Raw genomic sequence first — 71,287 nt, forward strand, 5'->3', positions numbered from 1 at the left:
TTCAGCTGGTGAAAATCAGCTTTGTCGTTCTAAGGAGATGTTGCCTTATGGTCCCTGTAGATTCACGTGTGTGGAAGGGTCTTGCTCACTTTGGAAGAGCTGCAGAAAAAGTGGCTGTGAACTTCCAAAAAGACGGGGATTGTATCCTGAAACAAAAAATGGATTACACTGAAACCTTGAACACAGTCTCAGAGCCAGGTGTGGACCCCAGTTATACCAGTGTGAATCCAGAAACATTCCATAAGAATCCATGGAGTTAATCCTGATTTACACTCAGAGCTCAGATACCATGATGACAGGTGTGGAATAAGAACCTGGGGGGAATAGAGGGAGATTAGAGAGAGAGATGTGAGCAAGTCTGGCCTGCTGGTGCCAACAGAGTGTGCAGATTACTCTCTCTCTGGCAGATTCGTGCAGTATTGATGGAGAACCAGAGACTCAGCTGATGTAAATCGGCTTAGCTGCATTGAAAGCAGTGGAACTACGCTGATTTACACCATCCGAGGATCTCGCCTGGAGTGTCTAGAAGAAGCCACACCCTTCTTAGTGGAAATTCCTCATTTTAGAGGAGGGAGAAGGCAGAGGGGATCCTCAGGGCTTAGTACACAGGAAGAAGGTTGGTTGTTTCCTTTCCACCAGCACCACAAACCCAGCCTGGGACCTGGGAGTCGAGCTGGGATCATTAGTGGGGTGAGGTCTGTATATATATGGCAGGTGGGCAACTCAACTACAGTGCTCGAGGCAGCTTAGTGTCAGTGTGGAGGGTGCAGGGTCTGCACTTCCTGTCGGGGAGTTCCGTAGCCATCTGGGTTGAATGCTGCAGGAATAGCCACCACTGGCTGGGCTGGGAATACATGAAGCTCTTCTTGAACCAGCTGGCTCTGGTGTAATTCACGACCTACAATACCAATGTTCGGGACAGGGTCGGCTCCAGGCACCAGCCCACCAAGCACGTGCTTGGGGCGGCACCTTGGGGCGAGGCGGCGCTCGGGTTTTTATTTATTTATTTTTGGGGGGTTTGTAGGGGCAGCGCTGGAGGGTTTTTTGTTTCCACGGCACGGGGGGGTGGTGCTTCGGGCGCGTGGTGCTGGGGGGTGGGGATTTCGGCAGCGCAGCGCTCGCGGGTGGGGGTATAGCAGCACGGCGCTCGCGGGGCAGGAGGTACGGCGGGGTGGTGCTCTTCTTTTTTGCCTGGGGCGGCAAAAAAGTTAGAGCCGGCCCTGGTTCGGGGCCCGGTCTCTCCCCTGGCCCCGCCTGCCACCCCTGCGTCCGAGTGTTTCCGGCCCCCACTTGCTGCCCCCACCCATCTCCCTGGGGCCCCGGAGCAGTGTCCCTGTCTCTTCCCTGCACCTCCATGCTGCCTCCCTGCATCAACTGCCGCCACAGGGTCCTAGTGCCCCCCACCCATTACTGCCAGGGCAGACTGACCCTGAAGCCTGCCTGTCCCCCTCAGATCCTTTAATTTTCCAGAAGGACCCTCCACCAGTACAGCCCCCCCACCTCACCTGCAGTCACTGCTCCTGCCCCATGCTGGACAAGGGACAGCCCCACCCCCCACCCCCAGTGAGGCTACAGTGGGGGTAGCAGTAGGGGAGGAGACGCACATGTGATGGCATCCCCTGCCCGCGGCACCCACTGCAGGAGAGGCGAGGGGGCTTCCTGTACCTGAGAGGGGCCCTAGAAGCACGTGCAGTGACAGTGGTGCGAGGTGAGTGTGGTGCAGGGGGGAAGTGGGAGGGGCCCTCCCCCAGAGCTTGCTGCTGCCTTCAGGGAGAGGCCTGGGGGGAATCCTCCTCTCTGGCCCTTGTCCTAAGGCAGCATGTCTGCACCCCAAACTCCGTGTCCCCAGCCTTGTCCCACCCCAGAGCCTGCACCCCCAGCCAGAGCCCTCACCCCCTGCACCCCAACCCTCTGCCTCAGCCCTGAGCCCTTCCCACACCCCAAACCCCTCATCACCAGCCCCACCCCAGAGCCCTCACATTTTGACATTATTTAAAAAAATATACAATAACTCCTCGCTTAATGTTTTAGTTATGTTCCTGAAAAATGCTACTTTAAGAGAAACGATGTTAAGTGAATCCAATTTCCCCATAAGAATCAATATAAATGGGGGGGTTAGGTTCCAGGGATTTTTTTTTTTTTTTGCCAGACAAAAGACTATATTTTATATATAGAGGATGTATAAGGATGATTTAGTTGCGGATTGGTCCTGCTTTGAGCAGGGGGTTCGACTAGATGACCTCCTGAGGTCCCTTCCAACCCTGATATTCTATGAGTCTATGATTCTGTGATATATACACAGTATAAGTTTTAAACAAACAATTTAATACAGTACACAGCATTGATGATTGTGACGCTTGGTAGAGGTGGTGGAGTAAGAGGGTGGAAGGGGGTGGGCTATTTCCCAGGGAATGCCTTACTGCTAAATGATGAACTAGCAATTGGCTGAGCCCTCAAGGGTTAACACATTGTTAATGCAGCCTCACACTCTATAAAGCAGCACGAATGGAGGTGGGGAGACAGCATGGCAGAGAGGGACAGAGACACACACCCTGTGTGTGAGAGAGAGACTTTGAGACAGCAGCTGCTGCCAGCAAGCTCCCTCCATTCTGAGCCCTGTCATGTCCCGTCCCCCCCGCTCTGTGGAGATGGTGGGGCAGGAACGCGGGAGGGGAACACCCTGACAACAGCACCCCTCTTCCCTCTCCCTCCCTACACAGCAAGCAGAAGGTTCATGGGAGCAGCTCCAAGGCAGAGGGCAGGAGCAGCACATGGCAGTGCGGGGGAGGGACACCTGAACTGCCCGGCAATTGATAGTCTGCTGGGCGGCAGCCACACAGGGAACTTAGGGGAGCTGATAGGGGGGCTGTCGGCCCACCCTGGTTCCAAGCCCCTACCACTAGCACTCCAATGGGCTGCTCTTTCTGCAAGCAGTGCACAAAGCAGGTGGCTGCCAAACAGTGTTATAAGGGAGCATTGCACAACTTTAAACGAGCATGTTCTCTAATTCAGAGGTTCTCAAACTGTGGTCCATGGACCACCACTGGTCTGCAAGCTCCATTCAGGTGGTCTGCGGATAGTTCCCTCTAAGTTGCACTCTTGGGTGGCCGCACATGAGAGAATGAAGGGCCGCCCACCTAATTAGTGGAGTCGCGCAGGCATGGCTCCACTAATTATGTGCCTGGACCCTGGAGAAGATGCACATGTAAGGGGAGGTGGTGGTGGTGGGGGGAATAGAGGGTAAGTGGGAGAGGGCAGTGGTGTGAGAAGAGGGGGTGGGGGTAATTTGGGACGTGCGGGGCTATGGCGGCCAGAGAAAGAGGCTCCACGGCTGCGGCTGCTGGGGAGAGACCCCCTTCCTTCCCAGCTTCAGCTCTGTGGCTGCTGTGGCAGGGGAGAGAACGCCCCCTCCTTTCCAGCCCGAGCTCAGGGGCCGCTGCAGTGGGGGAGAGAAGGCACATCCATCGCATTAGAAAGGTTAAGACTACTGATATTAAAATATGAGTTGTGTGCTTTTATGTGTAGAACAAAAAAAGTTAATTATTATTCAGGGTTTTTTTAATATAGCACTTTTATCCAAAGCGCTTTACAATAGTTAGCTAACGGTACAAACAACATTTGGAAAGATCATTAAGTGGTCTGCCAAGACCCTCAGCAATTTTCGAGTGGTCCGCGGGGAAAAAAAGTTTGAGAGCCACTACTCTAATTGATCAGCAATGTAACAACAAAACAATGTTAACCAGGATGACTTTAAGTGAGGAGTTACTGTATATTGGCTTACAAGGCAGTTGGGCGGCGGGGGTGGGTGGGGGGGGAGACTTGGACTGTTCTGGGCACCACCAAAAATTATAGAATCCTGCCGCTCCTGAGTGGAGGAACAGAGCAGGGGAGAATCAGGCCATACCTGACTGCTGGTGCGGGTCACCGCGGTGAGGAAGAGCAGGTCCTCCAGGAAGAGGCAGAGGCAAAGCTGCAGGTGGAGGGAGGTGCTGACATTGCGGATGGAGCAACACAGGAGGAAGGTGAGGATGGCGAGGAGGAGGCATAGCAGGGAGAGGGTCAATCCCACATAGGTGACGATGGTCAGTGGGTAACTCTCCTGTAACACAGCAAAGGGAGAACCACCAGTGACCCCAGACCCCTCGGCCCTGAGATCCTGAGGTTCCTTCCTACTTAGACTTTACACCAGAAAAGCCACCAATGGCTCAGGGTCCAGCCCTTTGAGCTGAGTCTGAGAGTGAGACACCTCCACTGCGGTGGGACCCATAAGAAGAGCGAAGCTGGGGAGATGGTCACAGCTGCAGGTGGTGTGAGTGCTCTTTGTGTGCAGAGCGGTGCAGCCAGCTGGAGACCAGGGGCCTTTGCCAGCGATGAATTTCCAGTGGATGCAGAAAGCCTCTTCCTTGGCTGTCTCTGCCTGGAAACACAATAACACCATCATCATCCTCATGAGATCACTGAGACAATGTTGTTTCTGTTATTGTGGGTCTATATCCCATGCAGTTAGAAACCCAAGGCCACGTAGTGCCCCATGGCTCTCCCCACGTGGCACCCAGTGCCTATGGGTCATTTTATGATGACGGTGGAGAGAGAACTCAGATCCCAGAGCTCTAAAAGCAAAGGCCCTGCTACCTGAGAGCCCTTGTTAGCTAGCAGCACTACAGGGCATGTGGCCCATGGCCGAGCCTTTCTCATTCCATCCAGCAGAGGGAAGTGGTACAACTGCCTCCCCCAGCTCATTTCTGTATCAAAGAAAGCACTGTTTCATGCTGATTCCCTGAACCCCATGAGCTATAGGAAGCTGCTTTCTCATTAGTCTGGATTGGGTGAGCCAGGCAGAGCTGTTACCCCAGAGCACTTTCCGCAATGAATCATAATCCAGTGTGACATAGTGCGAACCCTCATAACCTTCCCCACTAAAACAGCCCCAGTGCATCAGAAATAAGGAGGTATCTCCCATTTTCAGACCCAGTGGGAACCCAGAAAGGTAGCACAAGCCAAACGCTCAGCAGGTGCGCCCCCAACAGGGAGCAAAGTGAGGGAATCTCCACAGACCTCTATCATAAACATACAAATAAGGGTAGCATAAAATTTCTCCTGGGCAGCTGTACCATGTGCCATGTTCATTTTGAACCAGAAGTACAGACCTCAGGATTTTGGAAGGACACATTTTTTCTTTTGGATGCTTGAAAACCAGGGAGGTTTTGTTTTTTGTAAAGGACACTTTTTTTTTTAAGCTGAGAGCAGCTGGAGGTAAGGGCAGAGTAGTTAAGTTACAGCAAGGGAATTCACAAGCTGGTTTTTTTTTTTTTTTCCCTAGCTCTCAGGCTAGGTTAGGCTATGAGCAGGAAGGTTAGCAAAGATGACAGAAAGTGAGGTCCAGAAGAAACTGGAATTAGCCAGATTGGAAGCTGAAGAAAAACAGAAGGACCATGGAAGACAAATGGACTTAGAGCACTTGGAGTTGGAAGTGGAGGAAAGAAAAGAGGCAAAACGCTTGGAGACAGAGGCAAAACACTTGGAAATGGAAATGGAGGCGAAGTGCTTGGAGGCAGAGGCGAAACGCTTGGAGATGGAGTTAGAGCCGAAGTGCTTAGAGCTGGAAAGGGCTAAGCTGAGTCTACCAGATAACCGTAACAGTCCTTCTCCAGGTACCACTCCCCATTCCAAGAAATTCCCTACATACAAGGTAGGCGATGATACAGAGGCCTTCTTAGAAAATTTTGAAAGGGCCTGCCTTGGCTACAGTATCTCTACACACCAGTACATGGTGGAGCTGAGGCCGCAGCTCAGTGGACCCTTAGCAGAGGTGGCAGCTGAAATGCCTAAAGAACACATGAACAACTACGAACTTATTTTTAAAAAGGCCAGAATTAGAATGGGGCTAACACCCGAGCATGCCTGTCGATGGTTCAGAACCCTAAAGTGGAAACCAAATGTGGCATTTTCTTGGCATGCCTACCACACTGTAAAAAATTGGGATGCCTGGAAATCAGGAGCAAGTGTTAAATCTCTGGAAGATCTGTCTCTCCTAATGCAAATGGAGCAGTTCAAGGACTGGTCAGGAACGTGGAATTTTGCAATCTATGCTGATTATCCCATTCCCATGTGGCTGGGAGAAGACTTGACCAATCATGTGAAGCTAGCCAAGAGGGTGGGAATGGTCAACCGCAGCCAGGCTAAGCAAACCTTCACACCTAGCTCCGTTCCTGCGCCTTCTACAAGGGCCCCGTCTGTGTTACCAGAGACCCAGACTGAGGTGGTGGAACTGGATGCCCTGCCAACGACTGCAACAGCAATAGTGAATCCAGTCCCAAAGACCCAACCAGAACCAGTCCCAGAACTGGAACAGGCAGAGCAACCAGCACCAGAACCATTGCCAGCACTGAAACCAGTGCTTGTAACCCTGTCTGCAACTCCAACACCAGCGGGCACCAGCGAGCCTGCACAGGCAGCCGAGCTAAACCTGCACAAGAGGCTTCAGATGGCGCCTGAAATCGAACATAGTGCACCAGTGGAGAGCGGTTCACAGTCAATGAAAACAAGCCCATCACCTACATTGCTTCCAGAGGGACTAAGCCCAAGTCCACAATCTAGTGGGAAACTGATGTCTCCAGCATCAAGGGAACAGTTCCAAACCAAGCAGGAAGCAGATAAAAGCCTCCAGGCTAAGTACCAGGTAAAGCTCTTAAACTTAGCCCACGATCATCCTAGTGGCCATGCTGGGATGAACAGGACCAAAGACTGTATGGGAAGGTCATTCCACTGGGAGGGAATGGGCAAGGATGTTTCTACCTATGTCCGGTCTTGTGAGGTGTGCCAAAGACGGGAAAACCCCAAGACCTAGTCAAAGCCCCTCTTCAGCCACTCCCCATCATTGAGCTTCCATTTCAGCGACTAGCTGTGGATATTCTGGGCCCTTTCCCTAAAAAGACACCCAGAGGAAAGCAGTACATACTGACTTTCATGGATTTTTCCACCTGATGGCAACACCAGGGCTAAAAGTGTGTGCCATTAACAGACATTTTTGCCAGGGTAGGTTGGCTCTCCGACATCCTTGCGGATTAGGAACTAATTTCCTGGCAGGGACCATGGAAAGTCTTTGGGAAGCTCATGGAGTGAACCACTTGGTTGCCAGCCCTTACCACCATCAAACAAATGGCCTGGTGGCAGGGCTGGCTCCAGCTTTTTTGCCGCCTGATTCAAGGGAGGGTGAGGTTAACCCCACCTCCTTGCATCTACGTCGGTTCTACTACCTCCCCGGTAGTCAGGGCCGTATGGCCCAATGGCCAGAGTCCCTCTAAATCCTTTTCCCCTCGTAGGATAGCGTGGCCTTGGGGCCAGAGTCCATGTAGTGCACTCCTAAAGCAGCGTGGCCCAACGGCCAGAGTCTCTCCAAACTCTCTTCCCCTCGTAGGATAGTGCAGCCCAGTAGCCGGAGTTCCTCTATCTCCTTGAGGTAAAAGAGGGGTTGGTGAACTATCTTGTCACCCCAAAACAAGGGGGGGGGGTTAGAGACCCCTGGTAGGGGAGCCCCGACCCACCCACCTTCACCGGGCTCCAACGCAGGGCCCTGTCAGTGACGGCGTGATCCACCACAGGTCAGCGGGGAATCCTACCGCAACACGTTGCCTCAGAGTGGTGGGAGATACCACTCCCTTCCCTTCCCTGGGTCACTTCCTATCAGTTCTCTAATCATAGCAGTCCCTGTGGCATCAGGGTCTCCAGGTTCTTCAGCACCCAGCGCTCCCTGGGGTTCCAACAGCTGCCGGCCTCCGGTCCCGGTCCCCGGCTCCTCAGCTGTCCCTGGTAAGGGTCACAACTGCTCCAGGGCCGGAGCCTCTGCTGGGCATCCTCCTTTCTCAGCCGCCAGCCCTGACTCAGCAGCTTTGCAGGCTTTTATACTTGACTCCTGGTTGGAGCAACCAGCCACTGCATCAAACATCCACAATACTAGTGCTGCTGGGGAAGAACTGCTCTGGCGAGGGGACAGCGTTCCAGTTCCAGTGCGTGGTCTGTGTTGTATGTGGACGTGTAGCTCAGCCTATGCTGGGAGCCTCACTAGCCCTTGCATTCTGGGCTTGGCCTCCTGCATCAGCTCAGTGTTTTGTCTCAGACAGCCTCTGCAATGAGCCTGAGTTGAACTTCCCCAGGTTGGACATAGAACACTTCTGAAGAGCTTCCTCGTTCTCGTTAATCTAGTTCTGGGCATGACGCTACGCCCGAGTGTGTGGAAGTTCATCATATAGGGCCACATCCTGAGTTGGTGTAAATGGGTGTGTTGACTCCAATGGAGCTTTGCCCATTTAACCAACTGGGGATCTGACTCCATTGACTCTAATGGAGCGATGCTGGTTTACACCAGCTGGGGATCTGGCACATTGACCGACTGCTTCTTGAAGGTGACAGTTGCAGATTTGAGCTATAACCATAGCTGAGATACGGACAACACCTCACTGATAAGTAGCCACACTGTCATCTGGATGAAGGTCTGGGTTTTTATTAAGATATGTTACTTTCCAGAAAGTGTATTCCTGGGTTTAGGAGAGTATATAAGTGACCTCAGCTTTATATTTGTACTACCTTAGGATGAATAGTTACCAGGTTAATTGAAGACACCAAGACACTGAAATCTCAGTCCATTCTGATAGTAAGCAACTGCTCAGTATGGGCACTACGTATGTTCTGTTGGGGCCAGGACTGAAATGGTGCTGGGCCCTCTGCACTGTGGTAAATTTCACCCATGAGGAATAAGTTACTTGGGGAAGCAAATGATTATGAGGTGCTGAGGCTGGGAGGTGTGGTGGGACAGCAGAAAGTGTGAGCAAGGCATGGTGGGAAGATAGCTCTTTCCTGTCTGCAAAACTTTTGGCTGATATGATGTCATGTAACAAGATGTACATCAGGTTGGCTTCCTGTGTTGTTTTTCTGAGATAAGGGATCTGCAAAGCTCAGAATCCTCAGTGCTTATCCTTTCCTGACAGCCTCTGAGTCCCCATGGGAAGCCAAGGTGACAGGAATCTGTCCAGTGAGTGTAATGAAGTCAGTGGGATGAATTCAGGGGTGGATTAGGAGAGTCCAGGATGGTTTAAGTCGATGTAACTTGCAATTACCTCTGGTCCCTCCAATACGAATGTTCAACCAAATGAGATGCTGTCCTGACAGTGAAACCCCCTTAGATTCCCCGGGCTAGATTCTCTGGTGTGTCTGTGCCAAGAGGAATTGTTCATAGAGTCTCAGATTTTAAGGCCAAAAAGGATCATTAGATCATCAAGTCTCATCTCCTGTGTAACACAGACCATAGAATTTCATCCAGTTACCCTCTATTGACCCCAGTAAGGGATGCTTGACTAAAGCATCTTCCAGAGAGGCAGCCAGTCTGGATTTGAAGACTCTGGAGCTGGTGAATTCCTCTCTTGATCTTCATGTTGATAAGCTAAACAGGTTGAGCTCTTTGAGTCTCTCACTGTCAGGCATTTTTTCAGCTCTTGAATAATTTTTGTAGCTCTTTTCTGCACCCTTTCCAATTGGTCAACATCCTTTTCCAAATGTGGACCCTAGAACTGGAGGCAGTATTCCAGTTTGGGTCTCATCAATGCCATATGCAAAGGTGAAATCACCTCCCTGCTCCTACTCACTCCTGGGATCACTGCTCAGTCCCTCACCTGTTGGTTGGGAGTGAGCTCCTGTGGTACTTACTCCTTGTGATGTGGCCAGCCTTGGAGCAGGAATTGTTTTACTGCCTGTTTGCTCCGTTTCTAGGTGCTGCTTTTTTTTTTATGTTAAACACATAGACAGACCACGGCCACCAGTTTTTATGTACTCCATGTTGGGTAATAACAGGAGAGGACTCCATGCTTGTAAAACTAAACTCCTTTTTTTATCAAGACAACTATTTTAGATGTGTGAGCACCATAGCTAGAATTCAAGCCATGTGCACACAGACTGACTTCCAGGTGCCTCCTCCAAACTCCTCCCCTCAGCAATCTATGTTCCTCCCTCCAAGTTCTATGTGTTTGCTAGAGAGTGTGCGAGGTTCTGAGTGTCCCCTGGGAAACGCGGAGTTCCCTTCACTCAGAAGGAATTGAGGTTGCTCACCAGTGCCTCCTGGAGGTGATTGGCCCCTCTCAGGCTAGAGCTAGCCCTGGGCAAGTATAACAAAAAACAGATGTAAGCAGAGTCAGGATGAGCTCTACCTTGACATCTGGTGGTGAATTATGGCGAATGTGGAAAAGAACTTCAGGGGCTGATATTGTTTGCATAGGCACACCCACTCGCCTGGCATGAGCCCATAGCAACCGAAAGTGGTTACTTTGGCTGGTGTGGGATCTCCAGTTTCTCTGTTATTGGGGCAGGAAGAATAAAGTGTTGTTACCCTGATTATGTGAATCAAGGCCAGTGGAACTGTTGTATGACAGAGGGACTCACCATTAACTAAGTAGCACTTGCTAGACAAGGGGCATGGGTTCCAAAACCCAGTGAATTGAGAGAGGCTGGGGATAGGTATTTGTGCCTGAGGGTATGGAACCCTCTTGCTTGCTCTCTCTGTTGGAGGGTCTGAAACACCAGTTGCACCATTGTCTCTCTCCACTGTTAAATAGCAGAGCTAATTTTAATTTCATTAAGAATCTAGTTACAGGCTGCTGAGCTGAATTCACTTTGGGCCAATGATGCACCAGCACTGGGGCTCCCCTACTACAAGCTGAGGTCGCTGAGTGCTGTGTTAACTAGTGGGGGGCTTTGAAGATTTATTGCTAAGTGGCTGGCAGAGCTGAGCAGTTTGCAGGACTGGTGCAACCCATAGGATGGTGAGTGGAGCGGAGCAGAGCAGTTTGCGGGATGGCTGGAGTGGCTCATGGGACGGCTGGAGGAGCGGAATGGCTGGAGGAGTGGAGCGGCTCGTGGTGAAGGCTGCAGCAGAACCCCATGGAGAGGCAGGGCAGTTGGCCTTGGACCACGTAAGGTGCCCCTTAATACCCCGTGTGCCCCTTTCTCCCCCCCATTTCCACCCAGGCTCGGGGGGCGGGGGGTAAGACTCTGCAGATAAACTTTTGAACTCTGGGGCTGCACTGACCAGGGACAGAGACTTTTGGGTTGTTGGACTTTTGGGTGATTTTTGGGTTGCTGGACTCAAGAGACTTTTGGAGTGTTGGACTTTTGGGACTTTGCGGGTGTGTTTTTTGCTCATGGTTTGTGTTATGAATCCTGTTTGTGGTGTTTTCCCAATTTAATGCTGATGTCGTTTACCTCATGTTATTAAACATTTTCTGCTACATTCAGACTCCGTGCTTGCGAGACGGGAAGTATTGCCTCTTAAAGGCGCCTGGGGGGTGGTATGTAATTGTCCCAGGTCACTGGGTGGGGGCTCGAGCCGGTTTTGCATTGCGTTATTGAAACGGAACCCCTAGATACAGAACCCGGCCCTTGTTGCTGCCAACTCAGATGGGCAGAACGGTTACACAGATGTGACTCTTCTTGCATCACTTCACAACTCTTTTGATTCAGGAGCTTTCGGGAGAGTGAGACCATGATCTCAGCAAAGTCAATGGAAATCAGAAGTGTCCACAGTGAGAGGAGAAAGGGGCCCAATGTGATGCTGTGTCCATTTGGCACCTGATGATAGCAGACACCATCCTTGGTGATGGGGCAAAGCAAGGGCCCCTCAGGTCCCCATCCCTGTTCTCCAGCCCCACAGAGACTCCTGACCTGAGGGGTTGGTTCATGATAGACTGGAGGGATCTCTGCTCTGACCAGGGTCATTCATCAACATGGCTGCCCTTGGTTAACTTTTTTGTTTGTTTGATTTGCTGAAAAATTCTGTGGGAATAACCCCATTTTTGGACCAGTTCTGCTCTGCTCCCGCCCAAGGTCTCACTGACAGTTTTATCCCTTTTCTCATTGCAGATATTGACAAGTGTCAACAAAATGACTCCCTCTGTGAACCGCATGGGAGATGCATCAACACTCCCGGGAATGACACTTATAAATGTCACTTGGGATTTGGGAGGAATCACAAGGATATTTTCTAACTATGCATAGGTAGGATGGATGGGACCATTTAACAATGATCCCACCACTCATGTCCTCAAGGTGAGGAGAGATACCAGAGTCCACTTGGCAGTTTCTAGGCAGCCTGATAGCAAAGTCCTGGGATGGAGAGCTCATTTTGGGGTATGGGCTGATGTCCCCCTCTCGTGTCTGTCCACCAGCAGTATAACAACCTACTGCTGCTGCTAGCTAATGAAACTACTCCTTTAACTTACATGGTCAAGGCCTGCGCTGTGGTGCTGAAAGTCTGGGATCAAAACACTGCTGATGGCAACTCCATGGTCAGTGATTCAAAACAGCTTCTCAATGGGGCGTCTCTCATTTCCCTTCCCAGATTTTAATGAATGCAGCAGATCCCCAGCCATCTGCGGGCTGGGAGCCCGATGCATCAACACCATTACGGGGTCACTGGTGTGAGTGCCCAACTGGTCGCATCCCCTCCACCCGGGTCGGGACCTGGGTACAGAACAAAACCACATGTGAAGGTCAGTTCTCCCCCAGCGGGCAGAGGTGTCTGTATCCAGCAGGGGTAGATGGAAACACATCAAGAGGTCTATGAAGCTGACTTGCAGGCGTGGTAGGAGGATGGGGTAAGAATTAGTAAGAATCTCCCGCCCTCCCAGACAGGGTGCTCTCTAGTGCTGATGCGCAGGCTCAAGGCCAGCAGCTCCCCTGTGTTTGTAGGGGTATGCCTTAAATTCCTTCAGTCACCTTGTGAAACACTCTGAGCAGCTGAAGGGAGGCAGAAACCCAGGGTCACATGAGAGACCAAGGGAACAGGAGCAGGGGAAGGGAGATAGGGGAGTGTCAATGGAGGGAGAGAAAGGCAGGGGGGGAGGGGGAGGAAGGGAGAGGAGTTTTGCAGCAGGCACTTACTAGACTATAGTAGCTATTGGCAGCACAGGACTGGCATGCAGACAGAGGGCAGCCTTCACGGTTGGGAAGATAAGGGGATTTTCCCCCCTAATGTGATCTGCTGCTCTAATGTCTGCGCCTCTCTTTCCATTGCTCCAAGTGCCCATCTTTAACTGCAACCCTGAGTTTGCAGGAGTCATAGAGAGGTGCAGGAACTTCTCTCTGCAGGTACCTTTGAACTGATGATTCATTTGTTGGGTGTTTTGCTCGGTGTTTCTACCAATACTATGGAAATGTCTGGACTAAAAGCTTTGGTGTTTGTATTACGGCAGTGCCTAGAAGCACTAGCTAAGATCAGCTCCCCATTGTGCTAGGCCCTCCCAAAGACTGAGTCACAGACACTTCTTCTCCTCGAGCGTTTGCAAACCAAATAGAGGAAGGAGGATTACCCTTGCTTTGCTTAAGCGGAAACTGAGGTGCAGAGAGATTATGGGATCTACCCAGGGGAACCCAGAATCAACAGCAGAGCCAGGAGCTGAACCCAGATTTCCTGAGTCCCAGTCCTGTGCCTTACCCACAAAGCCATTGTCCTTCAGCATGGGCCAGACCTGACATCAGAAACTTAAGAGTTTAAAAAGGAACCTCACAAAACTGTTGTAATTATTTTTAAAAAAACAGGAAGCACCAGAAACCCAGGAAATTCAGAACTATGCCTAAACTAAAAGAAAACTACTTGTCTGAAAGGTCAGAAATGCACAGTTCAGGCACCAACAACCTTAACTCTGCCCTTCTAGTGATGCTAAATCACCAATCTTGCCTTTTTGTTTGTACCTTTCATAGCTGGGGCACAATCCTGAAAAGCTTTGTGCATATGCTTAGGGTTGGCAGGATCAGGCCTCTGTATGTGTCTATGCCAAATGGCAGTGAGGAGACATCTGCCTCAGTGCTGGGTTGCCCTCTGGTGCTTGCAGAAGTCACCCATTGCGCTGGGTCTCTCTGCAGGGAGAGATGAGCAGCAGCTGCTGTGAGGTTTACTCTTTCATGAATTCAACTGTAGAGATTTTGACATCCATGTGCGGAGACAGGAGTGAGGCGTTATCATTGCAGATGAGAGGGTCTGCCCTGGGTGTGCCCCAGAGCCCATTGGATGCACCCCACAGCCCAGTGCCCCCTTAGCTCATGTCGGGGTCTCACAGCAGGAGGATGTGTAGATAGATACTTGTCAGAAAATATCGATGCCGTCCACTGGGGATGTGTGCGTGCACACTCCAGTGGGGAGTGCACATTTGCGTGAAGCACCCCGAGCTGGGAAAGGCCAATCTGACCCCCAATGTCCCTAAGCGATGTCACTGTCCCCACATGAGATGTGGCGCCAGAGCCCCTAGACTCCTCACTCACAAGGTGTGTCTTTCCCCATCACTAGGAAGCAACTCCCCCTTTCGACTCCCTCCTGAACAGCAGCTCCCTCTGGGCCGGTGCCAGCGAGGGAGAGGTGGCATCAGCTGTGACGCTCCTGCTGACCACGCTGGCCACTGCGCTCCGGTCTCCAGGGATGAAGACTCAGAACGGGAGGACAGGATCTATAGCTGAGGGGGCCGTGTGGCTCTCAGCTGCTGTGGGATAGAAGATTATACAGTGCATTCAGTACAGACACAGAACAGCACCGCCCCCTGCCCCAGGAATTATAATCCAGCCCAGCCAGTGCCCTGAGGAGTATCAGCAAATACCAGAGGTTTTAAATGCAGTATTGCACCCTGCCCCTAGGGGCAGCCATGCTGAGCCAGGCACTTCTCCCCCCATTCTGCCTCCTGCCCAAACTCCACACTCCACCAGCTGGGTGAGTGCAAAGGGGATGCAGAACCCCCAGGGAGACACAGCCAGAATGTGGGGAGGGTATACAGGGAGATGGGCCAAGGGGAGGCAGAGAGGGGGAGCTCCAAACCATCCCCTTCCCCAACAGGGAAGAACCCCAAAGACCTTCACACCCCAGGCAGAGTGGGAGAGGGGCAAGGATCTGGGCCAGAATGGGCGGATTCCCGGGGAAGTGGTTTCACAGTGGGAAGCTCTGTCACTTCCCCCCTCCCAGGTACTGAGACTTGGCTCGTCACAGGGAACTGCAGTGCGGACAGCGAGGCCGTCAGGCTGAGAGCTCAGGAGGAGACAATGGACATTCACTGTGATACAGTCACCATGGCAACTGCACAAGGTACCATCCAGGGGATGGAGATGCCCAGGGACCAAACTGCAGCACAGAGCGATTCCCAGGCACCAAACCCCAGTCCTGGTTCTATCTTTGCTCTGTCCCCAGGATCCCCAGGCCAGGACCCTCGTCTCTGGCTCCAGCACTAGTATGGACCTTGCTGACTGAGCCAGTGGTTCTCAGGCTATCGGCCATGGGACTGTGCAGACACCTTCATTTCTGGTTGTCTCACAGAGGTGGGGGCTCAGAGGGGAGATGGCTCAGCAGAGGGGCTCTGTGGTATGAAGTGGGCCCAGAGAATGGAAAGGGGAGGGAATTCTTAGCCCAGCTAAACCCCAGGCTGGAGAAGAGCATCTCCCTGGGTGGGAACCAAAATAACATTTTCCCTCAACTCCCACATTCGGGCTGATATGACTTAACTGAGTTTGTCTCCATGCAGGGCCGGCTCCAGGCACCAGCCGGGCAAGCTGGTGCTTGGGGCGGCAGACTGTACAAGGCGGCATTCCGCCCAATCCTAGGGCGGCACGGCCACTTTTTTGTTGTTGTTGTTGTTTTGTTCCGCTCCAGTCACCCTGTAGGGGGTGGCGCAGAGGAGGGGAGCGCCCTGCAGCAAGCCCGGCAGGGCAGCCTGCGTCCTTCCCTCCCAGCCGACCAGAGCAACGCAGAGCCCTCCCGGCAGGCGGCGCGGCGGTTGGGGCCGCGTGGCAGCGCCCCGCTGAAGCCCTGACCGCCCCCCTTCTCTCTCTCCCCCGCTCCCTCCCCCACCCCCGCACATCTGCAGCGCAGGGAGTCCCCCTGCACCTTGGCTCCAGCCACGCCGCAGGTTTGTTTGGGTTTTTTTTGCTTTGCCTTTCTGGCCGCCCCGTTTTTTTGTTTTATTTTATTGTATTGCTTGGGGCAGCCCAAAAGCCAGAGCCGGGCCTGTCTCCATGGCAAGTTACTGCACTGCAAGCCAGGTTGTGAATCTCCAGCGCACCAGCTTGCGGCTCAGTAAAATCCCCTGGGAGCATTGCTGCAGTTCAGGGTGCTACAGCAGTGCCCTCAAGAGATGTTATTGCACGGCGAGCTGGTGCACCATAGATTCTCCACCTCGCTTGCAGCACAGTAACTTGCAGTGTAGACAAGTCCTGATACTGCTCCTGAATCCTCCAGCACCAGGGAAAGCTCCTCCCAGGCCAACTCCTCTGCTTGTCTTCACTGAGAAAAGATATGTGCTGCGTGGGGAGAGCCATGGGGCACTGTGTGGCCTTGGGTTTGTTACTGCATGGAATATAGACACACAATAACAGAAACAAGATCTTCGCGAGGATAATGATGGTGCTATTGTGTTTCCAGCAAAGGACAACCAAGGAAGAGGCTCTCTGCATCCACTGGAAACTCTTCGCTGGGAAAGACACCTGGTCTCCAGCCGGGTGCACCGCTCTGCACACAAACAGCACTCACACCACCTTCTCCCTAGCTTCGCTCTCCTTATGGGTCCCACCGCAGTGGAGGTGTCTCACTCTCAGACTCAACTCAAAGGGCTGGACCCTGAGCCATTGGTGGCTTTGCCGGGGTAATGTCTGAGTAGGAACCTCAGGATCTCAGGGCCAAGGGGGCTGGGCTGGACTCACTGGTGATTCTCCCTTTGCTGTGTTACAGGAGAGTTACCCACTGACCATCGTCACCTACGTGGGACTGACCCTCTCCCTGCTGTGCCTCCTCCTCGCCATCCTCACCTTCCTCCTGTGCCGCTCCATCCGCAACATCAGCACCTCCATCCACCTGCAGCTCTGCCTCTGCCTCTACCTGGCCAACCTGCTCTTCCTCACCACGGTGACCTGCACCCGCAGTTGGGTACAGCCTGATTCTCCCCTGCTCTGTTCCTCCACTCTCAGCAGGGCTGGGGTGTGTAGCTTTGAACCCCTTTGTTCTTCCTGGATTCTGAGCTGTGCAGGACACGGGGAGGTTCCTGAGGGGGGATGTTCCATCCCCTGTTAGGCCCCTTTACACTGGGCACAGTGGCCTCAGTCTCCCCATCCCCAGGAGTGTAGCCAGTTCTATCCCTATGTCACAGGAGAGGAATTGAGGCATAGGGAGACTAAGTGACTTGCCCACTATCACCCAGGGAATCTGTGGCAGGGCTGGGAACAGAACCAGGATCCCCTGAGCCCTGCTCCTGTGCTCTAACCACTAATCTCTGCTCCTTTCCTGCATCAGCAATGTGCAGCCGCAGGACCCTCCATAGACCGAGGAACCTGCCATCTCTGGTTCACGGAGCGCTATATCTGGATGTGCTAACAAGAATCCCGGTGTGACCCCCAGCAGGTCTCCCTCTTACACATTTCCCTTCCCTGCCACCCTGTCCCTGCACTGAGATAACGTGCATCTTCTTCCTCCCTGACTGTAGCTGCCAGTTCAGCCTGGAGAGAGGCTTTCATTGGAGTTTCCTGGGTCCACTCTGTGCCATAATCCTGGTGGGTACCTCACAGAACTACAGGGCCCCATTCTCCTCTCACCTCTGTAACCCCACTGATTTCAGAGGAGCCAGGAGGAGAACATGGCCCATAAAACACAGTGAAAGACTGTTAGGTCCCACATGGCTCATCTGCTTTGGCTAGTCCTGGGATTAGTCCCTGTGCTGTATCCCCAGGCCAGAGCCTTTACTTGGGCACAGCTCCCACAGAAACCAGTGGGAGCTCACCTTGAGGACAGCAAGAGTTTGGTCTAGTCCAGTTACTGACCCAAGGAATGAGGAAGGGAAGGGCTGCACCATGCAATGTTTGATGGGGGAAAGGCCCTATATTGGGTGGAGTGAAGATGACAAAGTCCATGCAGTTTCTTCCCCAGGTCCTGGGGATGGGGAGATTAGTTACAGCCTGAAAGTGGCAGGGAAGAGCCTAAAGATAGGCGCTGGAAACTCTGACTCAGATCCTGCTCTCAGTTACACTGGTGTAAACTGACCCCACTGGAGGCGGGAGTCACTTCATTTTTAACTCTGAGCAGAATCTGGCCTCTGTGATCTCATTGATCCATCTCAGCCCTGGCTGTGCCAACAGCTCCATGCATGGGGAGGGACTGAGAGCTGCCAGAGGACATTACAGGAGAGGGGATGAGTGGTCCCTGGTTCTGCAGTGTTTGGATCGGTCCCCTGGGATCATTCTCTGCCTCAGATGGAGTCATCGGCCCCAGATGAAACGTTTTACAGGAAATATTTCCCGCTGCTTCCACAGATAAATGTGACGTTCTTTGCCCTGACCCTGTGGATCTTGAGAAACAGACTCTCCTCCCTCAGCACAGATGTGTCCACTCTCAAAGACCACAACTGAGAAGGCAACAAAGCAATCCTGGAGGGTCAGATGCCTTGGTTTGGAAGGTCCTTGGCCTGCGGAGGGAGTGAGAAATTGCAGGAGGGGAACAGCATATCTAGGATCCATGGGAACGAATTCCCAGTGTGTTTGTATTGACAGTAACCCTGTCCCACACAGGAAAGCAGGGGTCGGTAGCTCCATCCCACTCTGCCCAGATCCTCCTACCCAATTGCTCTCCATAGGGCTATTGTAACGGGATCTCTCAATCTGCCTTTATCCAGGTTACTGACCTTTAAAGCAATCGCCCAGCTCTTCATTCAGGGCTGCACATGGAGCCTTGGTCTCCTCCAAGTCGGCCCAGCAGTCACGGTCATGGTATATTTATTCACCATCGTCAATAGCCTGCAGGGAGCCTTCATCTTCCTGGTGCACTGTCTCCTCAATTGCCAGGTAACACCCATGCTTGTCATCACCCACCCAGCACCTTCACCGGCCTCGCAGTGGCCATGTCTGATCTTCTCAGCGTTAGTTACACAGTGACTGTGTCCCTCACTCTCCAGGTGAGAGAAGAGTACAGGAGATGGATCAAGGGATTCCGAACGTCCAGCACGAAATCTCAGACATCTGATCTATCCATGTCTGCTGTCCCCACCACCAGCACCAAGACGGCTAGAGGTCCTCTGCTCTGGTCCAGTACCAGCCTGTGAAAGAGTCATCTCTAGCTGGGTCTCATTACTGCTATAATGGTGCTTTGTCCCCTGAGTGAGCCAGGATTTGTTATAAGCCAGCTGGGAATGTCATTAAGAGTGTTAGTCAATCCCATCCGGATTGAGGGGTATCCTACATGTCTTACGCACCAGCACCCAATGCTCCTTTCCTAGCAGCTCCACATTCCCTCCCCTTGTCTCCACTGAGAACTCCGGTGGTCACTGATTGTCGACTGTGTGGGTGTTGTTGGCACTTGCAATGTAATGATCTGGACATATTGGATCAGGATTGTTTCCTGGGACTGAAACCTTGTCAGTCCAGATGGACCAGGCCCAGTGAGCAGTCAGCACTTTGAGGAATATCCTTTAGGTCCTTTACCCTTATTGAGTAAGGATCCGGGAGCTTCGGTTTTTGCCACCAATTTGTACATGACGCTCACAGGTGCTTCAGACCCCATCATCATGTTGCTGCTTTTCTTTCCAGAAATGAAGAACATGGAGGAAAAGGGCAGATTCTTGTGTCTGACACACCTCCCTGCTCCAGTCCAGCAGCAGACACTGAAGCCTTTGCATGGAAGACAAAATTCCTGCTTTATTGAAAACAGCTGATAGCTGCTACTTGTTGGTTTATCTGTGTATGAGGTGGGAGCTGGGGAAGAGAGAGGACTCTGTCTCTGCTGAGCATGATAAGCCCTCTTAGAACCCCACCAGAAGCTGGACCAGTCCACATTTCTGACAGGAGGTGCATGTGAGGGAACAGACAATTCCCTGGAGTGTTAGTAGCAGGTACAGATGGAGCACGTTCACCATCATCATCAGCTAATATGTCAGAGGTGTTAGTCATGTAAAAGGAGAGATGTTTTGTTGGAGGCAGGAGGACAGTTTTATCCACAGGTCAGTTAAAGCAGGATGCACAGCTCCTGAGCTTGGAGGAAATCCATGAACCCATTAAGTTTGAATCTGATGAGGACGTCTGGTGAGGAGGCAGAACCTGGATCCACCACGAGGATGAGGCATGGCGCCAGGAGCACGTTTGCAATTGGGGAACCTTTTGCCCTTCACACGGATTGGCTCGGAGTCTTGGTTAGTCTTAACACACCCTCTCCACACCCAGAATCCATGGGGTGTCTGTGTGTATTTCAATATCATGTACTGCATACCCCTTCCACATATGGGGCAGATCTGCCATCCCACTCCACAGTCATAGCCACGTGACCATCCTGCAGCTCAAGCAGAGAGCTGAGACCTACATTAATCAACAGTTCATTGTGCAGCTACATCTCAACCCAGCCCCTATTACCGCCAAGGGCCAATGTGCAGTGAAAGAGGTGCAACTTAAATCTATTAAATCTATTTTTAGAAAAACGTACTGAGTTAGGCCCTGAGCACACCTCCTTTTTGGAAGTTCACAGACACTTTTTCTGCAGCTCTTCCAAAGTGAGCAAGACCGCTGCGCTGCCTGATACCCTGAATCTACAGGGACCATTAGGCAACATCTCCTTAGAACGACAAAGCTGATTATCACCAGCTGAATATCTGAATGGTGCTGAATAGGAGAGATATGGCGAAAGTCCAACGTCTTAATCAAAAAACATCCTAAGGCAGCAGAACTGAATTTAGTTCCTGATTCTGCTACAGGCTCCCTATGTGACTTTAGCCAAGTCACCTGATCCCCTGTTTCCCCTCTGTCTAACAGGGGTAATAATCCTTCTGTTCTCCCATCTTGTGTACCTTGTCTACTTAGCTTGTAAGCTCTTTGGGACAGGGATTGTCTCTGACTATGTGTATGTACAGCACCAAGCATCATGGGACTGTACGTGCCCATATAATATAAATAAATACTGGTGAACAGAAGTGGTCTGACAGTCATTGCTCTCAGTTTGGAGAAGTTTCTTATGGAAAGATGACATCAGCGAATTTCATAGAGTTGTGGGGAAACCACGGTTTGAAAGCAAATTTCCTTAAAAAAAAAAGTGGAAGAACATTTAGTGGTGCAGTGACAGTGTGGTTCAGCCATGCCCTCAGCAGCACCTCCACCCCACCAGTCACAACCCCCATGCCAGGGGCTGGGAGTGGGGCTAACGTAGAGATTTTATGCCAGCTCTCAGCAGCCAGGAAGGACTCCTGCACAGGAGGGCTAATCACAGGGCCATTTCTGCCCATTTTAAAGCCCCTTTATACTGCCAGATTGGCACAAAGAGGCTTTAGAATTGGGCCCAAGGTTTCCAGGACAGGCCGACCATGATAGCAAACCCTCAAACCAAAGAAGCAACAAAGGTCCATAAGCAGGTTATTTTATTATTTACACATTACAGTGAACCTGCAGAGCTAACTCACACACATAACACGCAAGGGCTCTGCAAATCACTCCCCTCCTCCCGCATGGTGTGCTTTCCCTAAGAAATAACTGCTCTCTGAACCTGGCATCTGGCCCTTTAAATCTGGGAGAAACGCCCAGCTACAAGCCTAGGGTGGCCTTTGAATTCAGGAGTTGTGGATTTTGTCCTATCCTGCTTCCCCTTCCAGGTTGTGTATGTAGTTGTGATGAAGAATGGCGGCTGAAGCACCTGCCCCACTGGCACAGCAAAGCCGGCTGTATGATCAACATCGGTGGTTGGAGAGGTAATTGTTTCATAGAGATGAAGTGGAGGGCTCTCCCCAACTCACCTGCCAGCAAAACAAATATACATTAAGTGCCAATCCCATGGGAAAACTCCAGTCAACGTCAATGGGATCAGGACTGGGGCCTCATTCAGGAATAGTGCAGAGTCTGCAAAATTCAGCCTGCCTCCACTGAAGTGACATCACGTGCAGGAAAATAACTAAACAAGAGTAGACAAAGCCCGCTCCCTTCCCCCACCCATGCACAGGTAAGCCATAAAGCAGCAGTCAATATAGGCTGCTCTAAATAAACCAGAAATGTCCACTTCCAGACAAAGGTTGTGGCGTCTCGTGTTGGGACTGGAGCAGGGAGGCTTTTCCATATATAAGGCTCCACTTTTCCCTCCAGAGAAAGCTTCTGGATTCTTTCCCAGTAGAGGTAATGGAGCCAGAGGAAATTCCATTCAGTGCTAACTCTTCGTTGGGTATGGCCCATCTGCACTGACAATATTTCCACCCAGGTTTTGGTTTGCAAGCCTCCCCACTTGGATAATTACCTGAATTTGTGTCAAAGCCAACACCTTCCCTGCCTGTTCCACAGTGAGTGATGCATGGAGCTTGCAAAGAAGCAAAGGGAAGGGAACGTGGAGGTGCACAAGAAAGGAGGAGTTCTGTGCTGGGTTCTAGGAGACCTGGGATTCCCCCTTGATTTGGATGAAATTGAATCTCACTAAGACTCCCAATGGCGTTCTCAGATGGATTAAAACAAGCATGTGTCACTCAGGGGACAAGGCATCTCAGGAGCTACAACAGGCCCAGATGGATGCGAATATTTGGATGCTGGTATTGGAACAGAATAGAGGATCTCTTACCATCTTGGTGCTGGTAGTGACAGCGGACACGGACAGAGTAAAATTTTGAGTTGTGGGGCTGGTTTTTCTTGTGCCTTTAATCCATCTCCTGTACTCCTCTCTCACCTGGAGAATAAGGGACATGGTCACTACATCATGTAACTAACACCCTCAGACCAGGCCACTGCTAGGCCCGTGAAGTCACTGGGTGGCGGATGATGTACCATGGGCATTACCTGGCGATTGAGGAGACAGTGCACCAGGAAGATGAAGGCTCCCTGCAGGCTGTTGACAATGGTGAATAAATACGCCATGACCATTTTTGCTGAGCCAACTTGGAAGAGACCAAGACTCCACGTGCAGCTCAGAATGAATAGCTGGGCGATAGCTTTAAAAGTCAGTAGTCTGGATAAAGGCAGATGGAGAGATCCCGTTATAACGACCCTATGGTGAGTGACTGAGTCAGGGGGCTCTGGGTGGTGTGGGGCAAAACAGCTGACACCCGCTTTACTGTGTCTTAGGGTTATTGTCAAGACAAACACAATGGCAACTTACACCTATGAATCTGAATAACAATATTGTGCCCAACCATCTTCCCCCCACACACACCTTCCCCTCCTATAGGTGGCTCTTCCAAAGCAAATGGTTCAACCTCTCATTACAGTTTTGTTTTTAATCCCTTCACATGTTTTGTTTTTAATCCCTTCACATCAGGCCCTGGCAATGTGACAATCAAGTGGGAACAGGATATTGAGGTCTCAGGAACCCATCTATGTTGTTCCATAAATAGAGAGAGGGGTTGCTACAGAGCAACAAGTAAGCCACACTTTCCTTCCTCCTCAATGGATGGCACTTTACCTCGACAGTATCCACAGCCCCAGGGAAAAGAGATGAGTTTCCTCCCTAAGTAGCACATGGCCCAGCTCTGAATAGCAGCACAGACTTGCATTTCTCCTTCACAGCTCTAGGCATGTGCAGTAAGTAACACCATGGCTCTCTGAAGCCTCAACATTCTGATCTGGTTCCAAAATCCTTTCCCCTCTCATGTCTCCATCCAGCACTCCCAGCTGGCAGCCCTGATCGTGTTCCTCCCAAACAAACAGATTTCATAATGACTTCCGCGGGCTTTGGAACAGACTGCAACTGTCATCTCAATATCCATCCAGGGACCAACATGATGCACATGGCAGAAAAGTATCTCCCATGAGGATCCTCTATTGCCATAGACCTCTCCTCTCTCCTAACCTGACCCTTCAATTGCCACCCTGGCTGTGCTGTGTCCGATACAGCATACCGTTATTCATACAAATTGTCCTTATTTTGGCAGATGGTCCCATGGACAACTTTAGGATTCACGAGTAAGGGACTGCTGATGTGAGTTAGGGTTTATCAGCTCCTTGGGGAGTGAGACTGTTACTCTCTCATCAAGCAGAAGGTCACCAAGATAACCTGGAAAGCCTACAGTGGTATGTGCTCAGCTGTATGGTAGCAGGAATATGTGCTGAATCCCACAGGAATTCCCATACAGGAGGCTCACTGGACCCTTCTAGTAGATTTAGTGCTGTCCTACCTGGTGTCTTTGAGAGTGGACACATCTTCATTAAGGGAGGAGAGTTTGTCTCTCAGGATCCAGAGGGTTACAAGAAAAAATGTTAAATTTATCTGTGGAAACAGCATGAAATATTCCTTGTAAAACATGCCAGCCAAGGCCAGTCTCTCTGGCTGAAGCATGGAACAGTCCCTATGGGATCAGACTGCTGCACACCAGTGACTGCTCGTCAAGGTGGGTCATACACCATTCCCTGCCAGATCTTGATCCCAGGCCATGCAGGGAACTGTTGGCATAGGCAGGGCTGCAATGCATCACATGTGATCCTACAGCCAGAGAGCCACATTCTGCTCTTATCTGAATCTGGAGTGACTCCACTGATTCGAATGGGGTCTGCAGTTATTCCAGATTTAGAGCCGTGTGATTTGGCCAAAGCTTCTAGATCCTGTCTATGCATCCGAAGAAGTGGGTTGTAGCCCACAAAAGCTTATGCTCTAAGAAATTTGTTAGTCTCTAAGGTGCCACAAGTACTCCTGTTCTTTTTGAGGATACAGACTAACACGGCTGCTACTCTGAAACCTGTCTATAGAGTATTCCCTTCAATTCTGAGGCTGAAATTAATTCTTAACCTGCTGCCTGAGATGGGGAGGAATCTGCAAGGACATTTGTTACCTTTATCTCTTGCAACACATGTACCCTTCCTGCAACACATGTACCCTTCCATCCTCAAACTCCCCACGCTGCAGCCACCTTCCCTTCCCCCATCACTTGGGTTATTTACCAGCCAGGCCGGACAAGGCAAGGGACAAAACTATCCTCATTCCGGCAGAGGTTCCACTTGCTTCCAAGGCAGCATTGTATGAGTAATGACATATTATAATTAATCATATGATGGTAGCACCTAGAGGCTCCAACTAAGATTGCACTGGGTTCTGTACTCACACCTAGAAAGGGGCAGCCCCCGTCCTGGAGCATATGTTAGCAAAATAACTAGGCAAGACCACAGGCGCTGACTTCCCCCGGGTCCCGGGGTGCTCAACCCCCAGCCCCACCCCCACCCGACACTTTGTCCCAAGCCCCCACCCCACCTCTTTCCACCTCCACTTGGCCCCAAGCCCCACCCCCACCCCACCCCTTCTCCAAGCCCCCGACTCTTCTCACCCCTGACCCAACTCTTCCCACCCAGTTCCGCCCCCTCTCCCTCAGCGCCTCCTGCACACCACAGAACAGCTGATTGCGGCAGGTGGGATGGAGGGGAAGGAGTTGATCAGTGGGGCCGCTGGCAGGTGGGAGGCACGGGGTGGGTAGTGGGGGAGCTGGCTGCCAGTGAGCATCCACTATTTTTCTTCAGTGCCTATGGGCAAGACAGACAAAGGGTGGGAGGAGAAACAGAGGTACAGCGAGGGGAAGCTACTTCCCAAGTTAACACAGCAGGCCAGTGGCAGAGTCAGGTCTCCTGACTCACAACCCAGGGCCCGACCCATTCACCCTGACTGCCTCCATAGAATGTAGGCTATTGTGTTAGGGGGAAATCCTGCACTGGCCAAAGAGGGGTGGATGAAATGGGATCTTATAGGATTCTTTCATCTTAAATTCTCTGGGAGATATTCTTCTCTTGGCTCCACTGGAGTCCACAGGGTTGCAGAGGTGAGAGGAGAATGGGGCCCTGTGGTTCTGGGAGGTACCCACCAGGATTATGGCACAGACTGGTCCCAGGAAGCTCCAATGAAATCCTCTCTCCAGGCTGAGCCAGCAGCTACAGGGAGGGAGGAAGAAGGTGACTTTAATGGTATTACTGCCCTTTTTCAGCCCCGGGGGCAGAGAGTGAGTGTCACAGGGCAGCTGGCTCTCAAAAGCGAGATGGATCTCAGCCTGCCTGTGACATGGCCAACTCTCTTGCAGGCAGCAGGCAAACAGCCCTTCCCATCTACTTCAGCATCTGCTGCTTTCAGCCACCACTTCCTCTTCTACCTCCTCAAATGACCCTTTCTGGTGGATGGGTGCAGAATTGCTGGAGGGCCAGACATGCAGCGGATGGACATTGGCCTCGCTGCACTGAAGGAAGTGGAGCTACCCTGATTTACACCAGCTGAGGATCTAGCCTGGGGTGTCTAGAACACGCCACACCCTGTTTTGATGGAGTCACTCACTTTAGAGAGGGGATCCACAGGGATTTGCACACAGTAAGAAGATGCATTTGTTTCCTACCCACCAGCCCCACAAACCCAGCCTGGGACCTGGGAGTCAAGTTGGGATCTTTCTGGCATGTTCTTCCGCATCATCAGTGGGGTGAGGGGTATAGATGTCTGACAGGTGGGCAACTCAACTGCAGCGCTTGGGGCAGTTTAGTGTCCCTGGGGATGGGAAGGGTTCCAGGGGGACATTCAGCTCCCAGGCAGGGTGAGCGGGAAATCTAGGTTCAAGTCAGACCTGGGGTGAGCTGGACAACCGCATGGAAGCCATATCCCAGCTCCCCTTTGGGATGGGCGCTGCACGTACTGTTTGGAAGTTCCGTAGCCTTCAGGATTCACCGCTGCTGAAATAGCCACCACCAAGGCTGGGAATCCATAGCTGAATGGGTATATGAATCTCTTCTTGAACCGGCTCGCACTGGTGTAATTCACGACCTTCAGGTTCCTGACGGTGAGGAAGAGGTGCAGCCCCTCCAGGAACATCCAGGTGAAGCAGGCCAGGAAGAGGTAGTGTAGGAAGCCAGCAATTACAGCACACACCACCTGAGGACAGGATGAGAGAGAGCTCTGGGACACTGCTTCTGGGAAGGGAAATATTGAATTTGGAGGTGGGAGGACTTTGGGGGGGGATCACATAGGGCACATCTCTCCAGTTATGGAGCTCTCCCAGAGACAATACGTTCTTCAGTCTATGGGGGGCTTGTCTAAGGGCAAGCTGGCTGGCCCTTTCAATCATTCAGAGTCCAGCCTGGTCCTGATCTCCACTCAGAAAAGATGGTTTCTGGGGGTTGTAGTTCCCAAATAAATCATGGAAATTGTTGAATACTGTGAATCCTAGGAAAGGGAGCAGGGATATAAACAAGTTCCCAGTCCTCATAATAGGGAGAGACCTGGAGGGTGTAGGTTCTCTTCTCTATATCTGCTTCAGGGTATAGGTTTCTTGCATGTGCCCATCAGTCTGGGGGCAGAGAGGACAGGCAGGGCACTGTGATTCTGGAAATCGGGGTTCCTTTGTCTGAATGATGAAGGAAGGAGCCCACAAGGAAAAGGGAAGGACTGGTTTCACCCATAGAGATTTCTTTTGGAGGGGAGTAAATAATTATTTCTGTGGGACTAAAGAGCATGGAATAAATGTTACCATCCAGCTGAGGGTATAAAAAGGTGCTGGGGTGAGGGCAGCTTTAGAAATGCTGACAGAAGATCTGTACACAGCTCAATTTTAAACCAAGAATAAAAGTGGATAACAGACCCGACTGCTGGTGCGGGTCACTGCGGTGAGGAAGAGCAGGTCGGCCAGGAAGAGGCAGAGGCAGAGCTGCAGGTGAAGGGAGGTGCTGACGTTGCGGATAGAGCGGCACAGGAGGAAGGTGAGAATGGCGAGGAGGAGACACAGCAGAGAGAGGGTCAGTCCCATGTAGGTGATGATGCTCAGTGGGTCACTCTCCTGTAACACAGCAAAGGGAGAATCACTAGTGAATCCTGTGATGCCATATGGGAAATAAAGGGAAGTAAGGAGAACCTGTGGAATTACAGACCAGTCAGTTTAGCTTCCGTATCCAGAAAGATAATGGAGCAAATAATTAACCAATCAATTTGCAAACATCTACAAGATAATAAGGTGATAAATAACAGTCAGCATGGATTTGTCAAGAACCAATCGTGTCAAACCAACCTGATAGCTTTCTTTGACAGGGTAACAAGCCTTATGGATGGGCGGGGGGAAGCGGTAGATGTGGTATATCTTGACTATAGTAAGGCTTTTAATACTGTCTCTCATGACCAGTCAGCCTCACTTCAGTCCCCGGAAAAATCATGGAGCAGTCCTCAAGGAATCCATTTTGAAACACTTGGAGGAGAGGAAGGTGATCAGGAACAGTCAACATGGATTCACCAAGGGCAAGTCATGCCTGACCAACCTGATTGCCTTCTATGATGAGATAACTGGTTCTGTGGATATGGGGAAAGTGGTGAATGTGATATATCTTGACTTTAGCAAAGCTTTTGATACAGTCTCCCACAGTATTCTTGCCAGCAAGTTAAAGAAGTATGGATTGGATGAATAGCCTATAAGATGGATAGAAAGCTGGCTAGATTCTTGGGCTCAACGGGTAGTGATCAAAGGCTCGATGTCTAGTTGGCAGCCAGTATCAAACAGAGTTTTTTCAACATCTTTTTGTTTAACATCTTTAGTAATGATCTGGATGATGGAATGAATTGCACCCTCAGCAACTTTGCAGATGACTCTAAACTGAGGGAAGAGGCAAATACCCTGGAGGGTAGGGATAGGGTCCAGAGTGACCTAGACAAATTGGAGGATTGGGCCAAAAGAAATCTGATGAGGTTCAACAAGGACAAGTGCAGAGTCCTGCACTAAGAAAGGAAGAATCCCATGCACTGCTACAGGCTGGGGACTGACGGGCTAAGCAGCAGTTCTGCAGAAAAGAACCTGGGGATTACAGTGGAGGAGAAGCTGGATATGAGTCAGCAGTTTGCCCTTGTTGCCAAGAAGGCTAACAACATATTGGGCTGCATTAGTAGGAGCATTGCCAGCAGATCAAGGGAAGTGATTATTCCCCTCTATTCGGCACTGGTGAGACCACATCTGGAGTATTGTGTCTAATTTTGGTCCCCCCACTACAGAAGAGATGTGGACAAATTGGAGAGAGTCCAGCAGAGGCAACGAAAATGATTAGCAGGCTGGGGCACATGACTTACGAGGAGAGGCTGAGGGAACTGGGATTATTTAGTCCGCAGAAGAGAAGAATGAGGGGGGATTTGATAACAACCTTCAACTACCTGAAAGGGGGTTCCAAAGAGGATGGAGGTAGGCTGTTCTCAGTGGTGGCAGATGACAGAACAAGAAGCAATGGTCTCAAGTTGCAGTGGGGGAGGTCTAAGTTGGATATTAGGAAACACTATTTCACTAGAAGAGTGGTGAAGCACTGGAATGGGTTACCTAGGAAGGTGGTGGAATCTCCATCCATAGAGATTTTTAAGGCCTGGCTTGACAAAGCCCTGGCTGGGACAATTTAGTTGGTGTTGGTCTCGCTTTGAGCAGGGGATTGGACTAGATGTCTCCTGAGGTCTCTTCCAACCCTAATATTCTATGATTCTATGATTCTATGACTGTCTCATAAATAATACGGTGGGTGCATAACTGGTTGGAAAATCATTCCCAGAGAGTAGTTATCAGTGGTTCAAAGTCATGCTGGAAGGGCATAACGAGTGGGGTCCCACAGGGGTTGGTTCTGGGTCCATTTCTGTTTAATATCTTCATGAATGATTTAGATAATGGCATAGAGAGTACACTTATAAAGTTTTCAGATGATACCAAGCTGGAAGGGGTGGAAAGTGCTTTGGAGGATAGGATAGGATTAAAATTCAAAATGATCTGGACAAACTGGAGAAATTGTTTGAAGTAAATAGGATGAAATTCAATAAAGACAAATGCAAAGTACTCCACTTAGGAAGAAACAATCAGTTGCACACATACACAATGGGAAATGACTACCTAGGAAGGAGTACTGTGGAAAGGGAGCTGGGGGTCATAGTGGATCCAGGGCCATCCTTAGGATTTATGGGGCCCTACGCAGTATTATTAAACTGGTGTCCCATGCCTAATGGTAGCCCGGGCTCACAGCCCGTGAGGGGCGGGGGGTAGGAGGGAGGGTGGAGGGACGAGGTAGCAAAGGGTACCGAGACGCCCGGCCCACCTCATGGTGGCAGAGTCACAATTCCTCGCAGAGACCCCCATGCCCTCTCCCTCATGCAGAATGTGTGGTGCTGGCCCGTGCCTAACGAGATTGCAGCGTGCACTGGGTGTGCGGGAGCTGACCCGCTCTTACCTGCTGTCATGGGCGGTGCGTGAAGCTGCCACTTGGGGAGCCTAGCTCCCCAGCTCACCTCATCTGCCTGTGGCCCTGCCCATACTCCACCCCTGCTCTGCCCAGGCTCCGCCCCTACTCTCCCCAGGCCCCGCCCCTCCCTACTGTCTCCTTCCTCTCTTCCCTCCCCCTCCCTGCTCACCCCCTTCCAGCCAAATCCCTGAACCCTAATGAAGCAAATTACATTAGAAAGTAATTGCAGAAGAGTGGGGGTTTTTTCAAAAGAAAATGGAGCATGTTTTCCACTGAATGCCAGAAGGTGAAGACTGGACATGCAGATGGTACCTAATTAAAAGCACTAAATTTAGGAATAAAAAATGTCAGTCACAGGTATTTTGATATGCCCTAAAGTTTGTCAGAGATTTATTTCCAAAAACTTTGGAGTAAGGGCAAGTCAGCTGTCCTGCTGAATACAACATTAAATATTATGGAATACGTGATGCAGCTCTTCTCTGTTTTACATTTTCTTAACCAGTATTTCTAAGCTGATTTTATATTTTAAATATACTCTTAAGCCTTCATAAAGCAACCATTCCAGATTACTACATATTTAACTCACTGAAACAAAGACATTCGTTTAAATTAATCAGTCACAGAGGTTTAGTGTGTTCATAACAATGTTCATTGCTTTTAGAAAAAGGGAACACTAATTTACTTTGTGTGATCTCCATAACAACAGACATGTTTATGAAATTTCACCAATTTTAAAAAATAAGTTTTCAAAGATTTTAGGCATAACAAAGGATTTTATATCTTACTAAGGTACTGATTTTGCTGGAGGGTTCTCTTAAAACTAGTTCATCAAATAGTCAGAAGTAAAGAAAGGGAAACTCGTCTGTCTGGAAGGAAAGGGATGTTGTCCCTTTAAGGGCTAGCCTCTCTTCAATGGGGGGGGTGGGAGGAGGGAGGGTGAAGGGAGAAAGGGATGGACAGAAAGGACCGGAAGACTTGGGAAGCAAGTTTTTTGTACTATAGTAATTAAAATTAAAATGTGTATTTTAGATAAGAGTGGTCTTTTGAAGGATTTATTTAAAAAACTATACGTCTGAAGATCCAAGCATTTAAGGCTAAAGATGAATACTCAGATTGTGGATCTAAAAATCTATGCAAGGATTTTTTAGAGATGTGATTTTATAATCTTCAGCAACTTTCTAATGAAATATTTTTAAAGCAAATTTTAAACGAAGGTTCTGTAGACTAACATGTTCTGAGTAAATATTACAGTAATGCACAACGGTTTTTGTCAGTAAACTCAGAAACTGAGAGTATATACCTGGGGGTTGGCAAATGCCTGTTAAATGGTTTCTTTACCACTTGAATGGCTCTTTGAATGGCTGGAGGCTTTTTTTACTTTTAAGTTCCGCTCCGGAGTAAGAGTCACCAAGATGCAGCAGCCAGCTGTGGGAGCCTGCAGGAAAGGTCAGCACAGGCATAGGAAGAAGTGGAAGGGTGGACACTAAGACCCTGGGGTGCCCCAAATTTTTGGTGCCCTACACAGCCACGTTTGCTGCTGCGTATGCCTAAGGACAGCCCTGAGTGGATCACAAGCTAAATATGAGTCAACAGTATAACGCAGTTGCAAAAAAGCAAACATCATTCTGGTACGTATTAGCATGAGTATTGTAAGCAAGACATGAGAAGTAATTTTTCTGCTCTACTCCACACTGATTAGGCCTAAACTGGAAAATTGTGTCCAGTTATGGGCACCACATTTCAGGAAAGATGTGGACAAATTGGAGAAAGTCCAGAGAAGAGCAACAAAATGATTAAAGACCTAGAAAACATGAGCTATGAGGGAAGATTGAAAAAATTGGTTTGTTTAGTCTGGAGAAGAGAAGACTGAGTGGGGACATGATAACAGTTCTCAAATACATAAAATGTTCTTACAAGAAGGAGGAAGAAAAATTGTTCTTCTTAACCTCTGAGGATAGGACAAGAAGCAATGGGCTAAAATTGCAGCAAGGGCGGTTTAGGTTGGACATTAGGAAAAACTTCCTAACTGTCAGGGTGGTTAAACACTGGAATAAATTGCCTAGGGAGGTTGTGGAATCACCATCATTGGGGATTTTTAAGAGCAGGTTGGACAAACACCTGTCAGGGATGGTCTAGATAATACTTAGTCCTGCCTTGAGTGCAGAGGACTGGACTTGATGACTTCGAGGTCCCTTCCAGTTCTATGATTCTATGGAATATGGGTGACCATTTATAATATTATGGATACCAATATTACAAAACTGCAGTGAATCTTCAAGATATGCCAGGTTCTTAAAAAGAAGGCTTTTAATTAAAGAAAGAAAGGTGAAAGGAAAATCTCTGGGAGAGCGCATACAAGCATCTCTCACAGACAACAGATTCAAAACACAGAGGATGTTCCCCTGGGCAAAACCTTAGTTACACAAAAGAAATCCCAATTTGATTATCCCTCTAATGCACAAGACAAGTCACAAAAGAAAATAAACATAAACCTATTTATTTCTTCTCTAATACTCACACAATAAGAGGCTGATTTTGGGATCTTTTTTCTCTCCGGCACAAAACTTGATGAACACTGAAACAAAGGAAAACTTCCCTCCTTCCTCTTGAAAAATCTTGTCCCCCCATTGGTTCCTCAGGTCAGGTGTCAGCTAGGCTAGGTGAGCTTCTTAACCCTTTACAGGTAAAAGAGGCCTTAACCCTTAACTGTCTATTTATGACATAAGGTATCGGTTGAAAAATTATGATTTGCTAAGTATGATAATCTTGTTCTTATGTATGTATCATCTTTGCATTGTGACTTATAAATATGTGTGATATATCTGTGCTGTGTTCCTGGGTGACACCCCCATACAGATTATCATCAGCACTATCCAGTCTGTTTGTGGCCCATCAAGGGTAATCAGCTATACCAGCGTTTATCAAACTGGGGTCCATGAGGGCATCCCAGAGGGTCTGAAGGCCCCACCGACCAAGTCCCCCACCTCCCTCCCAGTGTCTTCTGCACGCTGGGGAACAGCTGCTCAGCAATATGCAGGAGGCGCTGGGAGGGGGAGAAGCAGGGATGGGGTGCACTCGGCGGACGGGGTGGAAAGGCGCAGGGAAGAGGAGAAGCAGGGGTGGAGCGGGGGCGGGAAGAGGTGGGGTGCAGCCTTGGGGGAATGAATGGAATGGGGGTGGGGTCTGGGCTGAGTGGGTGCTTGGGGCTCTGTGAAAAATTTAAAATCAAAACGGGGATCCTTGGGTTGCTAAAGTTTGAGAACCGCTGAGCTCTATAGTGAACCCATTCAGAGAAGCCAGGGGCTATGCCCATGAGTCAGCAGGACATGTAGGGACATGCCTATAGACAGGGGACTCTAAGTACCTTTCCATGCCCATATGCTGTGAGCTTGTGTATGGGACAGAGGAAGTACAATCCACATGGAAAAGGATAGAAAAAGGCAGCTGCATCACCTCCATTTTGTCTTCAGTCCTGCTTCTCACCTCTGGAGTAACTTCTCTACAAATGGAAGCTTTGAACAAAGGTCTGATAGACCCCTCTAAGATTTGGGTGTGTTCCAGAGGGACTTTATAAGCCAGCAATGCTGCTAAGAACCTGATATATGGACCTTGAAGTCATATGTATCGGATTGCTTTGATCATTTAACAACTCTCTTCTCTTTCTTTTCTTTTCATTTATAATAAAACCTTTAGTTTTAGATACTAAAGGATTGGCTGGTAGCGTGGTATTTTGGGTAAGATCCAAACTAATATTGCCCTGGCAATGTGGCTGCCCCTTTGGGGATCAGAGGAACATTTTGTTAAGTGAATAGGGTTTTAAGTAACTTCTCACTTTACTAGACCTATCTGCTGATTGGGAGCCAGAGACTGGAATGCAATAAAGGGTGGGGGGGATGATTTCTTTTTTTCAGCTTCTTGATAGCCAGTGTGGGGGATCCAGAGCACAGATTGTGACTGGTTGGTGATTCTAACTACAGTGTTCACCACCATTTCTGGGGGAATCTTTTTGCAGCCTGCCCTGGCCTTGGCATTGTCAGTGTGGGCTACTCTAGGCACCTCAGATCACAACCCCAGCCCAGCCCCTTTGACCCTGACCCATCCTGTATGGCCACAGATTATACACTGAGGTTCCTAGGCAGTGTTCATTCAGGCAAAATTCCCTCTGATTTTGCCCAAGTCAGGAGCTCAGAGTCCAGCCCTTTGAGCTGAGTTTGACAGTGAGATACCTCCACTCCGGTGTGACCCATAAGGAGTGCGAAGCTGGAGAGATGGTTACAGCTACAAATGGTGTGAGTGCTGTTCGTGTGCACAGCGGTGCAGCCATCTGGAGACCAGGTGCCTTTCCCAGTGATGAATTTCCAGTGAATGCAGTGAGCCTCTTCCTCCTCTTTCTTTGCCTGGAAACAAAAACACCCCATCATCATCATCCTCACTGGATCATGGGGAGAACACTGTTTCTTTTGTCACACATCTCTAATAGACAGTAATAAACCTGAAGTCACCAACGGCTTCATGGCTCTCATTGTGCAGCACGTAACAGCCATTTGGGACTTCCCATTGGCAGTGGAAATACAAGTGAGATTCTCCAGCTTCAATAGCACAAGGCCCTGACCACAGAGCTAAAGTGGTAATTCCCTTAACTCTGAGCACTGTAGGGTCTATGACACACTATTGTGCAGTTCTGATTTGAGTCATTAAAAGGCATTCACACACCCGCCCACAAATACCCACATGCACTCTAGCAAGTTCATTACTTCATCAAAGAAGGCACCATCTCAAGCTGTTTCCCTGAACTCTGCTATCTATAGGGCTGTGGGGTGCGCCCCCCTAGGGGGACATAGAGGAACCTTCAGAGGGACAATTCCCAGGTCAGCCCCCATTGGGGGCAGAGAGGGAGCACCACCCAGCCCTTCCCCACCCTGAGTTCTGCTCTGGTCCCACCCGTAGCCACATCCCCTACTTCCAGCTCCATGCGTGGCACCGTCCCCAACCTCAGCATGGCTCCACTCCCAGCCCCAGCCCCTTATGGCTCAATTCCCGGCCCAGGGCTGAGGCTGGGGGCAGGGGAAGGGCTGGGAGTGGAGCCGCACCTGGCCATGGGCTTGGCTGCTGGCTCCCACCGCAACCTGGCTGCTGCTCCACTCCCACCCCCAGCCTCAGCCCACAGCCATGGCTCTGTCCCTGCTCATGGCCCCAGAACCAACCCAGCTGCGGCCCCAGCCTCAGCCCCCTTACCCCATCCATATCCTTTCCCCCTACCCCCAAGCTGCAGCCCCGCTCCCATCCCTGGCTCAGATGGAGGGGCGTGAACAGTGTTAAGGGGGGGAGGCAATCCTCAAAAGTTTGGGGACCACTTCTATAGGGAGTTGTTTTCCAATTACTCCTGCTCTAAGGCATGAGTCAGGGACAGTTGTTACTCCTGAGCGTTTTACATGATGAATCATAACACAATCAGGCCTGGTGTGAACCCTATGTAATGTCCAAAAAAGCCCCCGTGTCAGGACTGAAGAAGCTCCCTCTCTTTCTCAGATAACTGTTTCTCAGTCCAGAAAGGCAACACAACTCAAATGCTCTGCAGGAGATGTACCTTTTAAGTGACCAGCTGGAGCCCCGGGCACAGAGCAAAGTAAAAGGATCGACACTCACCTGTCTATGGCTCAGGGTGACGTTCACAGGTTTGGAGAGGTTCATGGGCCTCCCATCTCCGACAGCCCCACTCACCACCCTGGAATTCAGGTGAAAATTCCTCAATTTCTCATCAGCCATTAGATCTCCCTCGTTGAGAAATCTCTTGTTAATGATGGAGTCCAGTGTGGAATAAGAAATAAAAGCAACAGCCCAAGAATCTGAAAACATGAAATGATGCCTCATCATAGAGACAGGGACACTGAGACAAAGAAAGAGCAAGCCAGGTGCCAAAGGTCACAACGAGTCTGGGTTAGAGCTGGGAAAAAAGAACCCAAGAGTTCTGTCTAGCATTTTGAGCTTTAACCACTAGAGTATGTTGCCTCCTCCCTCTTCTTCCACAGAAGTGCTTCTGTGTTGGAAACATCTGGCGTGCACTATGGGAGTGTGATTCCTAAAGTTCAGTAACGTACATTAAAGCACACTAGGAAACCTTTAGTGCACACTAGTAGGGTCTATAAAGACCAATTAATGCACAGTACGTTAGTGCTCTTTAGAAATCATACCCCCATACTGCACATTATCCAGCTAGGTAGACAGCCCTAGGTAAAAGGCACTAAGTTGAAGCCATAGTTTTCTTGGTTAGGAGAGGCAGAGGGGTTGGTTAGTGAGGAGCTTTCCCTGGTGCTGAAGAATTAAGAACCAGTTCCAGTTTGGTCATACTTGCCTAAAATCGGAGTAAAACTGGTAAATATCATCCTGGTTCCATTCCAGGATGTCACACACGTCAACCTGGGGCCTAGCTGGGCTCATCATCAGGACATCATGTGTTGAGTCTATGGATCTTTGATCTTTCCATTCTCTGGACCAATTCATATCCCATCAAAGCTTCTCTCTCCTCCCTACCCCTCCCATTGCTCGGTTTTTATGCTGCAGGACAACCAGGAATGAAGGGCTCTGCAGAGCTCAATGGCCTGAGAAACACTGGCTCAGCCAACAAGGTCCACACCAGTGTCAGGATAACAGAGGCAAGCAAGCCAGCCTGGGGTGACAGGAAGGGGAGAACTAGTGCTGGGGTTTGATGTCTAGTTAAAGGGCTGAGTGCCTGGGAAGCACTAGGATGGTACCTTCTGTGGCTGCTCTGGTGACCGTATCACAGTGAATGTCCATTGTCTCCTCCTGAGCTCTCAGCCTGAAGACCTCATCACAGGGACCTGCAGTCGGGACAACGAGGAGCGTCTCGATAGCTGGGGAGGGAAATGGCAAAGCCTCTTGCTGTAAGGGCAAGGCAGGTTTGGAGCTCCACTCTCTCAGAATCCCCACCCCCTTTCTCCTCACCTCCATTTCTCTGTGTTTCCCTGAGCCCCTCTGGCTGACCTTCTATGATCCATCATCCCTGCGTCCCCATGAAGATGCCACTGTGCCAAGACGCAGAAGGCAACTTCTCCCTGCTGCCTCACCTCTGCGCTTTAGCAGGGGAAGCAGCAAGAAGGTGTTTTGCTGGGGCAGGGAGTGAAAGGAGGACACAATGGCAGCTGTCTGTGGTGACAGGAGATTGGCATTGCTTTTAAAACCCTCTCAGGCAGCTGCCAAATTGCTGCAAAGCCCCTGGGCTGGGTTTATGGGTGGTGGGTAGCATAGGCTGGGGAAGGCTGTGCCTCCCCAAACAGCCTGGCATGGCCCCGCCCATGCTCCGCCCCCTGGTCCCATCCTGCCTGCTTCCAATTCCCTTCCCGCTCTTCCACAGCTTAGAGGCTGAGGCAGGCAGGCTGGGGCCAGCGCTCACAAGGCCCAGGGCTGGGGGCGCTGGAGTTGCGGATGCTCCGGCTGCCCGGTGCTCCAGGGCTGGGGTAGCGCGGGGCGGAGGGGACGGGTTGCTCTGGGCTCCAGCGGAGAAGGGGGGTGGAAGTGGAGAGTCGGGGCCTTGGGCAGAGAGGGAGGGGCTGGGGGCTAGCCTCTCTCAATGGCTCTTTCACCTGCCGCCCATAGCTTGGTTATAAACCCTGAGAGAAGATGCAGTGGTGTTCTTTACTGAATAGAGTATAACCCCCATCTCACAGCCTCCACGAGGCGATGTGGGAGCCTCCCATCCGCCTCACCCATAGACTCTGTTGTCACGTTCTGGGTCTTCGTCTCCGGAGACTTCAAAGCAGCCGTCAGTGCAGCCAATTCCACACTCTGCAGGAGGAACATCACGGCAGAGGCCACCTCCCTCTCGCTCCCATTCCCACCAGCACTGAGGGTGGAGCTATTCAAGAAGGAACCAAAGGGGCCAGCAACTTCCTGGGATTGGGAAAGGAAACACCCGGAGAAGGAGGGAGGATTTCAGTGGTTCATGAGTCACATTCTTCAGACTACCAGGGGAACAATGACCCTCTTAGGGACATACGGGTTCATAGTGACCTTCCCCACTCAGTGGAACTGCAACATTCTCAAAGAGGGAGCCCTTTACAGAGCGAGTGAGGCTACTGAGGCTTGCTCAGGACTCCACAGTAAGCTGAAGCCAGGGTAGGGCTAACGCCCTGTGTCATTCCCTCCTCATCCCTGGTCCCTTCAGTGTACGTGCCAGAGAACATTGCAACAAATCAGCAGGCATTTAGGTTCTCTCTGTGTTGCCCCTGCAAGCAATCTGGATCTTCCTAGGACCAGTGGGGACAGAACCCAGATCCCCTGCCACTTAAACTAGAGAGCATGCACATGCGCACACACACCCCTTTTCTGAAGAGCAGCTACAATTCCCCCGCAAAGTCAGACTGCTATTCCAGTGCTCAGGGCATTTGGCCATAGAGCGCCCACACACGTAGGGATAGAAGCTCTGACCTTCAGCGATACTGCTCTGTCCTGGGCACACATGGTCTCCAAATTCACTAAGGTTGAATTCATGAAGGAGCAAAATTCACTGTTGCTGCCCTGCAGAACAATCAGAGGAAATGGGTTATTTCTGCAAGCATGGAAACACCATCCAAAATTAGGGTTAATGCTTCCGCAGAGCGATGTTGCTTTGACCTATGGCTGGCTGGCTGTCCCAGTGGAATGCTACCAGTTATAACATGTTAAGGCTAAGTGTGGTGAAGCCCACAGAGACGCTGAAATTTCACATAGCATTGAAGCTTTCATTCATATTAATGAATGTCTCCTTCCCTTCCTCACAGGGATTTGTAAAGATTATTATCCTCCTTCTACATGTGGGGAACCGATGCACAGAGAGACTGAGAAAATTGCCCAAAGTCACACAGTGAGTCTAGGGCAGAGATGGGAACCAAACTCTAACTTCATGTATCTCTGGCTGGTGCCTTAACTGCAGAACTCTGATATACTGTGGGGGTGTCACACACCATGATAGGGTTGAGTTTTCAAAAGCACTTGGTGTTGGACTGATTCTGCTCCCACTGAAGTCAGTGGTAAACCCTGGATAGACAGAGAATCCTCAGGCTCAAAGTTTTCTATGTACTCTTTGTGAAAACCCTCAAAAACCCAAATAAACCCCTTCCACGTACCTGCAGAAAGACATCTTTGCACATCTCCAACTGCTCTTGTATCTGAGGAGTCTCAGTCTGGCATTTAAAGGTAACATCTAGCAACAGAAAGAGAGGCAGGACAATTACATCAAGTCAACATCTGCAGGGCTAAGGTTTTCAAAAGTGTCTCGTGATTTGAGACATCTTAAAAGAGCCCTGACTTTCAAAAGTGCTGAGCACTCACCCTCTGAAAATCAGGCCCCTTTAAGGTCTCAGGTTAGGCAACCAAAATCACAAGACAATTTTGAAAACCTTGGCCTAAGTGACACACCTAAGGCCACACACACAGGGACTCTAGGACAGAGCTGGGAATGGAAGCTTGATCACGTCAGTCCTAGCCTAGCATTTTAGCCACAAGGGCCATCCTTTCTTCCTACCAGAATACAAAGTTGATGATCTACCTAAACCCAGCAGGTGCTGTCTCCCTTTAACTCCATTGATCCCTTAAGCCCTGTCCATCTGACAACTTTCAACTGAGTCTCTAAACAGTCAGCAATACATTCGGCCCTAAAAGCCTGGTGTGTGTCCACACATCATCTGGTTAATATTCACTTAAGCTTTGTCTGTGTATCTCATTGATCAGTGTGTGTTATGTGTCCTCTAGGGGATGGTCCACCACGGGTCTGGTTCTGCTACAGCTCTAGCTATGGGAGTTCGTCCCTTAGCTCAAACAGTAGTAGGTCATGCAGTTACAAGGTCCTAGGTTTGATCCTTGGAGATAACCAACATGACTTGTGCTTACACCGAGACTCGAGAAGTTTCCCTTCCCCAGAAGTGTTCTAACCCTGCTATTGTACTTCTAAAAGGCCTGAGTCTCATCAAGGTATGTCTGCACTAGAAATGCTAAAGTGGCGCAGCTGCAGCTGTGCCACTGTATTGTAGACACTGACTACAGAGGTGGAAGGGTTCTTCCATTGCTGTGGTAAATCCACCTCTGAGAGCTGGTAGCTAGGACAAGAGAAGAATTCTCCTGTTTACCTAGTGCTGCCTACACTGAGGCTTAGGTTGGCTTATGGTTGACTGAAGTTTCAGGTATTGAGCAGGCCTCAGGCTACGTCTACACTACCCGCCTGAATCGGCGGATAGAAATCGATCCCCGAATCGACGCTTGTACTCCAGCAGCGGTGGTAGGAGTAAGCATCGTTGACGGGGGAGCCGCGGAGGTCGATTTGCCGCTGTCCTCACAGTGGGGTAAGTCAGCTCCGATATGTTGAATTCAGCTACGCTATTTGCGTAGCTGAATTTGCGTATCTTAAATCGACCTCCCTCCCCGCCCCCCCCCCCCCCGCCCCCCCCCCCCGTAGTGAGGACGTAGCCTAAATTACACTAGAAGCCTTATGTTGCTCTGGCCTGGAAAAGGTGGTTAAAGTGGGTGTAAATGGCTCCTAAGAATGTTCCCTGTGGAGGGACACTCCACAGCTCGTGTGGAACTGGTAGAAGGGCCTTTACATGAACTTGGCTTCATATGCAAGGCAGATCAAGGATGTGGTCAGATTGCACCATGCTAAAGCTACTTCCTAGTTCTCAGGGGCATTGGGAAGCAGAGGGTAAATTACAGCAACCCTGCATGGTCCCAGAATGCATAGAGCACAAAGGTGGCTTAAAGCTACCTTTTCCTCCACCCTTTCTATTCCCTGCCACAAGCACAGGAGTGGCACAAGTAAAAACCAGGCACAAAATTCCCTTTGGTACCCAGAGGGCGTTACAACCAAGTGTCGGAGGAAAAGTGCAACAGTTCTTAACCAATTCAGAACAGCTGGCGAACATCTGCCTACAGGGCCGCCTAGAGGAGTCAGGGGGCCTGGGGCAAAGCGGGGGAGCTGCGGCACTTGTACTCACGCGGCGGCGGTCTGGATCTTCGGCGGCATTTCGGTGGCGGGGGGGCTTTCAGTCGCTCCGCGTCTTCGGCAGCACTGAACGGCCTCCCGCCGTCAAAATACCGCTGAAGACCCGGAGCGGGGCTCGGGGCCTGGGGCAAATTGCCCTACTTCTGGGAGTAGTAGTAGTAGTAGTTCCCCCCTCTGGGAGGCCCTGTCTGCCTAACTGCATGAGCTGGGCTGAAACTAGATCGATGCAGCTCACACCCCTGAGAGACTTAGTTAAGGCGTTCTAAGCCCAGTGTCGACACCACTAGGTTGACAGAAGAATTCTTCCGTCAACCTAGATTCCACCTCTCGGCAGGTGGATTAACTACAGTGATAGAAAAACCCCTTCCATCGCTGTACCAAGTGTCTACACTACAGTGCTACAGAGGCACAGCTGCAGCGCCGTAGCTGTGCTGCTGTCACTGCTGTAGTATGGACATAGCCTGAGTAACTGTGGCTAGTGGTGGCCTAGGATGGCGTCTTGGGCCACATTCTCAGCTGGTGTAACTCAATGGAGCTCCATCAAAATCAACAGACTTTACACCAGGCCCATGGTTGCCTCCCTGGTTGTGACACTGTTTTCTTTGCAGCATGGACACAAACTGTGGTCAAAATCGATTTAAAACCCATGCTACTCACTCTTCCTGCAGGAACCCGGAATCCCATAGCTGTCCATGGCGGCAGTGCCAACACTCAGGAGCGCAAATGGAGAGCTGGGATGTTCCACAGCATGGGATCTGATGGCAGATGCAAGCGTATGCATGCTCCAAACGAACTCAGTGCCAGCGACTCGGTTCCACACCACATCCCTTACAGGCTGATTGTCTAGGATGATGGCGCCAGTCTCTGATGTATTGGCCACCATCAAGGCAAAGTTCTCAAAGCCCTCCTGGGCATTTATAGAATACATCCGGCAGTAACTGGCAACATCTGGAACATTCATCAGGAAGGCGTGGGAGGAATTAGGGATAGCTGCGCCCACGCTGTAGAACACCACCTGGATGCCCACATTAGCAGAGATGTAGACTGGGATCCAGGGCTTGACAGGACGCTGGAGTACACTGCCTCCTGCTAGAGTAACAGTCTCTGCCTGTTCCCCTAGCTGATACAACACAGTTGTGCTCTGGGAAGCAGTGATGTAGACTATTTCATCTACTTTCTGCCAGGGTAAGGGAGGAATGATGTATGTTGTACCCCAGCTGCAAACTGGTAGGAGCTGCTCAAAGACATGGTTGCATTTTGTGCTAGTACAGAAACACACCTGGCCAACCAAGACAGCCACTGGCTTTTCTGAGACAATCCTGGTGCCAGACACATTTGCTATGCCTTGTAACTGGTAGCCTTGGAAAGCAAGGAGTATAATTTTCAGTGTGTCACCAGTGGAGTAGACCCGTGTTCCATAACGTAACTTGCCTTTCACATGGACCGTCACAAGGTTGCGGTCTTCGTATGTCATAACAGAGAACTCTGGGTAACTATCTAAGGATTCTGTAGGGGGAGTCACTATGTAGTGTTCATTTCCCAAGCTGGAGACAGGATACAGCACAGTGGTCTCAGGGCTCACATGTTTGTTGCTGACGGACACTACTGAGATATCTTTGTCAGCCTTGACTAGGACCACATTGGAGAACTTGGTAGTGCCCTTAATTCCAACTGACTCTGGTAGGCTGACCCGCACCATCTCTCCCCAATTTACCATAATCTTCTTATCAAACTGGTAATTGGAGATGGAAACAGACACTGAAGTGAAGGCAAAGTAGCCAGTAATTTGCACTTCAAATTGACTAGAGTTCCCACAGTTGTCCATGTAGGAGGTGATGAATTCTCTTCCCAGAGTGTCAGTCTGACATGTGCCTGGTAGGAAAAATAGCAATAACATGTTGGAGGTGGAGAGAGATACTGGCAAGAGGTGGATAGAGTAAAAGGGACTGGATCAACATTGTTCAGGCCAAAAATTAAGGCCCAGCAAAAAAGAAAAGGAGCTTGAAAACCTTAATGCAGCTAGAAATGTTTCCCATCATACTTTTAATCTAAATTAAAATATTTTTATTAATATTAAACATTATTTTAAATAATGAACAAGCACAACTTAGACAGCTTAGAACCCAACAAAGGCCTTGGAAGCAAACACGACTTCGGGGAATGTTCCAATCTGGATCTGAACTCCATGATTGTCCCTGATCTCTATAATAGAATAATTGTTTGCCCTTCCCTAGCACCTCCTGTCTAAGCTCAAAACACTTTACAAACAGACATTAAATAATTCTCAGTGCCACCGGGAGATGGGTCAATATTACTGTCCCCACTGCACTGACAGGGAAACTAAGGCACACAGAGGGTTAGGAGCTTGCTCAAAGTAACCCCACAAATCAGCAGAAGAACTAAGAATAGAACCCAGGTTTCCTGACTCTCAGTCTCTTGTGCTCTAACCGTTAAAACCTATAACCCTTCCCAGCGCTGGGAATAGAACTTTAGGCTGTTGTGTTGATAAGGGTAGGCACCTTGGGCCTCTTGGACTGAGGTGATAATAAAACCCTTTTGTACTGTTACAACATTAAACACATAAGTGTGGTTTGGGGTCTTGTATCAAGTTATCACTGGCACCTTCTCCTGTTGCAACCACCACCATTAAATATATGTATATATACAGAGAAAGAGAGAGAGAGAACCTTTTATTAAACACACATAAGAAACAGATAAATAAAATTACAATTTTAAAAAGTTAAATAAAACTTTCATTTAATAAGTTTCCTTTATTTCCCTTTGCATTATATAGGGCCAGATCCTCAGCTAGTGTAAATCAGTGTAGCACCACTGACTACAACAGACCTTTGCTGATTTACAACAGATGAGGATTCTGCCCATTACCCCCAGCTCACATCCCACTTGGCTCTTTATAGAGAGATCCAGAAGCATTGTATCCCCCAGTAAACATTTTATCCTCACTCCCAGAGCTCGCTCTCTCTGCCCTGAGTGGAAAGAAAATTAAGGCCAAATGTAATATAGCGTCTTAAATTTCCACTAGCTGAGAATCTGGCTGTCTAGCTTCGAGCCCTTTAATACGATCCATGAGGGGAGATACTGTGAAATGCTGGGCCTTCTTCTCCTGTCCCTTACACCATATGACGGCCATTGATTTCAGTGCATTTCTCCTGATTTACACTGATGTCTGTGAGAAAAGACCCGGGTTCCTCATTCTTAACCTCAGTGGGAGGTGGCGGCAGGGTTGGATTTAGGGGCAGGTGACCCAGGCAACCACCTGGGATGCTAGGTTGGGGGACGCCGGGCTTGAGGTGCTGTTTTTGTTCTTAGCGACAAAAGGGAAACCAGAATGTTTGAAGTAAAGTGTTTCAGGTATTCCATATGTGGATTCATTTTTCACTAGCCTCCTAGAATGTTCTGGACCTTTATAGGATCTCATGGAACCTCCCACGTTTTCTGAGAACTACATTTTCCTCCAGCCTCCTAGAATGTTGTCAGCCACGCTCTCGCGACTATATACGGAGCAGGGCATCTATTAGGGGTGGCAACTTTCTAATTGCACAAAACCGAACACCTGGGCCCCACCCCTTCCCGAAAGCCCCACCCCCCACTCACTCTAGCTCCCCTCCCTCCATTGCTCTCTTTCCCCAACCCTCACTCACTTTCACTGGGCTGGGGCAGGGGCTTGGGGTGCGGAAGGGGTTGATGGGGTGAGGGCTCCAGCTGGGGATGTGGGCTCCAGGGTGGTGCCAGAAATCAGAGGTTCAGGGTGCGGGAGGGAGCTCTGGACTGTGGAAGGAGGTTGGGGTGCAGGAGGGGGTGAGGGCTCTGGCTGGGGGTGCGGGCTCTGGGGTGGGGCTGGGGATGAGGGATTTGGGATGCAGGATGGGACTCTGGGCCTGGGCCAAAGGGTTTGGCGTGCGGGAGGAGGCTCAGGGCTAAGGCAGGGCATTGGAGTGTGGGAGGGGATGCGGGCTGCAGGCTCCAGGAGGGAGTTTGGGTGAGGGAGGAGGTTCTGACCTGGGGCAAGGGGGTGGGGTGCAGGTAGGGGTGTGGGATCTGGGAGGGAGTTAGGGTGCGGGAGGGGTTCCAAGCTGGGGTAGGGGATTGAGGGTGGGGGTTCTGGCCTGGCGGCGCTTATGTCAGGCAGCTCCCAGTTGGTGGGGCAGTAGTGCTAAGACAGGCTCGCTGCCTGCCCTGGCTCCGCGCTGCTCCTGGAAGTGGCTGGCATGTTCGGCCCCTAGGCGGAGGCACAGCCAGGTGGCTCTGCACAGTGTGCGCTGCCTGCACCCACAATCACCACCCCCACAGCTCCCATCGGCCATAGTCCTCAGCCAATGGGAGCTGTGGCGATGATGTTGGGAGTGGCGGCAGCACTCGGAGCTTCGCTGATCGCTGCTGCGCATAGGAGCCGGACATGCTGGCTGCTTCTGGGGAGCTGCACAGAGCCAGGGCAGGCAGGGAGCCTGTCTTAGCCCCACTGCGCCGCTGACCAGACTTTTAATGGCCCTGTCAGCAATGCTGTCTGGAGCCACCAGGGTCCCTTTTCGACTTGGCGTTCCGGTTGAAAAGCGGGCGCCTGGCAACCCTAGTATCACCAGTTAGTTTTATGAGACAGGGATAAATCATGCATCAAAGTCATGAAATGGGCTAGAAATGCAATAAAAAATAAGATATTTAAAATTTTAACAAATGGAGCGGTGGGCATGCGCCATTTGGTCTAGGGCCAGCCCTGGCTGCTGGTCCTCAGTGCCTCTCGGGATTTAGATCCATTGATAGTGGTGAGGTCCACTAGGCATAGCTACCAGGTAACTCGGGAGAGTGGAAGGCCAAAAGTGCCGATGAAGCTCTTCTGCTCTGGGCCTACCTGAACCACAGTGACTCCATCTTGAGAACTTTCACCTACTTCTGTGCTAACGGCTTACATACTGAAGCAGAAATGTAAGGGTCAGCTTTTCTAGCAGGCAGCTGCTGTAAACAGGCCTTGCAAGGCCAAAAGATAAGCAGACGAATGGGAACTTTTCTAATTGTAACTGCTCCAGAAGGTAGGGGTGGGAGGGGTAAGAGGGAGTAACAGACAAAGGCTTACACAGAAACAACTTGGATTATAAAAAGGGAAAATTTTATTTGTATGTGCTGCACTTGATTTGAGACATGCTGGTCTCCTAGTGCCATTTCAGAGCTCTGAAATAAACTTGGCTTGCTTTCTCCCCTCGGTGTCTTTATTGGTGCCAAGCACACCGGGCAACGAACCCCTGTTTGCCATCTCGGGGCCCAGTTCTGGGCAGGCAACAGTAGTATTTCCCAGTGCTTCTAGTTTCTACATGAAATTGATCATGATCTCAGTTTTCATTTGCAATTCTGTAATACTAACAGTTTCTTAAAGGGGAAGGTGCCAAAAGGACAGACCCAGAGTTACTGCTACTTCATTCTCCCTCGCTCCTCCCGGACAGACCTCCAGGTACTGCAGTCCAGTGTATGAAGTCTCCAGCTACCGCTTTCTGGGTCCACCTCTGGCTTTTCAGTATGGCCTAGTGACACTATTAAAAGACCTCTCAGTGGGACATGGCAGCAGAAAGAGGTTCTTGTCTACCATGGGACAGAGTGTGAGCAGACTAAAACTAGAATACCCTAAGGAGTGACAGAGGGAGAAAGAGGGAGTGAATGAATAAACAAACACAGAGAAGGAGGAATTATCCCTGACACCCAATCTTTCCTCTTCTCAAAATTCTGGGTTTTCCCTTCAGGGCCTGTTTAGAACCTGAGGTGTACCCACCCCTTTGGGCATTCATTGCAGACACTCTATATGAGACTCACTTATTATGGGCACAAAAACTTTACACAAGGCATTATGTTTCACTAATCGGAGAACTTACCAATTCTGTTTGTCCTCTGGGCGCTTGCTGGTGGTAGAAACCAGAACAGTCCAAGGAAGAAAAACACTTGAGAGAAGATGAACAAAAAACTCTTTTAAAATCTAAGATATGGCAATAAACAACACAGGGAGACATTACTAAATAAAGGAGTCTAAGCACCTTTGTATGAGTCTGACCCTAATCTCAGTTACACTGATGTAAATTTGGAATGACTCCATTGGTTTACTTTTATTGGCGTTACCCTGGATTTATCCTGGGATTTAGCAAATCAGAATTAGGATCAGGGCATTGGACCTCATTGATGTGGGGAGAATGGAAGCTAGGCACTGGATTTTTCTATTCTACTCTCATCCTCTGATGCTCTGTAGGAGGCAGCTGGGAGGCCGGAGTCTGAGTGGCTTCTCAATGCCCTGGGGCAGGGTGTGATGGATTCACAGGGTCTAGTCTATGCTGCAGCCTGTAATCAGTCCCTTTGGAGAGATCCTGATTACTACATTTTTTTTTTTTAATTTAAGAACAATTTTTGAGTGGGTTATATTTTATATAACTGTTTTATAACAATATACTGAGAGGCAATTTGAGCTTGTGGTTGTAATTTTAAAAACTTTTTTTGTTTAATAGCACATACAACACATTTAAGGATTTTTTTGTTAATAGACTGGCGTTTTTTTAATTTTGCTTTTTTTGCAGTATTTTTTGTAAATACAGTTAAAATGCTTATTTTTTTTTACTTAATGCAGTATTTTTTTGTAACATAATATATAACAATACTAGTAACAAGACAAACAACACAAGACAAAATACAAAACACAAAACAATTTTTGTTGCAACAGTAAATTTATGGTATTTTGGGTTGCTTTTTAGCTGGTACCAGCATTTTTTTTTATTTTTATTTATTTATTTATTTATTTTTACAGACAAAAAGAACATGTTTTTACCCCTTTTGGGGTGGTAGATTATTGCTTACATTTTTTTTTTATAAATATTTTTGCTGATTGCAGGCAAAACAGAGGAATTACCCTTATACTTTTTTGTGTTTTTGTTCTATAGGCAGGCCAGGTTTTAATGGCTTTTACTTTTTAAGGGTTTAGGGTGAATTATTTTACCATTTCATTGTTAAATTTATGAGGTGGTGTACTTCAGGGGTTTCTTTTATACAGCAGACTAAGTTTGTAATTTTTTTTCCCTGTGCAAAGCTTTAAGTTTATTTACAGGTAATAGCTGAGAAGCATTACTATGTGACTTTAAAGTTTGGGTTTTTTTTAAATCATAGATAATATACATTGTTACCAGGGTACTTATTAACATCAAATTTATCTTAATGTTTAATATTAACAATAAACGTATTAAAAGTGTTTTGTTACACTATGCCTTTTATTTAGCCAATTTTTTTCGAGGCCAGTGTATTTTTTTTTTTTAATTTTGCATAGTCTTTTAATTTAATTATTTTGGTGGTTTTGGGGAATTAAAAGGTAGGGGTGTTGTGCATATAAATAGATTTTTTTTTTTACTTTTTTTTAGATTTTAGCATTGCATACAGAAAAAAAGAATATTTTTTATTTAGGGTTAATTTTTATTTATTTTTAGGTTTGATTTTTCTTTTTCTTTTATTTTTGGAGGGTTATAATTTGAGTTTTTTGATTTTAGATAGTTTGTTTGCTGATTAGGTATGTTTTTTATTTGTAGCTTTTTTGTGCTGCCATTTATGGGCAGGTTTTTTTTGTAATTACTTAAGTAATTTGCATGAAAACAGATGGCGTTTGGCTTGCTTTTGAATTTAAAACCATTAGCAGAGCTTAGAGACTTTGTTTTAAAATGGACACAGTCAACGTCCACTAGAGTTCTGATTACTTTTTATTTTTAACTTTTGCTTTTAAAACACACAGCGATTTGAAAAAGAAAACACAACCTATGGTGGCTCCCTTTGGGGTCTTAACAGGATTTTAATTAAGTAGCATGTTTTGTTTGCCTTTTTTTTTTTTTTTTACTTTTTTCACAATATACCCTGCACATGTTCTGGAAAAAATGCACATTTTTAATAGTTTCACTTTTATAACATTATATTAGCCATATTAATTTTTACATAAGATGCTTACTGAGTTTTTATGTTCTTTTATTAAAGTGACAGTTTGATTACACAGAGCCATCTTAAGGCTCAGTGGTTTTTAATGTTGCTTTTTTTGTTTTGTGCACATTATCCCTTCTGTTGCTCCAAAAGGGCACTGTTTTTTTAAATTTTTTAAATTTGTTTATGATAGCTTTTATTTGCTATTTTGTTACCAAAAAACAAATTTAGATTTTTATTTTATTTTTGGGAGTTTGGCAGCCTTGTTGCAGCCACGACTTTGGTTTTTAAAAAGATATTGTTGCTATACAGGCAATATTTTAGAAAATAACTGTTGTTTTATTGCTAATTTTGATAAGGATGCACTGATGGGCTTTTTCAATTTTTGTATTTTAGTTGTAGTATGGACATTGGCTAATTCTTGTTTAGTTGATGGGATGTGCCGAAAATTTTGCATAATTTTTTTAAGAGGAGTAGTTTTTTGTAGGAATGGTATTTTTTTTTCACCTTTTTTTTTAAGCGTTATTTTTAGGGGACTCTTTTTGCTTGAACATTATTTTTTTATGAATTTTTTTTACCTTTATAATTTTTTCGTGCCCACGATTGTCCTGGGACTTACACAACACAAAAAGTTTATACCCACTAAAAACCCTGACTGACAGAGCAGGAGGGGGGGGAATGCTAAGCCCCCTACCTTTTGGGCTTGATCCTGCTATGACTGAGGGTCTATTCACCTATGCAATTTTTCCTCAACAGACGGGGAGGAGCAGCGAGGACTCTAATTCTCCCCCTTGTGGCCTGGTATCTTTACAACCAGGATGCGCACACCTGAATGATTGGTTATTTTATACGTATGGTACAGGTCTGTCGCATCTTACGCGCATTTAACATGCACGATTTCAGCTTAACGCGGTTGACAAAAAATAATAATAATAATAATAACAATTTTAATACTGTACCTGTAGTGCGGGCAATTCCGCCCGCCATTGAACTCAATGTAATTTTGACTATACGCGGTTTTCGCTTTACGCGCTGACCGCGGAACGTAATCCCAGCGTAAGATGAGACAGATCTGTATGCCTTTTAGCAGTATTTTTAACAATTATGGTGAATGTCTTCCTCTTTTCGCAATTCTCCATCAAAAATTTTATGCTTATAAGAAGCACACAGGATCTTTTTCAAGGGAAAAGGCAGTACACCGCATTTATTGGAAATACAACAACTAGCATATGCATTTAATTACACACACACTGTCCTGCCAGTCAATGTTATAGTTACCAGTTTAGAGACTGGATCAATCTAGTAGCCAGGTTGATCATGGGTAGGGAGGAGCCAGGTTCTGTCGGTCGCGACACAATGCTCCGGGGAAGTCTTGGCAGGATGAACCCAAAGTTTCATGGCAAGGCATCCTGTTTATACAGTGATTTTTTTTCAATGGGACCAATGAATTTGCACCGTTATGCTGTAATTAATTGTTGTTTAAGCGCATGGTTTTTTTTAATTGTTTTTAAACATTTTTTATCTTGTTTTTATTAATTTTTTGGGGGAGTTATTTTATGCTGGTTTTGATCACAGCTATTTTGTCTTTATTGATAGGTGCCTGTTTTATTTTTAGAGTCGTTAATTTGCCCTCCTCTGACATGTTGCAATCTCCTGGTGCCCTTATGTTTGTCCTTCGTTCTTTCCTAGAACAATTAGTCCGGTGATGGTCTTTTAACACTTATCTTTTAACACACACATTCCTTATTTACACACGCAACAGGATTGATTTACATAGTGCATTGGAACAGAAACATCACATTTCAATGCAGGAGAAAACAATTATTGCATTCATTTACTTATTTTAAAATGCTAAACCTACAACAAAGTGGGGACCCTAAAGGTCTGTCACTGCCTTGAAATCAGCTTCAGACACAGATTTTGGCTGATGCATCTTTACCAATGGCCCATTAGGCCATTCCTTTCTGCATTCAGAAAGGGTGGCTGGCAGGATATGGCCAAATCACACACCAATATATTTAATGCATGCTACATTATTATTTTTTATTCTTCATTCTAAATTATATAAAATATAAACATAAAAGTTTACTACTACAGCTGTGTAGATGTACCCTGATAGGCCAGGGAACCACCAAAGTACTTGAAGACAGGACCCTTCTAACTTCCCCTCCCTGGCATCTCCAGTAAGTTACCAGCTGGCTACTCCCAGCTGTTCAGAGGATAGCGGCTTGCCTGCCACACTCTCCCATACATCATGGCTCTGTCATCACGAACTCGGTTCTACTTACTTGGAGGAAATGCGAAGCCTCGGCGTCCCATGGCTGCTCAGAAGACAAGCTCTGGGCTTCTGACCCTTGCAGCTTCTTTATTAACCAGAAAACAAGACCCAAAGCAAAACTGACACAAACTCGGTCACAGCATCTTCCTTATCTTCCCCTTATATCTGGTGTCTGGAAACAGAGTCTTTTGGCCAAGTTCACCTCACTGAAGTCAGTAACTGATCCCACTAAGGGGATGGGCCCTTTATTATTTATTATCTTCCCTCACCCCTGCAGTGTGCTGGGTGCCCTCACAGGGCAACAGGAATCAGACAGTCCTTACGCTGCAGTTTACATTCTCATGGGAGATCTGACACACCAGGTGAGAGTTGTATAGAATTGGTGCTGAAATAAGATGAGCAAACAAGGGTTACAAATCTAAGATCAGATGATTACTTATCTGTACCATGTGTTCACTTCCTCCCCAGCTCTTTCAAAGTCAGACGTCTATTGAGGGCAGGCCACAGAAAGAGGGGTTTAAAACTGGTAGGAAGGGAGGATCCCATTTTGACCCTGGGAAGAAAGAAGGAGGTTGGGAGCCTAAACATAAGTCATAGAATCAGGCCCTAAGTTAACTTTGCCTGTTTGCAAATTTCCCCCAAATGGATTGCAATTCCCTTGAATGTATTCATTGTTCAACATTAGCCATGGAATAATTATGCTAAATGACTTATTCCATGTTCAGTTCTCAAGCTGTTTTAATTGATTGCTTAAGTCACCCAGTCTTATTTCCAGCTCTTAAATACTGGTGCCTAAATCCCAGTTACTATTTTGATACTCACTTCCTACTAAATCTGTGTGAGCGGGGGAGATGCAACAACAACATTGTTGATAATTTTTTTGTACTTATTCAATGACATTTTGAAATATAAAAAATTTCAGCCAGCTACATAGTTGCTCAAAAACTAAAAAAACATTTTTCCTCCCTAGGTTCTCCCTTCCCACAAACCCCGTTTGTTGAAATTCAAAATCTTCTTGATTCTTCCCCTACTCCTTTTTTTGGTTAAAGTTTGCGGTTGAAAGGAGAGGGAGGTAGCTCCCTTTTATGGACACCCATCCAGCCAGTTAGCTATAAAGTCCCTCTTGGTGGCTGTTCTCTGCTTGCTTTACCTGTAAAGGGTTAACAAAGTCCCCCAGGTGAAGGAAAGTGAGTGGCAGGACTGGCTCCAGGCACCAGCCCATCAAGCATGTTCTTGTGGCGGCGCCTGGAGAAGGGGCGGCGCGGCGGGGCGCTCCGGCCCGAGAGCGGGGCCGCGACTGGGCTCGCCGCCCTCCCCCCGACGCTCCTGCCGGTCGGGGAGAGCAGAGAGCCGTGGTGGGCTTGCCATCCTCCCCCTGGCGCTCTGGCCGCCGGGGGCTCTCCGCCCTCCCCCCAGCACTCTGGCCGCCGGGGAGAGCGGAGAGCCCCGGCCGGGCTCGCCGCCCTGCCCCCTGTGCTCCGGCCGGTCGGGGAGAGCGGAGAGGTGCGGCGGACTCACCGCCCTCCTCCCGGTGCTCTGGCCGCCGGGGGCTCTCCATCCTCCCCCCGGCACTCTGGCCGCCAGGGAGAGCGGAGAGCCCCGGCCGTGCTCTCCGTCCTCCTCCCAGTGCTCTGGCCGCCGAGGGCTCGCCGCCGGGGAGAGCGGAAAGCCCCGGCCGGGCTCTCCGCCCTCCTCCCGGAGCTCCAGCCGGTCGGGGATTGCGGGCCCGCGGCTGGGCTCGGCACCCTCCTCTGCCATGCTGGGGGGGGGGAGGGGTGGCGGCGGGTGGCTTTTTTGCCTAGGGCGGCAAAAAAGCCAGAGCCGGCCCTGGGGAGTGGGCACCTGATCAAAAGAGCCAATGGGAAGGCTAGAACTTTTTAAAATGGGGAAAAAAATTCCCCCTTGTGTCTCTGTTGTTTCTCTGGGAAAGAGGGGAATAGGGAGCAGTTACTATGAGAAGCTTTAAGCCAGGTATTCTCAGATCATCAGGTAAATCATCAGATCATACCTAGAACTATTTATTTGAAACTTCCAAATGTGTAAGTAGATCAGGAATGTTTAGAAAGATGCGACTAGGGTTATTTCTGTTTATTTCTTATGGCGAATGGACTCCTCTGTGCTAACCCCAGATGCTTTTGTTTGCTTGTAACCTTTAAGCTGAACTCCCAAGAAAGCTATTCTTGGTGCTTAATTTTTGGAATTGCTCTTTTAAAATCTAGCAAAATCCTAAATTCCAGATGTATTTTTCTTTCTTTTTTGTTTTTAATAAAAATTTACCTTTTTTTAAGAACAGGATTGCATTTTTGGTGTCTAAGAGGTTTGTGCATATGTTATTTAATTAGCTAGTGGCAACAGCTAATTTATTTTTTCTTTCTCAGCTCTTCCCTGGGGAGTGGGAGCTGTTAAAGGGCTTGAGGGTACCCCACAGAAAGGAATTCCCAAGTGCGTCTTCCTGGGTTCCAAAAGGGATTTTGCATTTGGGTGCTGGAAGTGTTTACCAAGCCAAGGTCAGAGAGAAGCTGTAACCTTGGGAATTTAATAGAAGCCTGGAGTGGCAAGTTTTAATTTTTAAAATCCTAGTGGGCCCCCACCTTCTGCACTCGACGTGCCAGAGTGTGGAATCAGCCTTGACAGCATTTTTGTCAAAACTTTGAAAAAAGTCAACCAGCTGTATTGTCTGCTGGTATTCTCCAATCTTCACCTTAAACTTGCTCTTTCTGTACTGCGCTGTCCATATTAGAGCTCCCCAATGCAGCAACGACACTGCTCTTGTTACTCAAACTAGCTTTTATCTCCTCAATGCAGTGTAGACATTCCCTGAATGTCACACGGCCCATATTCAGCAGTAGCAGGACCTGTAGGTGTGTTTCTAGCTATATTAACTTCAAGATTTAGCTAGATCAAAGCTACAAGATCTAGCTAGATCAGTGGTTCTCAAACTATGGGTTGGGAGCCCAAAGTGGATTGCAACCCCATTTTAATGGGGTCACCAGGGCTGGCATTAGAGTTGCTGCCACCTGGGGCCCACAGGCAAAGCCCAAGCTCCGCTGCCTGGGGCCCACTGGCAAAGTCGTGGGTGGCAGAACTCAAATTACAGGCCCCCTGCCCGGGGTTGAAGCCCTTGGGCTTTGGCCCCCACACCCAGTGTGATGGGGCTCGGGTGGGCTCAGGCTTCGGTCCTTGTTTCTAGCGTCATGTAATAATTTTTGTTGTCAGAAGGGGCTCGCAGACGGTGCAATGAAGTTTGAGAACTGCTGAGCTGAATCAAATCTAGCTTGGCTATTCCTGCCTTCTGACTGCAGTGTAGACATTCCCTGACTGTCACGGGACCCATATGCAGCAGTAGCAGGACCTGGGAGTGTTTCTAGCTATGTTCCTATAGAAAGAGGGGTGCAGGCAGGAGGGTTTGAAGGGATGGTGGCCTAGCAGATGTTCCTCACAAAGACACATGGTATTGGTAGTGCAGAAGACCAGAAGCTGTGAACTTGGGAGTGGGCAAGCAGTCATCTCCTGAAAATTCAAGGGCAGAAGAGTTTTAAGGTCTTCTCTCCCCATAGAAGACAACTAGAGGTAAGATGTCTTCCAGATCCCTAATAGAAATCTTTGTGCTTCACCACTGAGCAATGAGGAGAGAGTCCTGTATAACCAGAGCCCAAACTAACAAGGGAGCACAGGGAAAGACCTGTCTCATCCTCAAAACACGCAGTGCTGGGAGAATGAAAAACCACTCAGACCCAGGCCCCTAAGCAATATCAGAGGATGAGACCTGAATGAAAAAAATCGAGTGTCTGGGCTTTAGTCCCCTGTCATTTACATCGGGCTTTTACTGGAAATACTCTTGATCTTATTTACACTGGTATAAATCTGAATGACCTCAGTGACAGTGGAGCAACCCCATTGTCTTCAAAAGGTTTGCCCAAATCTAACTGATTGGGACTAAGATCTTGTCTACACTAGGAAGGGTTTGCTGGTATAACTATTTTAAAGAATCTGTGAGGCTACTTATAATTTTCTGCATCACTACTTATAATTCTACCATTTTCATCTAGTAATGGACCCATGCAATTTGTCATGCTGCAAGACAAATACCTGTTATATCCATTGAGGGAATTTTAATCACAGTAGCTCCACAATCAGCTCGCCCTCACTCCACTTCGTACCATGGGGCTCTTCTATGGAGGTGTAAATCTGTTGGCTTCTATGGAGTCACACCAGATTTACAGCAGCATAACCAAGATCCAAATCTAGTTCATGAATGCATTTCATGGGCCTGATTCCCAGAAGGGCTGAGCACTTCAAAACTCCCGCTGCAGGTCATGGGAGCTGTGAGCTCTCAGTATCTCTGAGAGAACTGGACCCCCCTGCTATCTATGAGGCACTGAGACCACAACCCAGTAAAGCACTTGAGCAGGTGCTTAACTCTAAGCACATGTCAACCCACGCAGTAATTGGGCGCTTAAAGTTGTTGGACAGCTGCTATCTTGGCCAATACACCATGGCCTGCACTGGGGCCCTCCAGAGCTAAAAGCAACAGCTGCTATAGATGGATCTAAATGGGTTACACATACATAAGAACCTTTGCTGGATGGGGTCTAAGAGCCAAAATTCTGCTGCAGCATGAACTGAGCTCAGGGTAAAACCCAGAAAGGATGCATGTGATCACAACATAAAATGGGATTATCTATCTCTGACTTCCTGCTCCTATCCTCCCATCTCTCCCTCTCATCCTCCTTCTCTCCTTGAATTTCAGCTTGGCCTCACCATAGGAAGACCATATCCAGGATTCCCTCTGTGAGGAAGTAGCAGTGATCAGGCATTGGAAGGGTAAGGCATTTCTCATCTGTGGAGTCCTAGAGATCTGATGGGTCTTTTGGAATCAGCCTGGATCTTCTCAGCTGCTTTACATGGGCACATCGAGAGGAGAGATCCCACCCTCAGTACGCAGGGCCATGCAGTGTTGCCAGCTCCCACAATTTCATTGTGGGTCTGGCAACATTGGATTTGTCTCTCCAAGTCCCAGCTCCTGGCTTCAAGCAAGAAAGTTTCTAGCCCTCATGATTGTAGAGAAAAGCTTAAAATCATGGCCTGAGCATGACTCGAAAGGCTCAGAAGCCAGGAGGCAAATCAAACTAGTCCAACATTTTTTATTTTTTTTTTAAACCTCATGATTTTTAAGCCAGTCTCAGGGGCCTGTCTTGTGATTTTTGAACGTTGAGATTGGCAGCACAGTGAGCACTGCTTACGCCTGAGCCTGGAGAAACATCAGCAGAAGAATGCATAGGCTCCGACTCCGTGGGTGCTCCAGGGCTGGAGAACCCAGAGGAAGAAAATGCTGAGAGCTTAGCACCCACCGGCAGCTCACCTATTAACACCTTTCCCTCTCCCCCCGCGCCTCCTGCCCGCTGGCTGGCCCCACTGATCAGCACCACCCCCTCCCTCCCAGCACCTACTTCCCGCCACAGATCAGCTGTTTTGCAGCATCTGGAGGCTCTGGAGAGGAGAAACGAGGGCACAGCTCATTCTGGGGAGGGGGTGGAACTGGGCGGTGAAGAGGTGGGGTGGGGGTAGGAAGAGGCAGGGCAGAGCAGGGGTGGGAAGATGCAGGGGGGGGCATTGGGGGAACGCGTGGCTAGCAAGGAACTTAGGATGAGTTTGTGCTCCCTAAGCACTGCTTGCTCAGCTCAAAGGAGGGCAGAGACTCTATCCCTTGGATGGAATCAATGCCAGGATACTCTGGTGCTGGGCACTTTGGGTAGGTAGGTCGATAGACCAGCCATGGAGCTGGGAGTAGCCAGAATCTTTCCCTTACACTTGAAACTGTGTGGGGGGAGAGCAGCCCCGAGGAGGCAGAATGTGTAATAACAGCAGGAGCCTTTGGCCTGTAGTGACTCCGTGGAGACAGCGGCTCAGCATTTCGCTCAGCTCCAGAAGCCCGGGCTCACGCCAGCACAAAACCCACAAGGTCAGCGATTCAGTGATCCCCCAGCACAGTCCTGAGAATTGGGCGAGGAACAATGGTGATGCTGGTTGTATTTTAAAAAGCCCTCCCTGAAGGTGATGCTGGAGCCAAGACAGTGCGGTCTGGAGATCTAGGTTCCAGTCCTGACTCTGCGGCTGGCTCCTCCCCCTCTCTCGGCCTCTTTGCCCTCCAGCTCTTTGTCTATTTAGTGTAGGAGCTCTTTAGGGCAGGGACTCTCTCTCTCTCCCTCTCTCTCTGCACAGTGCCTGACGCAGCAGGGCCCTGATTTCAGCTGGGGCCTTTATATACCACTGTAATGTCACTTACCATGAGAGTGCAGCCCCTTAATCCTAGGGCTGACCTGAGTAGTCCAGAATGCCTGGTTACGGATCAGGGCTTCTCACAGCAAGCTCAGCCCGCCCGTGTGCTCTACAGCCTCCAATGGCTCCCGCGCTGTTGGCTGGTGCAATGGACTGGCACTCAGGAAACCTGGGTGCTAGTGACAGCTCTGGGTGACTCTGTGCTTTGATTTCACCATTGGTAGAAATGGGATAATAATTAACCTGTCTCCGTGCAGCATTTTGAGACTTACAAATGAAGAGCCAGGAACCATTATACCTCCTCTAGTCTCAGAACCACCCCATGCATTAAGGAAATCCCAGATGGGGAAATGAGACCCAGAGAAACTTGGCCTGGGTCCCACAGCCCTTGTCTCCGCAGTCCCAGCCAGGGCCGGCTCTGACTTTTTTGCTGCCCCAGGCAAAAAAGCCTCCCGCCGCGCCCCCACCCCCCAGCGCGGCAGGGGAGGGCGCTGAGCCTGGCCACGGGCTGCTCTTCCCGACCGGCCAGAGCGCCGGGGGGAGGGCGGAGTGCCCGCCGCGGCTCCGCTCTCCCCGGCGGCCAGAGCGCCGCACCGCCCCCCTCCAGGTGCCGCCCCAAGCACAAGCTTGGTGGGCTGGTGCCTGGAGCCGGCCCTGGTCCCAGCAAAGGGCCATAACCACCATAAAATCCTTCCTCAGTCTGCCTAAGTACAAGCCAGTGTTGGCTTTGATCTACCAGCACATTCATTGATTCCTTGGCCAGAAGGGATCAGCTAGTCTGACCTCCTGTCTAACACAGGCCACAGGACTTCCCTGGATTAATTCCTGTTTGAGCTAGAGCAGACTTTTTTGAAAACATCCCATCTTGATTTAAAAATTACCAGCAAATCTACCACAATGGTTAATTACCATCCCTTATTTCCAGTCTAGCTTCAATTTCCAGCCATTGGATCTTGTTAGACCTTTGTCTGTGACACCGAAGAGACCATTATCCCGTATTTGTTCCCTATGTAGACTGTGATCAAATCACCCTTTAACCTTCTCTTTGTTAAGTTAAATAGATCAATCTCCTTAGGGAGGGTCCTGGTGGATTCTCCGTCACTGGCAAATTTTAAATCAAGATGGATGTTGTTTTAAAAACTCTCCTCTGGGAATTATTTAGGCCCTAATAATTATGGCAATTCCTTTGGACTGGGATTCCTACCAGTGATCTAGAGGCAGTTAGATATATACCCAGTCCCTACTCTCAGATACCTTCCAACTGCCCCCCTACCCCCAAAGGGTAAAATGACCTATGGGTGGCAAATTAGACACGAGTTTGTATTGTGATACAGCAGTAATTTAATGACCAGTGTCCGCGGACCACAGTTTGAGAACCTCTGATTTAGAGGAAGTTCTGTGGCTTGTGGTATACAAGAGGTCAGACATGCTTTTCTCTGCATCACATGGGCTAGAAACTTTATTTTTTAATGCAATCTGAGATTCTCACCTAATCATGGGACTCCTAGAGCTGGGGCATGAAGAACAAGAACAAATATTTCACAGCTTGTAATAATACAACGAGAGTTTGCAACACTGTCTGATAGAAAACTGTAGCCATGAGTCATCTTCGGTATTTATAATAATGTGAGACCCTTGATCAGTGCAGAACTGCTAAACTTCTCTCTATGATTAAGTTGATGTTGAAATGTAGTAACAACATTTCTCAAATGACAACCAGACAGGTGGGCATTTTCATGCAGATGGACTCTATGTAGAGGCAAATGATCATGGAACAAGCCAGCCTAAGGGCTTGTCTGCACTTGGAACGCTACAGTGGCTTCTCCTGTCCGCATAGGTAGTCCAACCCCTAAGTGAAGTTGATTTACTTTTCTAGTATAGACCAGCTGATGTGCCGTTCCAAAGTGTAAAAACTCATTTGTGCTTCCCATGCATCACAGCTCCTGACACATGGCTTAGATTCTTGTGAGCGCCAAGCGAGTATTTTCTAATGAACAGTTTATATGGCGAATTTCATCATTTTTCCCACCCTCACTTGCTCGGGTACCAACCACAATGTTTATCCAGGGTTTGAAATTATTGGTGCCTTTCAACTTGAAACATAACTAACCAGCTTAGGCCCAGGTCTTGGCTCTGCCCAGGAACCTGGTGGAGTCCAGTGCAGCCTGGGGACTGCCAACTGGTAATGGTCCCCATGCCTCCGCTATGCTGGAGCTGGAGAGGAGGCTTCAGGAGCTAGCTCCATTGGCCCTACACCCATGGCGGACTCCCTACCCCAGGGGACATGTGGTCAGTGTTGGTACAAAGGGAGTGATGTGGGTCAGAGGATCAGGCATATTGTAAATATCACTCTTAAGTGCTCCGTTCTCTGTTCACTTTCACTGGCTGTTCCTCGTGCGCAGAAACCCGATGGATGGAGGGCAGCTGTGCACAAACTTCATTGGTTGGTTGGGACCTGTCTGTGCAAAACCTGATTGATGGGGTGGGGAGGGAGGCGAGTGCACACAAGCCTGATTTTGAGAACCAGGGGCATATAACCCCTTCTCTGGCCAGAGCTACTGTTCTGCTGGAGCATCTCGTGCAGCAGAGAAGAGCTCAAGTGCAGCTGCTGGATAAAATATTCACCGCCGGCAGCTGCACTTCTCCCCCCAATTTTCTCCCCTACTGGGACCTGCAGTTAAGCATCAACAACACATTGAAAATGAAACCCACAAAAGGAAGGAAATAAAAAGCACAGCCAGTTCCCATGACATGGCTCCAACTTCTCCAGCACAGTCACACTGTGTCATTACCACAGCTTCCATGCCCCACAAGCCCCCCCGAAACGCCAGCCTTTCATCAGCCGGGTGCACTCAGTGCTCCCGACACAACCAGCCACTGCATCAAACATCCACAACACTAGTGCTGCTGGGGCAGAACCGCTCTGGTGAGGGGACAGCGTTCCAGTTGCAGTGCGTGGTCTGTGTTGTGTGGGGACGTGTAGCTCAGCCTATGCTGGGAGCCTCACTAGCCCTTGCAGTCTGGGCTTGGCCTCCTGCATCAGCTCAGTGTTTTGGCTCAGACAGCCTCTGCAATGAGCCTGAGTTGAACTTCCCCAGGTTGGACATAGAACACTTCTGAAGAGCTTCCTCGTTCTCGTTAATCTAGTTCTGGGCATGACGCTATGCCCGAGTGGGTGGAAGTTCATCATATAGGGCCAGATCCTGAGTGGGTGTAAATGGGTGTGTTGACTCCAATGGAGCTTTGCCCATTTAACCAACTGGGGATCTGACCCCATTGACTCTAATGGAGCGATGCTGGTTTACACCAACTGGGGATCTGGCATATTGACCGACTGCTTCTTGAAGGTGACAGTTGCAGATTTGAGCTATAACCATAGCTGAGATACGGACAACACCTCACTGATAAATAGCCACAGTGTCATCTGGATGAAGGTCTGTTTTTTTATTAAGATATGTTACTTATATTATTTATATATATATACTTATATATGTTATGTTATGTCCAGAAAGTATATTCCTGGGTTTAGGAGAGTATATAAGTGACCTAAGCTTTATATTTGTACTACCTTAGGATGAACAGTTACCAGGTTAATTAAAGACACCACAACACTGAAATCTCAGTCCATTTTGATAGTAAGCAACTGCTCAGTATGGGCATTACGTATGTTCCGTTGGGGCCAGGACTGAAATGGTGCTGGGCCCTCTGCACTGTGGTAAATGTCACCCATGAGGAATAAGTTACTTGGGAAGCAAATGATTATGAGGCGCCAAGGCTGGGCGGTGTGGTGGGGCAGCAGGAAGTGTGAGCAAGGCATGGTGGGAAGATAGCTCTTTCCTGTCTGCAAAACTTTTGGCTGATATGATGTCATGTAACAAGATGTGTATCAGGTTGGCTTCCTGTATTATTTTTCTGAGATAAGGGATCTGCAAAGTTCAGAATCCTCAGAGCTCGTCCTCTCCTGACAGCCTCTGAGTCCCCATGGGAAGCTGAGGCGATGGGAATCTGTCCAGTGAGTGGAATGAAGTCAGTGGAATGAATTCATGGGTGGATTAGGAGAGTCCAGGATGGTTTAAGTTGATGTAACTTGCAATTACTTCTGGTCCCTCCAATACGAATGTTCCACCAAATGAGATGCTGTCCTGACAGTGAAACCCCCTTAGATTCCCCGGGCTAGATTCTCTGGTGTGTCTGTGCCAAGAGGAATTGTTCATAGAGTCTCAGATTTTAAGGCCAAAAAGGATCATTAGATCATCAAGTCTCCTCTCCTGTGTAACACAGACCATAGAATTTCATCCAGTTACCCTGTATTGAGCCCAGTAAGGGATGCTTGACTAAAGCATCATCCAGAGAGGCAGCCAGTCTGGATTTGAAGACTCTGGAGCTGGTGAATTCCCCTCTTGATCTTCATTTTGATATGCTAAACAGATTGAGCTCTTTGAGTCTCTCACTGTCAGCATTTTTTTCAGCTCTTGAATCATTTTGGTAGCTCTTTTCTGCACCCTTTCCAATTGTTCAACATCCTTTTCCAAATGTGGACCCTAGAACTGGAGGCACTATTCCAGGTTGTCTCATTAATGCCATATGCAAAGGTGAAATCACCTCCCTGCTCCTACTCACTACTGGGATCACTGCTCAGTCCCTGACCTGTTGGTTGGGAGTGAGCTCCTGTGGTACTTGTGATGTGGCCAGCCCTGGAGCAGTGACACCAGTCAGCTCTGTGTTCTTGGGGAGCCAGGGCACAGTATCCAGCCTGTCTGACTCATGAAGGACACCATACCCCAGCCTCTGCTTGAACCAAAACCAATCAGAAGAAAGACTTACAGAAAGCAATGAGAAGTCAGTGTGAGACACACCTAAACCTCTCCTGACAAGGGTGACAGGGTTCAGACAACACCCCTCGCCTCATCTGCATCAAAGATGGGACAGGGAGGCATCTCCATTAGCATACAGAATGGAGAACAGAGATTCCAAGGCAAGAACTGCACTGAACTCTGGGACCAGAAAAGCAGGGACACTCTGCATCATGGGGGATCTCTGCTCCAGATGTTAATGAACCTATGCCTGCCCACACCCAGCTCAGCAGTTATCAGACCAATTCTAGTAATGAATCCTTGATAGACATCCAAAATACTGAAGCTGCCTAATTGCATTGTGAGCTCCCTGGAAGGAACACCACCCATAGCCAGGAATGATCAGTTCCTATTGTCTAGCCTAAAGAAAACCCCTGAATCATCAGTTTACCCATAAACAAATCTAGTGTTCTCCCTTGAACCATTGCTGTTTCCCTACAAAAACCCCTACCCACACTCAAGTAAGGGTTCTGATGCACGGGTCCAAACTCTGCATCAGTTCCACTGGACCTCATCTTCTCCTGACTGATTGTGCTGGGGGCTCTGCCTGTCTCCAGCACTCAGGACCCTGAGCTACCACCACCACCTGGGAACCCCGACCAGTTCAAGCTTCATGGAGTGGTGAGACTCCAGCTCTCTTGCTCTCTCTCTCTCTCTGTTTTCTTTTCTACTTCAGGTATAACTTTTTAACCCTGACTTGTTTGATCAGGTATAGTTTTCTATATATGACTTGTAATTTTTTATAATGTAACTGTTATGTTTGTTTAGGCTCTCCTTGGTTAGTGGTTATCACTATGATTCAACAAATAACTTTTATGGTTCAGCTGGTTGCTTCTCTCTCTCTCTCTCTCTGAACTTTACTCTTTTGTGTTTCTGGCTTCCCCATTTACTCTGCAGCAACGCTTCTCTTACCTAAGCTAAAGATCCCTGTAGCGCCCAAAAATACTGTAGGCTTTGCTCATCAAGTGGGTTACTACCAGAACAATTGTAACGTGAAAGTGGGGATAGGGACATGCTGATCCTGTGACATACGAGGGTGGCAGCTTGGAAGCGCTGCTCGACCCAGACTACCGAGTCCAGGGAAATATAAGGGGTCCACTTGAGAGTGCTGATTGACCTGGTCCACTCAGACTTGCTGTGTGTGTGTATGTGTGTGTGTGTGCGTGTTCGTTGGGAACCCAGCCCTGGGGAACCTAGGTCCTGCAGGATAGCTCCACTGGGAGGGCATTTGCAGAAGTGAGAAGTAGAGTTCCATATGAAAACACAAGTGACAGAAGCAGTAAATTGATAGAATTACAGAACTCCCCCCCACCCCCCGAAGAGTAACCCTAATAAATGAACATGCTCCAAAGTAATGGGCAAGTCTGATAAATTGGTGGAGAAATGCAGGCAGCTCGTGACCCTAATCATGTGGTAATTATTGAGTAGTTGCTCCGGAGTAGAGAAACTGAGGCACATATCTGAGCAAGCTTTCTTTTCCTTTTTCAGACCAAGCTCCTTTAGCAAGGTCCCTCTCTCATAGAATATTTGGTAACCTTCTGTTAAGAATCGTGCTTAGAATACCTGTAGAACTGTGCAATAAGGAGTTGAGAGTTGTGGCTTAAAAATAAAGATTTTAGAGCAATACTGTGACTAGTGAAAGAGCTGTTGGTGGGGTTAGTGAAATAAGGGAAGTAGAGATGGCTCAGAAAAAAAAACCTCTTGGCTGCTCGCTTGGGACAGGACTGAGGATTTGTCAGTTGTGCCAGATATGGTTCTGGACTCAATTAAAACCCAGGAAGGAAGTGTTCCTAAGTCTGTGTCTGTTGGGGGTAATGACTTGCCCATAGAGGGAGCTACCCCAATCTCCAAACACTTGTCTGGGAACAAAGGAAAGGAAACTCCAAACTTTGTGAATGTTAAGAATGGCAGTTTATCTGTTTGGGGGAGAGTTTGTCTCCAATCTTCTGTCTGAGGAGCAGACAGAATGTGCCTCTCAGCTTATGCTGATTGAGGATATGTCAGTTGTCTCAGAAGTCATTCTGGACTCAGCTGAAACCCAGAAAGATGCTCAGGAAGATGTTTCTGTAGCGCAACCCCTAGCTAAAAAGGGAAAGGATAAAATTTCTGGGGGGAATGGATTGTTGCCTAAAAGTGCTCCCGAAGGAATAAAACCTCATGCTAGCTTTTGCAAGCAGTTTGCTGCAACTGAAGGGTGTGGAAGTGGGTTGATTGAGTTAGCTCAGAATGAATCATTGCCTGTAGCAAGCAACAGTTTAGGTGCTGAGAAATTTGGTTCCGTTTCTAGCTGCCAAAGTTTCTCAGCTGTGTATGAATCCACTGACTTAGTTTTAGAAGGATCCAGGGTGGAAGCCATCCCTAATAAAATCAACACTGCCTCTGTCACTGCTAAGCAGCTCTTTACACGCACGTGGGATGGCTGCTGCTCTATTGTGAATCGGGCCAGCCCCAGTGTGTGTCAGGTAGAAATCCTGAATGGGAAAAATGGGAAACCCTGGTGGAAATGTTTTCATTCTTCACAGCTCAAAGAATGGAAGGATAAACCACCTGATCCTAAAGACTGTCTTCTCCATCCTGTCAGCCACCCTTCTTGGCCAGCAAGAAGGAACGGCTTTGAGTCATTGGAAAATACGCATTGAGTGGGCTAGTCAGTGCCTACCCCGATGTTGAGACAGGAAAAGGCCAGAAAAGTCCTTGACTTATTATGGCCACCCTCACGTAGGTCACCGCTTCATGTTCACCCTGAAATATCGGTCCCAGATTCTCCCTATATATATGGGGAGGGGGAGGAGTGTGGGAATTTGTTCTCTCTTCTCTGCCCCCTCACTTATGCTGTTCATAAGTGTCTGGAATCTGATGCTATCCAGGCTCTATGCTGTACCTGTGATCCCTCTGAGCCTCTGGAGGTGCTTGCCAGCTGGAGCCCAGGAAGTAAAATTGCTGTGCCACATGCATGGATTCTATAGGAATGGGAGCAACCCCCTGGCCCTGCAGCGTCGCTACCAGTTCTACACTGTTGGCAACTCCTCGGGTTGCCCCTGGGAAAGCATTGCCAATTGCACGCAGAGTGCCACCGGAGAGTCACTCAAATTTTGTTATGAAACTAAGACCATCCAAGACTCCTTCAAATTCTTCTGTAAGCCGTTGTGGTCTTGAACAAGGTGTACACCATAGAATCATAGAATCATAGAATATCAGAGTTGGAAGGGACCTCAAGAGGTCATCTAGTCCAACCCCCTGTTCAAAGCAGGACCAATTCCCAGCTAAATCATCCCAGCCAGGGCTTTGTCAAGCCGGGCCTTAAAAACCTCCAAGGAAGGAGACTCCACCACCTCCCTAGGTAACGCATTCCAGTGTTTCACCACCCTCCTAGTGAAATAGTTTTTCCTGATATCCAACCTGGACTTCCCCCACCACAACTTGAGACCATTGCTCCTTGTTCTGTCATCTGCCACCACTGAGAACAGCCGAGCTCCATCCTCTTTGGAACCCCCCTTCAGGTAGTTGAAGGCTGCTATCAAATCCCCCCTCATTCTTCTCTTCTGGAGACTAAACAATCCCAGTTCTCTCAGCCTCTCCTCATAAGTCATATGCTCCAGACCCCTAATCATTTTTGTTGCCCTCCGCTGGACTCTTTCCAATTTTTCCACATCCTTCTTGTAGTGTGGGGCCCAAAACTGGACACAGTATTCCAGATGAGGCCTCACCAATGTCGAATAAAGGGGAACGATCACGTTCCTCGATCTGCTGGCAATGCCCCTACTTATACAGCCCAAAATGCCGTTAGCCTTCTTGGCAACAAGAGCACACTGTTGACTCATATCCAGCTTCTCGTCCACTGTGACCCCTAGGTCCTTTTCAGCAGAACTGCTACCTAGCCATTCGGTCCCTAGTCTGTAGCAGTGCATGGGATTCTTCCGTCCTAAGTGCAGGACTCTGCACTTGTCCTTGTTGAACCTCATCAGGTTTTTTTCTGCCCAATCCTCTAATTTGTCTAGGTCCCTCTGTATCCGATCCCTACCCTCTAGTGTATCTACCACGCCTCCTAGTTTAGTGTCATCTGCAAACTTGCTGAGAGTGCAGTCCACACCATCCTCCAGATCATTAATAAAGATATTAAACAAAACCGGCCCCAGGACCGACCCTTGGGGCACTCCACTTGAAACCGGCTGCCAACTAGACATGGAGCCATTGATCACTACCCGTTGAGCCCGACGATCTAGCCAGCTTTCTATCCACCTTACAGTCCATTCATCCAGCCCATACTTCTTTAACTTGGTGGCAAGAATACTGTGGGAGACAGTATCAAAAGCTTTGCTAAAGTCAAGAAATAACACATCCACTGCTTTCCCCCCATCAAACACACCATCAAACACAGCCTCCAGGGTGGTGGAAGGTGCAGGGTAGCCCTGGTTTCTTCCGCTGTTTGGGGAACAACCATGCCCCTACATGTCATCATTGTCATTGGAACTCAGACACCTCAGTTATCCGGAGAGGAACTGCAGCTGTCTCTAATCATGCCAGCAGCAAGAATATCACACGGTTCCTCGTAAACTGGGAACCGCTGAACTGGCCTTTAGCTGGACATGACCTGACTCAGCAAGGTCCCCCAGATTGGGTAATTCCATTAAAGGGCACACTTTGTGACAAGCTCATGCCAACAATTTGGTTTAAATTCTATGGGCATATTGCCATTTCAGAGTGATTTCATGAGCCCGGTTTGTACAGAGTGGAATTGGGCCAACAACAAAAAACAGTTTTAAATTTCGACCCTCTGATCACAAACCTTGCTCCCCTCCGACATTTATGAGCCCCAATTTCAGGACCCCGTGTGTTGAAATTGGATCAACAAGAATATTTGGTTCTTCAAAGTCAGACTTCTCTGAAGGTGGTTCAAATCCACTTAGAGAGCATGAATATCTCTCACATTGCACCTTGATTGGAACTAGCCATAAGGGTTGGGATGAATGGGTAAGAATGTGGCAAGGGGCCGACCATGTAAATAGAGTAAAAAGGGAATTAAGTGATTGGATTGCACCTGTAGGAACAGGAATCTCTTTAGTTAATGCCGCAAATATAGAAGTTCTAGCTAATAAACCGTCATATGCCACCGAAAGTCTAGAGAAGATGGGAAACCCTATTAACAGCATCTTTAAAACAGTTAAGTGAGGAACAGCAGTTAATAAGTAAGGTATTTCCTGGATGGGAAAGACTCATAGAAAAGGATGAAGAGTTAATAATGTCTGGTGTACAGTCCCTCCAGAATAATGTCTCATTGGCCTCGGCGTGTGAGCAAGCTCAGGCTCTCACCCAGAACGTAGTCATGGGAATGATTTGGCAAGCCATAGCAGGACAAATTCCCATGGAGCCAATCAGATTAATTGGGCCCCATGTAACAGAGGAAGAATTAGTCCCCCAGCCCTGATGGAGTCTAGTTAATGCTTCGTACAATCAACACCAGCAAAGTTTGCATTTATTCCTGATAACGTGGCAGGCAAAGAAATTAGAGTAATCCACCCAGTAGTCCCACTGGGATTACAGATTAATGGTAACTCAGTTATGTACTCCAGAGAACCTAACACTTGGGCCTGGCAGAAAGATAATGTGTGGAACACAGTAAATGTAAAAGAGTGTAAGAGAAAAGAAGGTTTGGGCTATATCTGTGAAGACCAAGCATTGGAGGAACATAATAAATTCTTCTTCCCACAACCTGGAAATAAGTCTCACTGTTATCCAGGAAGAGGGGTCTGTTATTGTCTATGTTGGTAAAGCATGTGTGTGTGTAAGGACAAGATGTAATATTGTATTGATTAATGGACATTGGGTTCAACCCATGTTGCCTTACGTTAATCACTGTTTCTGTAATGTAACCACCATTGTTAGTTGTGATATTAAGTGTACTTTGCCTATATGGACGGTACAACATTTAAATGCCGATCCTGAGCTCTACAAGGAGGTTTCCCCCATTTCACTAGGAATGGGTCTCACTGCCATTAAGGGACTATTACCTCATCCCTCTTTACAAGCTGAGCAGCAAAGGCTCGGAACTTTGGGGGCGAATGGCAAACTCGAGATTCAACACCACAACCAGGCGATCTCTAGGCTTGCAGCTGCAGTTTAAAAACACAGGCCATCACTCCTGCTGGGAGACTTTGCTTGGGTGGAGCCCCAGTGCAACAGGTCTTTTGAATATCATGCTTCACCCCATTGGGGTGAAAACAGCTCAAAACTCCATGGAGAGAGTTCAGCCTGCCCCCAGGGGCAAAAAATTAAAAATTCTGCGCACAGTATTTTTAAATTCTACAAAATTCTGCATATTTTTTTTATCAAAATAACACAATATAATCATGCCTGTTTCAATTATTTCAGTAATTTATTTCAAAATACCTGTCATCAAGTATATCTAACATTATAGATAACAAAAAAGATTCAGGAAATGTTTTTTGACAGATAGTTTCCTTACTAGGCATATTAATACAGAACTTTGAGTAATAATTCTTTTAAACTACAATACAGAAACATATTTCCTGCACCACTCAGAAGCAGTGCAAAGGCTTGCGGGAGTCAGGATAATGGAATTGCCAAGGGAAAGGGAAGTAATTGCTAGGAAGGAGCCTGGGAATGAACCTAGAAGGTTATTGAGTGTAGGAGGGAGAATGGAACAGGTTTTTTTTGGGGGGGGGGGGGAAGGATTGTAAGGGAGTTGGTGAGACTCCCCCATGCAGACCCTGGCTGACCCCTAGCCTCTTCCATTCAGTCAGGCATATCTGCGTCCCTACACCCCCACTCAGACACCCCCCCCCAGCCCCTCTGTTCTCATGTGGCCCTGCCTCCAAAGCCCCCATCCCCAAGTGGCCCTGCACCCCCATTCTCATTCATCCCCTGCCTCAGTCTGTTCATCCCCACTAGCCCTTCTGAACCCCAGTCTATGTGACCCCCCCATCATGCACCCCACTCTGTCTGTCCCCCCCCTCCCTCCATATCCCATCCCTCCTAACCAGGGCACTGTGAGGAATGCAGCCGGCTGCTGGCTGCTATTGCCTGGCTGCTCTCTGTTCTGGTGCCACAGAAGCCCCTGGTGGGTGAAAGGCATAACTGACATGTCTCTCCGGCAGAATGTATTTTCTGAAAAGAAAAAAAAAATGTACAGGGGGCCTGAATTCTGCACATGCTCAGCAGTGCAAAACAAGGAGGGTAGCTGGATGCCAAAAAGATGAGCTCTAATCCTGTTGTGAGTATATGCCCACTCTCAGCAGGGATTGAATTTACATTCTTTATCTAATAGCATGATCTGGTGTCACCTGAGCTAAAGACCCAGCACTGTCAGCCAGGAGCAGCTGTAGACACATAAACTTCTTATATGGTCCAGCCACTGGTAGGTGACAGAGCGCCCAGTCTCCTGGGTTAATATGTGTGATGCGGTATGATTCGAACATGACCATTTTATATAATTAATATTGCCATTGTTAGACAATTGCAACAAATCTTCTACAAAGTATATCATGTAAGGTGTCAATGGAAAGTTATGATAATTCTGTTGTATTGGCTATATAGATCTATATTTCAAATGTGTTTGCTCCTGGGATAACACCCACAAAGTAATTTACGGCCTGATAAAAGAACTTTGCAATGATTGCATGTAATGTGACTTCCTTAACCATTTTAACTCTCCTCTTCTTTTCTTTGCAAATTGACCTTCAGATTTTAGTTACTAAAGGATTGGCAACAGTGTGATTATTGGATAAGATCTGAGTTATATATTGACCAGGCTATGTGACTGATCTCTTGGGATTAGAGGACCCTATATGTGATGAAATTGGTTTTCAGTAACCACTCATTGTAGAGCCCAGCGTCTGAGTGGTGAGACAAGGGCTGGAATGCCTAAGAAGACTGCATTTTTGACTTCTTGTTAACAGTGTGGTGAGACAGAAGTTTACTTTTGTTACTGGCTTGGTATAAGCTAATGGAAGAATAACCACCAGTTTGGGGTGAGTCTGCCCTATTTCTCAGCAGTTTGTCCTGAATTTGGTATTCTCAACTGTGACCCAATGAGGCACGGTGACAATATGAGTTATGTGTGGAACCATTTGTAGGAAAAATGCATGGATTAAAGGCCAGAAGGGACCCTTCTGACCATGTAGTCTGACCTTGTGTGTAGCACAACACAGAGGATCTCACCCCGTGAGCAAGGAATCAAGCCAATATGTTCTATTTGAACTAGAGTGTATCTTTTAGAAACACATTCACTCTTGATTTAAAGATTGTCAGTGATGGAGAATCCACCATGTCCCTGGGTCAGTTCTTCCAATGGTTAATCACCCTCATTGTTAAACATTTGCACCTTATTTCCAGTCTGACTTTGCCTCGCTTCAACTTTCAGCCTTTGGATCAAGTTCAGCCTTTGCCTGCTACATTGAAGAGCCCTTGGCTACTAGAAATATTTCCCCATGTAGGAAGGCAATGCTGTGGCAGGGATGAGCCCCTGCACCTCTAGACTTGACAGTCCATAGCCCTGGAACCTCTGGACTTACTGCATCAGTTATGAATGTAAAAAAATTTGCTTGAGTCCCAGCACTTAATTTCTTGCACCCCAGGACCTCTTTAATTGCAAATTAAGCACTGAATGTAGGTGCTTATAGACTGTAATCAAGTTGGCTCTTAACCTTCTCTTGGAAAAATGAAATAGATTTAGTTTGTCTCACTCTATGGCAGATTTTCCAAACCTTGAATCATTCTGGTAGCTCTTTTTTGAACCCTTCCAATTTGCCATGAAGTGTGGACACCAGAACTTGACTT

At 48.5% G+C, this 71,287-nt stretch overlaps 1 protein-coding gene across 2 annotated transcripts; it reads right to left on the reverse strand.

The window, feature by feature from the left end:
• Positions 1-21,378: 21,378 nt before the first annotated feature.
• Positions 21,379-51,533, reverse strand: LOC101936710 (adhesion G protein-coupled receptor E3-like). Of its 2 annotated transcripts, XM_065575973.1 has the most exons (16): positions 51,370-51,533; positions 47,017-47,082; positions 41,798-43,012; positions 39,273-39,349; positions 38,596-38,685; positions 37,875-38,058; positions 36,903-37,022; positions 35,797-35,996; positions 34,377-34,547; positions 27,543-27,737; positions 26,601-26,836; positions 25,791-25,857; positions 24,123-24,214; positions 22,789-22,957; positions 22,574-22,678; positions 21,379-21,767 (listed from the first exon to the last, which is right to left on the reverse strand). In XM_065575973.1, the coding sequence occupies exons 1-16, from the start codon at positions 51,398-51,400 to the stop codon at positions 21,732-21,734; spliced, it is 3,054 nt and encodes a 1,017-aa protein (XP_065432045.1). In that variant the 5' UTR covers positions 51,401-51,533; the 3' UTR covers positions 21,379-21,731. The 2 variants fall into 2 exon arrangements, with proteins under 2 accessions (XP_065432045.1, XP_065432046.1); XM_065575974.1 differs by lacking the exons at positions 21,379-21,767; positions 22,574-22,678; positions 24,123-24,214 and having other exon boundaries at positions 22,797-22,957.
• Positions 51,534-71,287: the final 19,754 nt, after the last annotated feature.

This window comes from Chrysemys picta, chromosome 22 (genome assembly GCF_011386835.1).
Source record: "Chrysemys picta bellii isolate R12L10 chromosome 22, ASM1138683v2, whole genome shotgun sequence".
NCBI lineage: Eukaryota > Metazoa > Chordata > Testudines > Emydidae > Chrysemys > Chrysemys picta.

What these genes read in the sequence shown, in the direction of transcription:
- LOC101936710 (XM_065575973.1), bottom strand. Translation starts at nt 51,400, where the DNA reads ATGGGACGCCGAGGCTTCGCATTTCCTCCAA. An exon ending in TGACCCGCACCAGCAGTCGG is followed by an intron (nt 26,837 to 27,542) that starts GTCTGTTATCCA and finishes TCCTGTCCTCAG; the next exon opens with GTGGTGTGTGCTGTAATTGC. An exon ending in GGCTACGGAACTTCCAAACA is followed by an intron (nt 25,858 to 26,600) that starts GTACGTGCAGCG and finishes CCCTCCCTGTAG; the next exon opens with CTGCTGGCTCAGCCTGGAGA.